Source organism: Dermacentor andersoni, chromosome 6 (assembly GCF_023375885.2).
Source record: "Dermacentor andersoni chromosome 6, qqDerAnde1_hic_scaffold, whole genome shotgun sequence".
Lineage (NCBI taxonomy): Eukaryota > Metazoa > Arthropoda > Arachnida > Ixodida > Ixodidae > Dermacentor > Dermacentor andersoni.
In genome coordinates this window covers 138,045,192-138,117,280 of record NC_092819.1, presented here as the reverse complement: position 1 = coordinate 138,117,280, position 72,089 = coordinate 138,045,192, and the positions used below count along the sequence as shown (strand labels likewise).

General features: G+C 47.6%; 1 protein-coding gene and 1 long non-coding RNA gene across 2 annotated transcripts in view; both read right to left on the bottom strand.

Moving 5' to 3' along the window:
* LOC126523584 (uncharacterized) overlaps window positions 1–11,668 on the bottom strand; it is a 12,634-nt gene extending 966 nt beyond the window's left edge. The window contains exons 1-3 of the mRNA XM_055066715.2: window positions 11,493–11,668; window positions 6,636–6,762; window positions 5,996–6,252 (exon numbers count right to left, since the gene is read on the bottom strand). Coding sequence (XP_054922690.1) covers window positions 5,996–6,252; window positions 6,636–6,762; window positions 11,493–11,660 — 552 coding nt within the window. The 5' untranslated portion in view covers window positions 11,661–11,668. The remainder of the gene's footprint in view (window positions 1–5,995; window positions 6,253–6,635; window positions 6,763–11,492) is intronic.
* Window positions 11,669–20,371: 8,703 nt separating this feature from the next.
* LOC126523365 (uncharacterized) lies at window positions 20,372–69,792 on the bottom strand. Its single transcript, XR_008610806.1, has 15 exons — window positions 69,672–69,792; window positions 67,900–68,112; window positions 63,485–63,594; window positions 60,779–60,903; window positions 53,455–53,509; window positions 48,511–49,040; window positions 46,539–46,647; window positions 43,948–44,064; window positions 39,494–39,604; window positions 35,815–35,939; window positions 32,076–32,134; window positions 27,881–28,004; window positions 24,931–25,147; window positions 24,215–24,319; window positions 20,372–20,625 (listed from the first exon to the last, which is right to left on the bottom strand). It is a non-coding gene; the product is annotated as an uncharacterized lncRNA (long non-coding RNA).
* Window positions 69,793–72,089: the final 2,297 nt, after the last annotated feature.

The window sequence follows — 72,089 nt, the reverse complement described above, 5'->3', positions numbered from 1 at the left end:
GCAACATGGTTTGGGCGAGCCCTGTAGTGAAGGCCGTTCCTCTGTCGGTGATGAGGACTTCAGGGCAACCATGTCGCAGCAGGATGTTCTAGGGGAATAATTTAGGGACTTCGGCCGCACTACCTTTAGGCAGAGCTTTTGGTTTGGCATAACGGGCAACGTAGTCTGTAGCCACGACGTTCCACTTATTTCCAGATGTTGACGTCGGGAAGAGCCCAAGCAAATCCATCCCGATCTGCTGAAACGGTCTGCAAGGAGGCCCGATTGGCTGTAGTAATCCTGCCGGCCTTGTCGGTGGCGTGTTGCGTCGTCGCTGGCCGTATCGACATGTCTGACGTAACGGGCGACGCCGGCGGTCAGGCGTGGCCACTAATACCTTTGCTGTATCCTCCATGGTGTCCGGGAGAATCCGAGGTGCCCAGAGGTCGGATCGTCATGTAGGGCGTATAGTACTTCTGGACGCAATGCTGAGGGAACAACAAGAAGGTAGCTGACATTGACTGGTGAGAATTTCTTTACGAGGACGTCGTTTTGGAGGAAAAACGAACACAATCCTCGCCTGAATGCTCTAGGGACAAACCTCGGTGTCGCTTTTCAAATACTCGACGAAGTTTTTCAGCTCCGGGTCTACTCGTTGTCGTTCAGCGAAGTTTTCCGCTTATTCTTCCTAGAAAGGCGTCGTCATCATCGTAGTCTTGCGGCGGCGAGTCAATGGGAGCGCGTTATAGGCAGTCGGCATCAGAGTGCTTTCGTCCGAATTTGCCGACGACAGTCATGTCAAATTCCCGGAGTATGAGACTCCACCGTGCAAAGCGTCCCAAAGGGTCCTTTAAGTTTGCCAGCCAATACGAGGCATGGTGATCACCTACGACTTTAAAGGGTCTGTCATAAAGGTAAGGGCGGAATTTCGTGGTAGCCCATATGATGGCAAGACATTTCATTTCCGTCGTAGAATTGGTTTCCGCTTTTTTTTTTTTTTTGGGGGGCGGGGGGGGTTTACGTGCCAAAACCACTTTCTGATTATGAGGCACGCCGTAGTGGGGGACTCCGGAAATTTCGACAACCAGGGGTTCTTTAACGTGCACCTAAATCTAAGTACACGGGTGTTTTCGCATTTCGCCCCCATCGAAATGCGGCCGCCATGGCCGGGATTCGATCCCGCGACCTCGTGCTCAGCAGCCTAACCCCATAGCCACTGAGCAACCACGGCGGGTGCTCACTACTTTCCTGTCGAGAATGATGTGTGGAGCTGATAACACGCAAGCCATTCGTGACTAGGAAGTATCGGGCTCGCAGCGTTAAAGAAAGGAAATGCGGGCAAGACAGATGACGATTATTGTTTGGGGACAAAATACAACCCGAAGGATGTAAACTTTTTTTAGAGTGTAATGGCTCAGCAATCCGGGAAAAGTTCTTGAAGAAGCGCCTGTAATAGGCACACAATCCGAGGAATCTGCGCACTCCCTTCTTGTCGGTGGGCTGTATGAAGTTAGTGATGGCAGATGTATTCTGCAGATAAGGGTGGGCTCCAGATTTGCTGTTGACGCGACCCAGAAGAGAAGCTCGTCGTAAGCGAAGCGGCACCTTTCCGGCTTCAGAGGGAGCCCTGACGGCTTGATGGCCTCTCGTACTGTCGCAAGCCGCCTAAGGTGATCGTCGAAATTTCCAGCGAAGACGACGACGTCACCCAACAAGCCCGGCCTGCCACTTCATTCCTGCTAACCCCGTGTCCATCACGCGCTGGAACGCAGCAGGCGTCGAGCACAGTCCGAATAGCATGACCTTGAACACACAGAGGCCGTTAGGCGTGATAAATACACTTTATTCGCGATCCCTGTCGTCGACTTCTATTTGCCAGTAGCCAGTCACGAGATCGATCGACAAAAAGTACTTGGCGTTGCAGAATAGATCCAATGCGTCGTCTATTCGTGGGAGGGGGTGTACGTTCTTCTTCGTGATCTTTTTCAGTCGACGATAATCGACGCAGAATCTTAGGGTGTAGGGGCTTTTCGATGGCTAGATGATGTCGTCGCGCAGCATTTTATCGATTTGGTGCCTTTTAGCTTCACATTCTCGCGTCGAAACTCGGTAACGGCTCTGGCAGAGCGGTCGAGCGTACAGTTCGGTTATGCGATGCTTTGTAACTGGTGTTTGTCGAATTCTCAATGACGTTGAAAAGCAGTCTTTGCATCGTCGTTAAAGACTTTTGAGATGTTGCCGCTTACTCCTAGGGCGACTTGGATTTATATCGAAGTCTAGTTCGGGAACTATGATCGTCGGGGTAGCTGCGGCAAAATCCTAGAGGACAAACGCATTGCTGGTTTTCACTATTTCCTCGATGTATGCGATCGGCGTGTCCTTGTTGATGTGTTTCAACTTGTGGCTGAAGTTTCTCAGTATCACTTCGATTTTTCCTGCGTGCAGTCAAGCGCTCCCTCTTGAAGCGCAAATTTCACGGTCAAGCAGTAGACATCGGTCACCCTTGATGACGCCTTCTGCGTCCGCTGGTGTTTCTGTGCCAATGGAAATGATAATGCTGGAGCGAGGCGGGATGCCGACTTGCTCTTCGAGCACACTCAGAGCATGGTGACTAGCAGCGCTCTCCGGCGGTGTCGCTTGATCTTCGGGTAGCGTTATAGACTTCGACTTCAAGTGGATGATTACGCCGTGTTGGTTCAAAGTCCATGCTGTGAATGACTTCTTGTGAGGACTGTTGGATGACAACGAAGGTGGCAGGGTAGGTCCGGCCACTAACGGTAATTCTTGCCGTGCAGATTCCAATCGGCGTTATTAGGTGTCCTCCAGCGGTCCGAGTTAGGGGGCCTTCCCACGCAGTCACAACTTTCTTCAAATGGGCGGCGAAGAGTCCACTCATGACGGAGTAGTCGGCTCTTCTGTCCACTAAGGCTGTGAATGCGTGGCCATCGAGAAGCAGAAAAAATTTAGAATTAAATTATGGGGGTTTTACGTGCCAAAACCACTTTCTGATTATGAGGCACGCCGTAGTGGAGGAGTCCGGAAATTTCGACCACCTGGGGTTCTTTAACGTGCAACTAAATCTAAGTACACGGGTGTTTTCGCATTTCCCCCCATCGAAATGCGGCCGCCAAGGCCGGGATTCAATCCCGCGACCGCGTGCTCAGCAGTGCAACACCATAGCCACTGAGCAACCACGGCGGGTATCGAGAAGCACGTCGAGGTCGCTTGTTCTTTGTCTTGAGTTGCAGTTAGGTCTTGGCGTCGGATCACGGCTGCGTCGTGTTGACCTGTGGATGGAACGTCGCGTCGTCAGGCCTTCTTTTGTCGGAGTATTCTTCGCTTATAGCGTTATGATCGCGGCGCCTGGTTGATACGTCGTCGAAATAGACTTTTCTGCGTTTTCGTCGGCGGCGGAGGATCTTCGTCAGTTCCACGAACAGCAACCGCACCTTCCATCGGTTGCTGCTTTTAGTTTTCCGGATATGGGCTGACGGATCGGTCACGGGCTGGGCCAGTGTATGGTCGGCGCTGCGGCGACAGGTAGCTGTCTGGTGACGGCGAACGGAACGGTCGTCGAGGGCTCCACATAGTGGCGGCAAGGTAGTCGCACATGTTACGAGGTTGCTCCCCAAGCTGTGGACGCGGCACGTTGACGACGAACCCTCGCAGTCCCAAGTCGGTGTATGGGCATCGGCCGTACACATGGCCAGCTTCTCCGCAAATGGTAGCAGAGCAGGCGGTGGTCGGGGGCGTGCCAAGTGTTTGTCTTCCTCGGGGTGTTTCGCTGGCCGACGGGTGGGCGGGGTCGCGGTGGCAGCAGTGGCAGCGTCTGGAGTCACGGCGTCATGGGCGTCATGGTCAGGGGGCGAACACAGTCGGTAGCAGTAGAAAATCGGATCTGCGAGGCAAGCGTGTCGGCTTTTATACACGAGTCATCGAAGGTTCCAGGATAATCGCTGGTGCCCGCGTGTCTTACAGAAAGTATTGCACGATTCGCGTCGCGCATACAATCAGATTACACAAGGTTCCGCGGCAATAGAGATCGGATGGAAGAATCGATAACCTACATACAGGCGCTACTGCGCTGAGCGATAACGTCTAGCTTTTGTTAGACCACGAAAAAAGCGGTCACCTGTCAATATCATTCCGTATATTCGCTTTCAAATGATCCGAGGTAGAACCTGCGCTCAGCGATAACGTTTAAGGTTTGTTAGCCCGTGAACTGCAGTCACCCGAGAAAGCACCGCATGTCAATATCATTCCGTATGTTCCCTTCCAAATAATCCGCCGTAGAACACGAATGAGAATAATTACGCGTGTGTTCAACCTGTGACTCAGCAACAACGGTGAGTTCTCTTGCCCAATTCGCGAATTTACAGTCGTGTGTGGAACGAAATGGAAATTCAAACAACAATTTCACTTAAATTTAATTTCTCAATTAAGCAACTATGCAGAAAATGTTGGTAAAAAGTGAGATGATTACATGTCTGCTAGCTCCGTGATTAGAAGAAAGCTTATTGGCGAAAGAGAGATGACGTGTCGCTGTTGTGTTACAGCGCCGAATTATTTAAGCTAATTTGCATTGAAGTGTAATTTCCACGACCGATTAATATGGTGCTTATCTCCTCGCGTAAAATCTTCCAAAGCAACACTGTCACAATGCATCACGACTGCCTGTCTTTTCCTACGTGGAGAATACTCACGCAAGGCACGAACGTCTGTACCAGGCTGCGCCCAACAAAGCGCTACCAGATGGCTCCATCAGCGCTGCTACTGGCGTTCACGTCTCCTGTGATCCGGTATTTCGCAAAAAAAAGCAACACTTGTAGAGAAAGTCTAAAACTATAATTTAAAGCTCTAGCTAAACCGTATGCTTATTACCTTTCGCGAAATACCGCATTGCGGGAGACGCAAACGGGAGGAGCCACGTCAGTGGCTACTTTCGGGATCGTCCCGGATTTCTAGACTTCCCTATTATCGAGATGAGTCCACGAGAGAGCCTAGAAACACCCATACCTGATCCGGAATAGTTCAGCTAACAAGCTAAGAAAGACATTCTCCTTGAAAAGCAGTAGTTTCGCCCGAAAGGCCAAACATCGATTGCGATAGCAAATTAGTAAATATCTAAACGAAGTAAGGATAGTAGTTTAATCGGCCGTATGAACTTGTTAACATAGCTTTACCAAAGTAACAGTTAAATAACGTGTACTGAACGAATAATAATGAATGATAATGCGGTGGAACGAGGACGTAGAAAGATACAGACACGCAGAAGGAGACGGCGCTGTGTCTGTCTGTCTGTTGCTTTATACGTCCTCGTTCAGTCGCGCTAACACATTCCACCATGCTTTCAAACCAACTAGACCGCCAACGTCTTTTAACTAAATTAACAAGCACGGTGTCACGCGCGCACAGGTAAACATGAACACAGATAGCTCGATGAGCGCGTAAACTCGCTGTCAAAATGATGGAGTGAGGAATCGCAGCAGCAACAGCGATCGAATTGACATCCATGCGTCTCTCGCTTCAACGCGAACGAAACGTTGAAAGCACAGCGCGTACGAAGCTACCGGCATCACGCGCACTCTGCAAACAGCGGAAATCGCTTTGAAGATTAGGCCCACACGGACGCGCGCTCTGGCCATGTCGCAGATTGCTGTCAAGATACGGCGGCGGCATGGGTAAGCAGCTGCCGCCGGAGAACGCCGTCCCCCCCCCCCCCTCCTTGCATCATACCCGTGACTCACGCGCCACAGGAGAGGGCGCGCTTTCATGCCGCCTTCCTCAATCACACACGGGAGATTGGGCCGCCTTCGCCGGCTCACCCTCGCAAGATTTCATTCACACATACAGCACACGGCGCGCAGCAACGATTTTATCGCCCTGGACTTTATACTGAACCTCCCGGCGACGGCGACGGCAGAAATGAGTCTGCAGTGTCCATATAATTGCTATCACAATAAAACAGAAAGATCGAGGGCAGACGAGTACACCAAGAAGGCTGAACTACGCTTGCCCTGTTTGCGCAGCGGTATTCGTGCTTGCGCTTGACGCCGACGATGGAAGTTGTAGGGGCCGCGGCCTTCTGGCAGGCTGCACACGGTGCTCGCTCGCACTCGACTGCGGTACCGGGCCACGGGAACAGCACCAGCACGCAGAGGCAGGCCGAGCGCCGCCGTGCGTCCCCGCGGTGCGTGAAGCACACGGGCTCCTCGACGTGCACCTGCACCACGGTGGCCTGGTCGGGAAACCGGCAGGCGACGGTGTCTGCAACTACAACAGTTGAGAAAGGGCAGTGTGTGCCGCAATGAGTGTTTCGAAAATTAACTATTTGATCTTAAGCTAAACTGGGTCACTGCGGAAGCTGCAGCCGCTGAGTGCCGAACAAACCCCCGCGAAACTATAGTCGCAAATAGGTTACAAGTATACATTGCTCTGAAATGTATAATACCCATGCAACAAAAGTGCATAAGCTATAACTGGATCTTGGGCAAGGTTGTTCATATTTGTTGACGCCACCATAGCACAGTTAAGATGAACACATTCTGTATTTTGTTACAGGCGGCATATCTCGGTTATTAAAAACCTGTCAAAAAAGATGTGTGCCAAAATGCTCACGCACTATCATAATTTCACGTGCTCGCAAAAGTGCTCACCATACTGCTTGTGCGAGCAGAGTATAATCCCCAAAACTGGGTTCCTATTGGCCTTCTGAGCAAGGTGCAGGCGAAATTCCAGTTCCTCTGCAAACGCCTGGCTCAGTGAACGGCTTCCAAACTGCTCCTGCAAAAAAATTTGCATATTCTGGAACCAGGCAGGAGCACTCGGAGCTATCAAAAAAATTCCAAAATGGCTGTAAGGAATGAAAACGGTAACATCTTCAAAAAAGACCATGCAGTGGTTTAAATCTGCAAAGTTACTAGGGATATATTCGGCAGCAAAGAAAGCGTAGTGCAGACACAAACAGATATAGCAACAGAGAAGCCTGAGAAAATTCTGAGTAAGAAACTTTTACTGGAAAAAATAAAGTAGCAGTTTCGCCCGAAAGGCGAAGCACCAATTGCGATAGAAAATTAGCAGACAGCCATACAAAGTAAGGATGGCAGTTTTATCAGCCGTACAAACTCACAAACGTTCGCTTACTGACTAAATTAAGAAGCATGGCGTCATTTGCGCACAGGCAAACAAACACATCTCACTCGATGAGCGCAGACACTCGCTGCCAAAATACTGGTGTGAGCATGAGCGGCAGTAGCAATGAGCGAATTGACCTTCGTGCTGCCTACGCGGCCTACACGAAGTTATATATGCGCCCTCGGCGCACATAGACTGTACTCATCTCAGATCGATATCAAGATAGGGCCCGCGCGGCTGCACCAAACGAAGCCGCCGCGGAAAAAGAACCCGTCACCCCCTACCTCCCCCCTCCCGTGCCTTGCGCGTGACAGAAGACGGCGCGCTTCCTTTTCGCCTTCCTCCCTTGCGCCGCCAGGGCAAGCCACCATCACCGAGTGAAAGCGTGCTCAACGTCGCACGCTTTCACTTGCACCTACAGCCCACTGCGCGCGGCCAGAGTGTTATCGTACTTGGGTTTTACATGGAGCATCACGGCGACGCCAACGATGATGATGACGGAAATGCGCCCTCACTGGCTGTATCATTGCTGTCGCAACAAAAGCAAAAGAGAATGTCTCTATTAACACGACCGCCGGACCCGATTAAATCACAAAACAGCTGATTAAAGAGTTGGGTTCAAAGAGCAAAGCACTGCTGACTAATGCCATAGAACAAGTGACTAATGCGAACAAAATTTTGTTTGGGTGGCGGGAAAACAAGATGAACTTGATTTGTAAAGGGAAATATGATGAGGATAAGACGAGCTCGTACAGGCCAGTTACAAGAACGTCGGTGATATGTAGAATGGCAATGGAAGCCATAAAATTATAGCTGTTGAAATGGGTGGCGATATACCGGGGGAATTACAGAATGGTTTCAGACGAGGCAGACTCTAACAGGAGTGTTTCTATACTAGCTCAGTGCGTAAATATTGCACTAGCTCAGAATAGAAATTTATGGATAGCATTTCTAGATATTTAAGGGAGCCTACGACAACGTAGACCGGGAAATGTTATGGGATATTCTCAATCGCGGTGGCCTACATGACGATTTCGAGGAGCTGCTCAGCCTCATACATAGGGGGCAAACAATTACAAATTATATGGGAAGGCCAGAAATGCGACGAAATGGGGGAAATTCACCAAGGAGTGAAGCAAGGATGCCTCCCGTCTCCGTCGTTGTTCAAGGTTTATGTTTAGGGCATAGAAAAAAGACTGGGCAAGGCATAGAAAAAAGACTGGGCAACAGTGCATTAACGTTTGATATATGTTACATTCGTAACGGGCAAAGGGCACAACAAGAAGTTCCTAGGGAGACGAAGTAGTGCTACTAACTGACCATGCAAAAGATTTGCAGAGATTTGTGTTCAGAGTGGCAACAGAGTGGCAACGTAGTGACAAATAAAAATCTTAATTTTACCACAACGAAATCGGAAATTACTGTCTTTAACAAAGACAAGAGTAATTGGGTAGTTTCAATCCAACAGCAAGTCACCCCCATAGTCAAGCAATATAAACACCAGGGTGTAGACATAAACGAAGACTAACCCCGGTATTGAGAAATGCATCTTAACTTGAAGCCCATGCATGACTTGATATAGATGACGCCTGGGGGGGGGTGGGGGTATTCTGTAGGAGTCCACCCATTGAACTTTTCATTTCGGCCGCTGCTGATTGGCTAGGGCCGCTCGCCTCCTCCTCGCTCGTACAGCTGCGTCCAATCAGCAGTGGCCGAAATGGACCGTCCACTAGGTGGACTCCCACAGAATAACCACCCTGGTGTGAACGCGCGCAAGACGCTCATTGCGTTTTCTTGAGTGCGTTCATGACAGGCATCATTTAAATCCAATCAAGCGTGGGCTTCAAGTTAAGATGCACTTCAGTATACGGGGTTACTCAAGCAACGACCAAGGCAACATAAAAATGAAGGTGAATCGGAATGCAGCAATGCTGAAGCACAGCCTTTTGGGGCTACGATATTCTATGACATGATGCGTGGTATCTGGAAAAAAGTAATGGTGCCCGCTCTAACGTCCGCAAATGACACTGTGTGCTTGAAATCGGACAGCTTGTCGGGGTTGAAAGTTGAACAAAGAACGTTAGGCCCATTGGCTTTCGGAGCCCATGGTAAAATCACAAATGAGGCTGTGCGGGTTTTTGAAGCTTCTTTTGAAGTTAGAGAAGCGCAGAGCAAAATAAGGTTTGAGAAGAAACTCAGATGAATATAAGTGCGCGGCTAAAATGCACAAATGTCTGTACTTGAAAAGCATGAACATAGTATAAAAGAATAGGTCAAAAAAGTGTGCAACCAAGTGCAGGGTAACTGAAAGTGCCAAGACATCATCAGGGGAGTAATCTTATATGGGTTCGGACAGTGAGTGGTTCACTTGGGAGAGCAGATAGTTGGGCTAGTTGGTTGAAATGCATACTGAAAAAGTTTCCGCGGAGACGCGAGGACAAGCCGAGAAAAGACAGGACGAACGCTATCCTTGTCTTTTCTCGGCTTGTTCGTGTCTCCCTGCAAACTTTTTCAGTATGGTCGGGGGTGATGAAATTTCGGGGGGGGGGGGGTGAGGCTGGAGACCCATAAGCCCCCCTCCCCTGGCTACGCCCCTGGTGCCTTGCTATTTGAGGTTCGAGCTGGGTTGCCTAAGGACAAAAACATACCGGAGCAAATATCCGCAACAAAATGAGGCATGTGTGTGCTGTAGCGAAAATCCGATGGCCACTCAGCACGGTGGCCATCAGACGCGATCAGACGCGCCATGGCCATCAGACGAGTGGCCATGGCACGATGGCCACTAAGACGCGCCCAGGGCAGACGCGCCCCCGCCCAGCAGAATATTCGTGGGATAAAAGTTGGGGAGAGATAGATAGCAGACGATTCATTACAGGCAGAGGAGCAGTAGAAGGTAGATACAGAATGTTTTAGGAAACGAAAAAAAAGAGAATAAGAATATGTATACGAACTGCTAGATTGAAAAGCATGTATGGCGTACCTGATTAACCTAAGCAGGCAGGATGAGTATTTGTCGCTACCCGGATTCAAAAGGAATGGCAATAAATCCTGATCGGTGAAGTGCTTCGATGGCCGCGCGCCATCTCGCACGGCGGGAAGGTGGGCGCGCCCATCGAGGCACCGTAGAGACTGGAGTTTCGGACGGACATCTGGGAGCCGGAAAAGCACGTCCGAGTGCGCACCTGGGCTGTCAGTTTTGACCGCGCATGTTAAAACAAAAAAAAAACAAAGATTCCCAAATGGCCACGTTGCTTAGAAGCGCTTTGATATGCCCCTTCATATTTAGCCCTTTCAATTCTAAACAGGAGGATGTCACTGCCCGCGCGAGATGGCATGTTAGATGGCACGCGCGATAATATCGCACGGCTTCCCTAGCAGATATTACCAGTGGACTTGCTTTCTGGAAGCGTCGGGAAGCAACGCTGCCTATCGGACATTGGTTGAGAGGAACAGACGCGGGCAGAACCACTAGGTAATTTAGAAGCGCCGAGAAACTGTACTTCACGCTGCTGACATTTAAAGCCAGTAGCTTTCTTTGGCTCTTCCACCCGTTTGCGTGGTCGGTGGTTAGCGGTCAAACGTTGCTGATCGGAGGTTCGAACAAAGTTGACAGCCACTTAAGTATCTTAATTTCATTGCGAAAGCATGAGAATTTGTGTAGGACCGCCTCAATGTGATATCCTCTTCGATATCCAGTTTCGGATTCGAATGGTCAGAACCGATAGCGCCACTCGGAGCCCAATGCAGTAAGTGTACCTTGCCGTGCTCCGTTTCCCCTCACTGGAATAAAGCATTTCTTGGTCTGGTACGCGACTAGAGCAGACCGGCTCTTCTTTTGCAGCGCTTCACGCCGCTGCCGTTAGGCTTTACGCCGTCGGGCCCATGTCCAGCGCGCCCCATCGAAGTCTACTATAATCTGTCCACGAGGATGAGCCCGTTCGGCTACTACGAATGCCGGACCCTGCCTGGACACCGCTAGCGTTGTACCTGTTCCTCGTCCGGCTGTACAGCGCATACCGTAGCCATTCACTTACTACACTCAACCCACTTTATTCCACCTTAGTCTACCATAATTCAGTTTACTACGCTTCACTCCAGCGTATTCCATTTTCATCCACCTTAATCCAATTGGGAGTGGGCCAAATCGGCATTTTTTGGGTGTGAGCCACGGCGTCCGTGGCTATTCACCGTGGCATTTCGCAGTGCGAGCCGCGCAGCAGGCCAATCGCCGTGAGCCTGACGTCATATCATTTGACCGCATGGGTTTTGGTGCTATCAGATGATTACGCCGGATGCCGGACTTTCCGCTTCGTGGGTCACATAATGCTTTCGCAGTAAAGCGCAGGACGCAAACTTTAAGCTAGATTCTTCAGTAATACCTGGAACAGCACGAAGAAGCGGAGCCGCTTGCGGAGCAGCGGCAGGGTGACCTCTTCCCATAGCGCGTCAAAGCGCGCGAAGCTGAAGAGGTCCTCCACCGACAAGCACCGGGAAACGGCTCGCAGCACCGTCCAGCAGCTCAGCGCCGCCGCGGCCGCGGCCCCCATCTTGTTGATGCGGCTTCAAAACATGACGATGATGATGACCACGTGTCCACTCATTCTCTACTTCGTCTTCATCGCCTCTCTTATGGTTCTACAAAAAGCATCAAGGGTTTTCAACATTTGACGCCTTTTTTGGTCAAGATAACCACGGATGAAGCCTACATTCCGCCATTTCCCAATGGGTTTTCTCAAGATGATGCCTTATAATTCTAGGGAAAAGGTGGACGCGTTGGGGAACGCCGTTTTATTGCGATACCAAATATATGTACACTCCCGGCGCCATAAGGTTCCGTATAACGTCCGAGGGTAATAAAATCGTCGCCACTCGCCCTACGCTATATGTGCGAGTGAAAGCGCACGAGGGTCAGCCGGCGATCGCAGCGCAATCTTCCGCATGCCAGGGAGGAAAACGGGAAGGAAGCACGCCGTCTTCCGCCGCGCGCAAGGTACCGGGGAAGGGTGGGAGCAGGAGGGAGTTCGACTCCGGGCGGGCCCGGCCGTCGCGCACGCCCACCCTGGCCGCTGTAGCTTGAAAGCCATCTGCGACGGGGACAGAACACCACCGTGCGCTGTTTTCGCGGTTTAGTTCGCGTTGATGCGAGAGGCAGCACGAAGGCCAATACGCTCGCTGGTGCTGCCGCGCTTCCTCACTCCACCGTTCTGACAGCGAGCTTCCGCCGTTGTAAAGCGAGGTGTGTTCATGCTTGCTTGTGCGCGCGTGACACCATTCTTGTTAATTTAGTTATTATGCCTATGTTTACAACTTTATACGGCCGAGGAAACAACTATGATTCGTATGGCTGCGCAATAATTTTCTATCGTAATCGATGCTTCACCTTTCGGACAAAACTGCAGTTTTTTTTTTTTCATACCTTCTTAGCCGACTTCAGACGAATTTGGCGAATCTGGGATCTGGGTATCTTATAACCACTTCCTTAAAAAAACGGTGGGTTTGATCATAGAGTTTCTCACTACATTACCTAGAGGGAAATCTGGCGCTGCTGCGCTGTGGTATGCATGGGAATGACGGTATATTGTGGATTCGGATTGGCATCGTTCTCGTAGAGACAGGACACCTTGAAGACGCGCTTGGCAAGTACCGTTCCGTCTGTCACAATGATTCATTTTCTCCTAGAACAGCACGTGAAAAGCTGTTTTAGCTTTATTATTACGCGAAAACATGTTTTGTTTAACTATATATGAGAACTTGTTATTGTGTGTACGACTACATGTTACGTAAAAAGTATCAGCGGGCCGCTAAAGTTGGAGGACAGACGACAAGGTTCGCGCTCGCTTTGAATCAGTTGGTCGTCTGTTCTTGCTTTCCTTCGCTTGGTCATGCATCGTGGGTGAGTAAAGATGTAATATGCGTGAATGGAAACATTTTATGAAGATTTTACTTTGAGAACGCGTTATGTGCGTAGCCATATCCACGTTTTAGACGAAACCTTTTACAACATCAGCCAACACGAGCCTCGCAGACACATATACCGTCATTCCCATGACGGCACGGTGCCCCCTTAAGAAACTCCCACAGACGGTGGCGCCAGATTACCCTCTAGCTGTTATGGTGAGAAACTCTATGGGTTTGATGACACGTAGATTTCGCATGAACAGGACAATGGTATAAAATAACACCTCGTCACACCCAAATAGGTAGCAGGAGTCAGGAAATAATGAGATAATAAAGAAGTCGCAGTGGCACCCGAAAGTCGAAACGGCAAACGCGACAGCAAATTAGTAGACAGCTATACGAAGTACTGATTCTAGCTTTATCGGCTGTATAAACTTGTGAACATTCATCTATTAACTAAATTAAACAACCACGGTTTCACGCGCTCACAGGCAAACAAGCACATCTCACTCTGTGAGCGCGGAGGCTCGCTGTCAAAGCGCTGGCGCTAGGAAGAGTGGCAGCAGCAGTGAGTGAAGTTACCCTCCTTGTGCCTCTGGCTTCAACGCGAACTAGGCAGTGATGGAGGAGACAAAATGCTTGGAAAACTGGCGGCTCTCTATACGAAGTGTCTATCGACTGCAAGGGTCCCATAAAAGTGGAAGAATGAAAACATTGTACTAATCAAGTACAATGTTCTTCTTGTACTACAAGAAGGGAGACATCAAACAATTTAAAAATTATAGGCCCATTAGCTTACTCCCAGTATTATATAAAATATATGCCAAGATAACTTGCTATAGAATAAGGGCAACACTGGACTTTAGCCAACCAGAGGAACAGGATGGCTTCAGGAAGGGATACTCTACAATGGATCACATCCATGTCATTAATCAGGTAATCAAGAAATTCTCAGAGCACAAACAGCCTCTGTATATGGCTTTCATAGATTACGAAAAGGCATTTGATTATTTAGAGATACCAGCAGTCATAGAGGCATTACGTAATCAAGGAATACAGACCACTTACGTAAATGTCTTGAAAAATATCTACAGAGATTCGACAGCTACCTTAATACTACACAAGAAAAGTAGGAAGATACCTATAAAGAAAGGGGTCAGACAAGGAGACATGTCGCTCCAATGCTGTTCACTGCGTGCCTGGAAGAAGTATTCAAGCTATTAAACTGGGAAGGCTTAGGAGTAAGTATGGACGGCGAATATCTCAGCAACCTTCGGTTTGCCCATGGTATCGTTTTATTCAGCAACATTGCAGATGAATTACAAGACATGCTTGCGCATAACCCGTGTTGAAGAAGTGAAGCGTCATTGTAACTTTTTAAACTGAATTTTGTTCGAGTTTTTCTTCTATTTAATTCAGTTGTCCCTAACCAGGCATGTGTATCTGCCGAATATCATAACTGCCGTGTGTATGAGTGTAGTCCAAATACCAGCTATTGAAAAAAAAAACTGTTGCACTAAAGGGCTCCCAAATGTCGTGCTGCCTATACAGTTATGTTTTCTTATGCGCGGTAAGGACTAAGCGTTATGAAACCATTATAGTTACCGGAAATAGGCGGACAACCGCAATTTCATGTCTTCCGAAGTTTTTACTTTACTGCCTTAATTGTGAAGTTAAACTTGCAGCGCAAACACCTAAGACGAACCACAAAAGGAAGATTTTGACTGCCTTGGTTGAAGCTCTGATTCAGAGAAGAAAAACCACAAAAGGGCCGGCCGCCGAACGTGAAACGCGAAGGCCTGCGGTGGTCCCTTATATACATAAGGTCAGCCATTAACTTAAGAAAGTTGCTTGCAGGCATGGTGTTCCTTTGGCTTTCTCTGCGCCTAACAAGCTTACAAAGCTATGCTCCCGCACCTGCGGAGAGAGCAGAGGAGGATGTCAAATTCGGTATGGTGCCTCATACGCGTCGTGCCCTGTCGGCGTGGTTTATGCCATTCCACTCTCATGTGGTAAGACGTACGTTGGCCAGACAGGGCGTTGCGTCAATGAGCGACTCAGGGAACATGCGCAAAAAGTAAACAAACATGTAGATAGAGGAGCGTACCTTGTTGCGCATATAAACTCTTGCAGCAATTGTGAGGCGCGACTTGATAGGACGTTGATTCTTGGCAAAAGCAAGAATGAGGATGCGCGGCTTGCCTTAGAGGCCTACCACATAAAAAGACAAGGCGACAATTGCATCAGTGACACATCTTTGTCGCTTCACCCATCTGAATTTGAATTCCTACGTTTGCGTATGTGATAATTTGGCAGATCTCAGTAATGTAATCTGTGCGTCTGCGCGGTTGTGTGGCCTGGAGTTTATGTATGCATCAACGAAGAAGAAATAAAGAAGTTGTGAGTCAGCGTCAGTGTGTGTCGTATCTTCCTTTTGCGGTTCGTCTTAGGTGTTTGCGCTGTAAGTTTAAGTTCAGAATTATGTACGAACTAGGCCCAAATGAAGTTTTACTGGCTTAATTGATAGTCTTACAAAAATTCATAAATGTTTTTTTTTTTTTTTATTTCCATGCCTGCTCGAACTTTACCCGTCGTCTTCGATGAACTAAAAGAGAGAGCCTATTTCTGTTTGGTGAAGCTAAGGCCCAGGTAATGCGTAATGTGTACGTGAGGTTCGTAGTACGCGGGTTTATTGGGGCTCTTGCAATAAATTACGTATGCAAGCGCTGCGGCCTATTACGAGTATTTTACAAGCGCGCAATAAGCCGCTAGCTTTCCTGGCAGAAAAACTAATGCCACTGAAAATAAATTCAGGGAAAATAAGAGGAAGAGGCTATTTCAAATTCTTGCGCCAAGGTAAATGCGTGTGAAATAAATATTGCATTTGCTCAAAATTTAAACACGGGCTAGAAAGTATCATATTGCCGTTATAAACTATTCTTCGCAATTACTCGAGATAACTGTATTTTACGCCAAGTTTATGTTTACTAGAAACGGTGTAACATATTTAGTGCAATGTACGGCGAAATTTTAAATTTCCTTGACAGATTAGAAGTATTGCAGTTAATCGATGTATTCTCCTTTTTTTCGTTTATTTTTCTGCTATACAAAGTTGTTTGTAGGTTTCTATAGTGACCTCACTATAGTTACCTCACCTTGTTACATTTGTTTTAGAGTCAAGTTCTAGTTCACATGTACACAAAGTTCACTGTGTGTGGCTAAATTACAGGTCTTGGCAGGAAATACCGCACGCAGGCTATCCGGAGCGTTATAACTGTGCTTAATGAACCAAGCAGAATTTAACATACTGCCATGGCGGCACTGTAAGCTCCAACAAAATCATCTAATGAAAAGGGAGGAGGGACATCATGGTCCATATTCTCAGAAAAAATGTGTGTGGATGAATAGCTCCATTTTTCAAATTTCTTTATCAGTGACTGAATACATTTATGCTGAAAGGTTTCAAACAGACCAGTCTTATGGAGTCAGTGTTTCAATGTGTGTGTGTCTTCAAAGTGTCTGTTTCTTCTGCCGCCAGAGAACCGGTGACCTCGTGGCGTGGCATATTATTGACGAAGCAAAACTTCCACGCTGTTTTCATACTCCAGAAAATATTCAACTACCAAATCTGACAACTTACTGCCAACTGTCACTCTGTCATATTCCATACTTCGTCTTGCGACGCTTTCCGACATATGGTCAACGAATACTTCATTTCCTTATAACTCATCGTTAACATGGCTCTCCTTTGAAGCTTTCACGACGAAAACTATTCTACTCCGACGGCTCTGGTTAGTAGATCAGCCGGATTTTTATTTCCTCTGATGTATCACCACTGTTTTTCCACTGTGTATTCTTTGATTTCTCGCAGTTTGTGTTCAACGAATGCTTCACGCTTTTTCGTCTATCTAGTGCAGCACAATTCTAGCATCCGTTCAAAACTATAGTGGGTCACTTTATTGTTTCTGATTACTCTTCGTGTAACCTGTTGCAGCTTAGGGTGGCGTCAGGGCAAGGAATTCACCAAGCCCATCGACGGCAGGTTTTAAGAATGAAGAAAGAAGGGTTTGTTGGCTTAGTTACACGGTTACAGTTACGGGAGCCCACTCTATAGTAGAGGAAGTCAAACATCCAAGTGCACATCGGGACCCTTTCTCTCACTGCTCGAGAAGTCTGCGCTTTTAATACCGTCGTCGTCCCTAGGCGAGTCGACTAGGGAATCTGAAGACTGTCGAGCAGCAAATCACAATCGTTGGATCCGATGCGATACCACGCCCATGCTCGCAACACTCCGCAGTAACCACACCTCCAAAGCCCGATGGTTTGGAATACGCGGCAGGAAAGCAACCTACGAATGCAAGGACGCCGTCGTTGTTTGGTAGCATTTGATGGAGGCCCCCCCTTGCATCCTTTGCTCACGCTGTCAAGCAATGGTGGGGTTGTGGCCTTTTCTGGAGCGGTGAAGAGACGGTGTCCACGCTGCGTGGACCTCTGGACAGGCGCTGATGGATGGGTGGTGGTTTGCCTCATGGCAGGCGTCTAAATAACTGCGAATCCCAGGTCGCCGTCGTTGTTAGGTAGCATTGGATGGGGACCACCATTTTATCTTTTGCTCAGGCTGCCAGGTAATGGTGGAGCTGTGACCTTTTTTGTACCCGTCAGGAGTCGGTGTCCACGCTGCATTGACGTCTGGATAGGCGCTGATAGATGGGCGGGTGTTTGCCTTGGGCAAACGTTCAGTTAACGCCTTTGTGGTGATGGGACGTAACAAACGCTACATTCTCACAGACACATTCTTCCTCCAAAAGTCCTAATTTTGTGAGATTGCAAGTATTCATTAGAGCTTCTCTGTTCGTTGCCAGATTCAACACTATCTCTGTGTCCGCACTCTCGTATCACAGTACCACGTATGCTGGACTGCTATACGCCACTAGGGTTGCATCGGTTAAAATGTGTATGTCAGTGGTTATGTGCAATTTCCTGTTGCCTAAGTACTGTATGGGTATCTTGATAGACCCACTTTTTTATTTTCTCGATCCAATTGCAACGCTGCTGAACCGAACCAAGGAATGACCAGGACCCACGTCTTACTGGAACTAGGACCATTCCCTACAAGGGCGAAGGACACGTCGCTTGCTCAATCTCTCTATTCACTTCGTCCATAAACCCTTATCTTCGTCTGGCACAGAGTTATCCCAGTAAGCCCGGTTTTACAGTCATGTAATACGTACTTTAGCTTTTACCGTGAAATAAGTTATGCCTCTCAATGGATCAATTAGTTTTGCGTTAGCTTGACGAAGTGTGCATTTCGCGAGCCGTTCACTCGTCACTCATCCATGTTTTGATGTAAGCGAGAGTATCGTCTGTAATGTCTCATGTCATTCCTAGAATGCCAGCTTCTCTTGCTGATGTAGGAATTGCATCTTGATTCGTAATAAATAGTTGTCTGATCTATTGGCTGTTTGATGCCCATTTCCCAGAGTCCGATTTGCTGCTGCTGCTATACGCCTGGCCCAGTCAATCAGATATCGGTGGTCGTCCAAGGCTGTGCTGTAAAGAGAGACTTCCCACTGGGATGGGGAGGCCTTTTACCTAATTCTCGCCTGAGTTTCCAGCCATAACGTCACCAAGTAAATGGAATTTCGATGTTGACCCACAGTTTCTGGAAATGTTTGTTCCTAGACCAGGCGATGTATTGTTGCTGCTAGTAAAAACCTGCTTCATGGGGTGCCAAACGTCATTCGTGCCATCTGTCTGGTTGCCATATGTTGCTCTTCTAAATCACCCTATTCATTATCCCACCACGGTGAAGGAATGACGCCTCAGTCGTTTTTCCTGTAGGCTTACCTGCAATAATTTTTCCTCGTATGCTGTCCTGTTACAGGCGCGGCCACTGTTAGTGAGAACACGGAGCCCATGGCATCGCTGCGCGGAGTACTCTAGCACCGGCGCCTCATGAAGCCTTGCGGTGCAGGCGCAATCAAAGCGATTGGCGAAAAGCCCGGGGAGTCCTCTGACATGGCGAGTCGTCTGCGAAGACTTCACGAGGAGCCGGCAGTGGTGCTCCGCGTAGCGCTGCTATGGGCTCTCGTGTTCCCGCTAGCAGTGGCTGCGCCTGTATATCTGGATTAAAATATCCTCCTGCTTAAACGTCTTCATTCAAAGGCATTCCTGGTGTTGATGACGACGAAGTTTCTAATACTTCTCGATGCAGAATATAGTATTTCACGTGTGCGTGCTGTTCTCTTGCCGCTCTTTGCGATGAAGCAGTAGACAGCACGAAGGTCACTTCGCTGGCAGCAGCTAATCTTCTTACGCATCTTGCTCTGGGCACATGTACTCACACTGCCTGCTGGGATATGTTTTGTTGCTTGCAAGTATAGGTCTCATGCATAGGCGTGATGTGCTCGAAGACAGAGGTTCGCTTCACTGTCGGTCACGAATTTTAATATCGCGGGGTCAATTTTGTACACACTCCGCGCGCGTTTTTGCCATCGTCATGATGTTCCGTATAAATTCCAACGGCGATAGCACCGTCACCGCGAGCTTTATGCTGTACGTGCGAGTGAAAGCGTGCGTGTGAGCCCACGATCGCGCCTCAATCTCGTGCGCGCAAGTGAGCAAAGTGGGGAGGAAGCGCTCAGTCTTCCATAGCGCGCAAGGAACCGTGGGGAGAGCAGGTAGGGGGAGGAGAGTTGTACTTCGTGATAACAGCGTATAGCGAGTCCCCGCGCAGTCCCTTAAAAGCGAGCTTTGGCTGCTTTGGGCGCAGAGTCTAGTTGGGCCGACGGCTCGTAGCTTTCAGTGTGCTGTGTACTCACCACTCAGACTGCGTTGAAGCGGTAGACACCAAGCAGGTGCGTGTTTGCCTGTACGCACTGACACCGTGTTTTTTAATATAGTAAGCTAGTATACGACCGATAATACTGCCGTCTTTACTATGGCTGTCTACTAATTTGCCAGCGCAATAGATGTTTTGCACTCCGAGCGAGTCTTCTTGCAATAACTTAATAGAAACAGGATTACAACGAGCGTTACCAAGTAAGAAAATTACTCAGTTGCAAAACGAGACTAGTGCAATTGATTACACGTAAATAAATCCACGTAATTTGTTATGTGCAAGTGTGAAACATTACACGGCACAGAATGACACTACCAGACAAACTAGCCACGTCATAATGGGCGAAAGCACATGCCAGCACAACACTCAGTGAACTAAAAACATTACTTTCAACACACACACATTAATGAATTCACATTTATTCTCAATAAAACCACTCCTCGTCTATAGGTGCCGAACCACGCTAGGAAACATAGGCAAGGTACGTACACCTAACAAAGGGCTCGACTCAACGCAATGACCACGATAAAATTTTGTTTTATTATATTTCCATTAAGCTACGTCACGTGACGATCTGCGTAAGGGCGAGCGAAGGTCCGCGTGAATCGAAACACTTGTTGGCCCGCAAGGTCTTTCGCTGCACTATCGTCATGCCCAGCAACGCACAGGCAGGCTTTCCGCGATGCTAGGCGTTCACATGCTGCTCAATTTGTCCGGCACGAAAGGCGCTGGATTCTCCAAAGGTGCCGCGAATTTCCTCAGCCATGCAGGAACTGCGAGCAGCAGAAAAGTTGCGTGGTATCAAAAAATTTACAACAGCGAGTAACCACGGCTTAGACAAATCGTGTCATTCACATCTAATGCTGCCCGACGAGCATGCTACGAAAGCCGAGAAATGTGCATTCGGCTGCGAGATATTGCGACACCGCGTTGTGTGTTCGCGCGAATTCTATCCTAAACTGAATGGTTGGCGCTGGGCATCGCTGGTTCGATAAAGAACTGAATTAGCTGTGCATTATTTGCCTATTAATCTGGAATTATGGGGGTACATACGAATCAACAGGTGCGCGTCGCCGACACTTTCCATGAGCTGCGAAATTAGAATACATGTTAACGTTATGTAGTAGTGATAGTTTTTCTTACAAATATGGTTAAACATTCTTTTTTAACGAAGACATTGTCTTCGATCAAATGTCAACTGGAGGTTGAATCACCTTCCAACGTTTCAATCGGGCAGCATCTCGGCACACCGTCGCCGTAAGTCGGCGCGCATTTGATCGTTTGCTTCCATTATCGTGCTAAGCGTGAAGATGGGGAAGATTAGACGGAGAAGCTTGATAAGGCGTGAAGAAGCGGAAGACGCAGAAAGCCTAGCCTATCAAGCATTAAACAAACACGGCTAAATCGTGGCATCTCTTGTGTTGGGCGGCGCTGGGGTGTTCGAACACCAAAATTTCTAGTTCTTTTTTCACATTTCCCAACAATTTCTTCAGCCGGTACTCGTTTCGTATGCACAAAACAGTGTAGTATGGGCAGTATTAAGTTTCTGCCCCAAGCCAGAGTGGCACAATATCACTGTCGTTTCATTCTTTGTTAACGACAGTTATTACTTTTGTGCTGCCGATGAAAGTATTTCATCGGCAGCATGTTTGTTCAATATTTGTTGGGCTACATCTTTTCTACACAAGTTGCTTTGTCCGCATGTAATGGCTAAAACAGAAATAAAACGCGCTTGGTTCATTTTCTCGAGTTCCAAGATCAGTGACGATGAAATCACGCGCATATGGCATTGTATGCAACTTCTTGAGGCGGAACCCGTGGTCTATTATTATTTTTTTGTCTTTCTTGCTGATATTCCACGCTGCAATAATGCCTTCATGACGCCGCCGCTTTTCTGCACTCAATAAAACAAAATAAATAAAGATACTGATTTAAAGTACCCTCATGTCACGTTTTCTCATCCTCATAAGAACTGAATCACCAGCTAACAGCCTGTTGGAATCTTAATCGACTCCAGTTGTTACGCGGTAGGAAAAACTGCTCTTTCGTAATCGCTGACGGAAATCGTATAGCTGGCGATCCCTGTAAAATGTGACAGTGACTTCAGCGTAGTGGTGGTCGTGCGTCACAATGCTCGTAACATTGAACGGAAGCAGAGGCACTGAGTACGTAGACTGGTAATGTGTCTAATAAAGAGCTTTAGCTTGTCAGTAAACTCCTTGCCATTTAAGCACGCATTACCGGGCTACCAAATCCCTGGATGGCACTAACAAAGCAGCTATAGCGCGACATCTTGCAACGCTTGTCCAAACTACAACCCATGGGAAAACTGGTGTCGCGTGAGTGTTCTCGTTGAAGGAAGATCGTAAAAAGACAGCACAACAACGTTTACGTCGCTACCAGCACTTTACACCAGCGATTACGTAAAATGTTGTCGGTCACTGCAGTATTATATTTGGTTGCTCTGTGGTTAGACATTGCGTCATCAAATGTCCCTACGGGCGTTGTTGCCGCCACGTCTCACCGGTAACACGATATCCCGCGAACCCTAATACATTTACGATCAAGCTAAACCTCTCTACAATGTCCATGGAATTTTCCGTGCTACCACTGCTCAGGACTGATAAATGAACAAGTCTCCTAGCAATGTGTACCACGTACTCCAATAATGACGGGGTTAACTACTACTGAAACATGTATATAGCAAAACGTAAGTAGAACATTCACGCTAGACCAAAAAATTATGGACCGGTTCGTTTTACAACGGGTTTCATTCCAGTTTCATTTCTGTGACGTAGTTTCTTGTGTTTACGCTCAAAGTTATTTACGAAGTGACTGTATATTACGAGCCTTTGTGTCGCCATTGCGTAGCTAAACTTAATGCTCACTTTAACGAAGTTAAAGTGAGCATTTACTTCCTGCAGTCAAATGTTTGATTCCACCCAAATGATTCTAGCGAAGGGTACTGGCGTGGAATATAATTGCTGCATCGTTTTGTTTAAACAAGTTTCGTTTTCAGAGAGCCCTACTAATTCTGTATTTACTTATTATTTTCGATGCTGCCTTTATGTCTGCTAACATTGAATTGAGTATTATTTATTTGTTCGCAACAATACCGCTTTACAGAAATATTTTAGGACGGCCTGCATGTTTGTGTCCTTAGGACTTCGTCCTACATATTCTCCTATGCAAGAACACAGTTGTGTTCCTAATAAAGATTTATAGATCAACTTGCATAATTACAGCCTCGAGCCATTACATAACGCACCACCACGTAGCAAAATGCATTCCGAAGAAGTCGCTTATTTATCTCATCTTTCACGTTTTCCAAAACCATCCAACCTGAGATATGCAGACTTCCACTGCTGCTTTCAGTGTGCTAACAGCATATTTTCGAGGGATAATGCAGCGCAGGCCAGTTCAACCGACAGCACGAGAGCCAGAGAGCGTTCTTCCTCATCTTTTCTCGAGTGATGGCGCCCACGCGCCTCGTTCAAACAATCAAATACCACACGCGTGCAGCAATACTGCAAAGCATTGTAAACCATAGGTGTCGCACAGCAAGCTGGCAAAATTCGAGCTCGTTCAGCGCGGTAGAAAACTGTCTGGATTTTTTTACATCAAACCATACATTCCTTTGGCTTTACTGAGTGGTAAGGCAATTAATTTTCACCGCCGGAAGAGGCTCCCTCGAGTAACTGAAGCCGATATCGAAGGCCATGCTACAAACACCTCAAGCGATTCAAGGCGCAATGCGGCGGTTTGTTTATGCATGTGGACTTCGGTAGTATTTGTGCTGCGACTTATCTCGAGAGCGAAGGAATTACAGGCACAATTGAACGGCGACGCCCTTGCTACACAATTGTGTGCCGGAGCGTGCGAAAGGGTATGTCTCGTGTGGCCTCAAACTGTTTCAAAGCCCACGACACAGCCATGCCCCTGAATTGACGGCGTCACCGACTATGCCAAAATGGTGGTAACCGTCATTGGATGTGGTGTATAGTACGGCCTTTGAAATTGGCTTTTGCTGCTCGAGGGAGAAGTTTTCGGCACTACAATTCCTTTCTTCCCACTTTGCGTTGCCCAGTCTGCTGCACGGCTCAACTCTGACGTAAGAAAATCGAAATACAACTTTTCTATCGCACTGAATGCGTTCAGATTTTTGTCAGCTTTCTGTGGATGCGTGTGATTTAACATGGAATGCATAATTCAAGCTTGCTGTCACAGCCCCTTCGAAGCTCAGATAACAAGCTGTAACAAAAAATGTGGGACGTCACCATGTCGGCCCCTGCGAAACCGAGCAATGGAAGCACTATGGTGTCTAATTCTAAGGAAGGCACCGTGAAGATCACCGTTACTTACGTTACACCTTGACCTCTTTCCGGGAATGACACTTGGCTGGCGCTGCCAGCATCTGCGCTGTTCGCTCACGTGTACCGGCCTTCCCGACGCCCTTGATGAACATGTCTGCAGAGAGAAGAGCAATAAAACCCCAACACTTTGTTCATCCTGTCCTGCTTTCGGAGACGAAACTAGGCCATCAAATAATTGATGAGTATTGACACAGAGGGCAATGTCAGCGGGACATTTCGTGTAGCTTTCAATCCTTCCGAATTTTCCGCAAGGTTTACGCACTTGGGCTGATTCTACGATTTTGCCGTCCTTGACAATCATCTGTGCAGTTTCTCAAGAATAAACCCCATAATTATTGTTTATGAAATATTGGCTGGGGTAACAAACTAATGCACATACTCTATGATGAGATATCTTACCTACACCATGTCTATTACAGTTCGAGTATTACAGAAATGCTTTATTTCTATATTACTTTATGATACTGACCCCAGAGTAACCTTATTAATCCAACCTGTCATTCGCTTCGAGTAAAAAAGGGTGATAGTAGAGTAGACATGAGGTGCATACAAAATCTGATGAAGAAGAAATACAAACATCCGGGAGTTTACCGACACGGTTTTACAGGATACATTGACAACATGGCTCTCGTATCAGAACATCGAAGAAGTTTCAGGGTGGCCAAGATAAATCTACTGTTATCGGCAGGCGTGACTTCCACTAACCCGTGCACAACCAATCTTCGGTATCTGCGCGTGGCTTCAGACACAACCACTGTTCGCTTCGGTTTCACCCGGACCGCGTCTACCATCTGCGATGGCATTCACCCTCGCGGAAGGTAGACGGAAGGCTGTGGTCTTCAGGCTCCCAGGTTGCTGCGGGCCCTGCCAGCTGTTCGCTCCCGAGCTGCCCGGTCTCTCAGATCCACTTCGACTGGCTTTTCTGCAAAGCGCGAAATATGAATAGCATGTAATTACTATTACTTAAACACTCCGAGTCATATTTACCATCAAAGACACAGCTGCGCTTGTGTCTTGTCGCGCTTGCGTGTTACGACTGGGAAAAGACCAATGAACCGAATTCTTTAGATGCATAAATTGCAGTTTGCCCGATTCACTGCACACACCTGAAACTAACAATAGCAGATTGTTAATTAGGCATTTGGGTATTGCCGCCATGTATAACTTATAAGCTGTAAGTCCTCTTGAGTATATCTGAGCCATCCCCTCCGTCGTGAAAAATCTGACCAATAGGGCCATCGCAATTCAGTTGTGCCATCGAATGCTGCATGCGGCCCCGTATGGCCCGGTTCACATAGCCGTCGAACGCTCTATTCCTGCGTAAACGTTTCATAGGCGGCATTATCCTCACAGTCGTATAAGCGCTTTTTTTTGTCTTTTGGAAAGAGCCCCTCATTACAATGACGCATACAGCATTCGGAATATCTCCTTGCAATGTGTTTTCACCAATGCTATGGTTTCTACGAGTAGACCGTTCCGTACTTTAGCTATGTGTATATACAATATGCTAGAGAACTCGATTTTCCGACTGGTTGTTACTCGCTTCCAACTTGAAGTACCCTGTGTCGCAGAATGCGACTGAACGCAGCGAATGTTCGAAAGCACAACCACAAAGAAATCTTAGTGAATCAGTTCTGCAACCCAGTACTGCTTCATTCCAGTACTGCGATCTTGCCGCAAGATATGTACTACATAGGACATAAGAGTGTACCATCACCGGGCGGACAAACGACCTGCTGAGCCACGTTAACCTGACTATAGTGGACATTCTAAAGGAGGCTGCTATCGTCACTCGCGCATGTACGCTCTTCAAACCCATTCCCATTTCCACGGCACCAGCCATCGTATAAATGAAACTAGTCAAGGCTGGTGGTTGTGCGTTTATTTTATTCTGTTTTAAACTCTGGACATCAAAGCGATTTCCACACGCATGTTGAGTTTGTACGTAGCCGTGGGGTTCTATTCGCCTTTCCCGCCGACGTCTCACACAGGGTCCTCCCATTTATCCCAGGTTGAAATGAGGAAGCTTTTTCCAGCTCGTCATCGGCTTGTGTTGTTAAGGGGCCGTAATATTTCTGTATTGTGTTTAACCACGGCCGCGGCGGGTTTTCGCGCTTGTCTTCAGTTGCGCACTGCACTGCACATGACACACTGGCAGATTCGAGCATGCTCGAGTTAGCGCAAGACCAGCTTGACGCGTGCGATGAACTCACTAATCACCGCTGTGTACCAGTAAGCTGGAACGCAATCATACAGATAATCTTTCGCCAAGTGCAAATCATGGCTTAGGTGCATGTAAAGTTGGTGCGTTGGTTTAATTGCGAAGTTTCTCCTAACTTATTTCTGTAAGTGTCCCACATCGTTATACAGCCGTCATAACGTTTCCGAGTCCCATGGGGAAACTCAAAGTCGAATCCATGTTCATATTTGGTTAAAATGGGGGCACGTTACGAGTGATTGTCTTGAATTTCAAGAAATAAACTCATTGGGATAATGTCATTGCCATTAACAGTCGAATACTCGTTTTCACCTAATTCTCAGGCATTATACAAAGCTCTGTTCTCCGCAAACGCTCGTTTATATTTTGCGGAGATAGTAGGAAGGCTTATTGCGGCTGTAGCTCCAAGAGCTTCTGTTAATTACGACCTTGGCAGTCAATTATAATATGTCGGCGCTGCAAAGCGTTACATATTTGTTTTACGAGCCACATACAATGCCTGACAATTGTGAGAGGAAAAAGAAGTGCTACCCGTTTCCCGAAAGGTTGTCACGAAGGGAATATTGATGCGGATGCAAATTGCTTTTCTTAGTGTCTGAATTATGGCCTACTAGCTGCGGTTGCGTAGCGGCTATGGGGCTGGGTAGCTAACACAAGGTCGCGAGATCAAATCCCGGCCACGGCGGCCGCATTTTGATGGGGTGGAAATGCGGAAACACCCGTTACTTAGATGCACGAATGATGCGACAGTCAGCGTTCTGACTAGTGAATTTGTCTTCGTCATGATAGCTCAAAAGAAGTCAAGTATTGTCGCAACATTGCTACCATCGAGATTAATGATTTGACGACACTGGAAAAGGAGTTTGTTTCCGCGTAACAAATTATGTTTTCTGCTATGCGACGTTAGAACCCCAGGTGGTTGAAATTTCAGGAGTCCCCCACTACGGCGTGCCTCCTCATAATCAGATCATGATTTTTCAACGCAAAAGCCCGTAATTATGGCATTTCAAGTAAATTAATTCACATCTAGGAAGTGGTATTGAAGCGTTACACTCCTGGGAAAACGAAGTATTACACCGAGTTTCAATTGCGTAAGAAATAGGGCCCATAAAATCGATATTACTTAAGGGTACAATCTTATACCTTTCTGCATAGCACCCCAGAGCTACTCGATACGAATTGAGTGTAGAAACACGCTACGCGGTAACTGTCATGCAAGCCTGATCCCAGCTTATATTGCTCAGTGCCGTTTCGCGCTCGGAAAGTTCAATAATAAAGGGCTTCAATGGGAATCGGAGCTGCCTGTGTAAGAAATGCTCACAAGTGCGACGGCCGCCACAGCCAATCTGTAACGCTCTGTAGTGCGTTATCGGCCTCTCACGTGACGCAGAGCCGAGCATAACAGACACATTCCTAAAACGGCCAAGTCAAACTCACGGCTCCTGCAGGGCTTGCGTCCTGTCCCGTTCTGTGCCTGAACCTGGGTGCTGCACCGGCGCGATTTCATGGAACCGACCGGCGCTGTTCGCATCCACTTTGCCCAGGCCGGGCTGATCCGCTCCTTAAAGCATAAAAATCGAACATCATATTTAGAAACTTTTGAGCTCATAATCTGCATATCGCTTCATCAAATAGACACGCGGAAGGCGCCAGTCAACATCTGAGCCGTTAGATGCTGCAGTATGCCTAATTTCCCAATTTCCCAATGCACTGCGTATAACTCCGACGTACATGTTTGCAAAAATAGTTGTGATAAGTTATTGCCGCAGAAATTCCAGATTAGAAATACCAGGTTCCGTGGACGGCACTACGCAGTTTACATACCTTCATTTTACCGCGATAGCATTAAGGTATCCGTGTCGCAGAAAATCCAGCGTTGGCGTCCGGCCTTCCATCGACGACCGTCGTGTGAGCCGAAAATCATTGCGAACCATGCATACCCAACCACGCAGGCACTCCGTGCCTCCGTTAGTCGTTAAGTACGACTTATACACAACCTACAGACATGATACCGTCGCATTGTAATTTGAATATGAGAGAAAACAATCATGTTACGCGGAAACTCAAAGACTGTTTCTACCATTCATACAGCGGCGCACCCGATTCTTTGCGACACCATCCAAATGGCGCTCGCCTCCGCGCATGCTCGGCCTACGCAAGAGGCCGCGTTTCTACCTGACAGCTCGCCTTCGTGCATTCGCCGACAGCGTTTGCCGGTAGGCATTACGGTTTCATATGAAACAGTTGCCGGGAAGCGTGAGAAGCAAGTCAGGAATCTCTGAATGCTCAAGCGTTCCGCTCTTAAAGACGAAGCTTGAATTTAATTACGGCTGCAAAACACGGGAAGTCGTTATTCTGCAGTGATGCCAACTGTGAGCTTCGTGAAGAACAAAGTGATTAGCATTGTTGGAACAAGGAATGATGCGACAGTCAGCGTTCTGACTAGGGAATTTGTCTTCGTCATGATAACTCAAAAGAAGTCAAGTATTGTCGAAACATTGCTACCGTCGAGATTAATGATTTGACGACACTGGAAAAGTTTGTTTCCGCGTAACAGAGTTATGTTTTCTGCTATATTCAAACTGCAATGCGAAGCTCAATTCTGTAGGGTTGTGTGTAAGCCCTAATTTACAATTTTTCTGACACATCTTATTTCGAGAAATTCAAGGTATGCGTGGTTCGGAATTTTTTTTCTCGCAGGACGGTCGTCGCCGGACGCCGGAGCCGGGTTTCCTGCGACACAGGGCCCATAAACCTATCGCGTTAATATGCGCTTTCCTGTCGCACACCAGGCGTTCCATCGTCGAGATCAACATGGCGAACGCGGTCGCGTTCGCGCCCTTTCCCTCTTTGCTTCGACGCCACAGTGCTCGCTGCCCATCTTCGCGGCATGCATACGCTGGCGCGTAACCCACGTTCGATAAGTCACACGTCACTGACATTTATTAGTCAATGTTCGAAAAGCGTTCACATGCGCTACTCGTCGTTGTTCCAATTCAATATGCCTGACCAAGAAGACCAGCATCGCCTGCACGCTAACTTGTCATAGCCACTTGTGAGAAACCTGTGACGTCAGGCCAGCATCGCGAACGTCGCTTGCTTTACCATAGAAGACGGCCTGCAGTGCCGTGCGTTCGGAGGAGGCGCCACGGTATTGGGGGCGAGGGCTTATGGAGTCGCCATCTGCCGGAAGCGCCTCCTTTGCGTAGTAGTATGAGCGATCACGTGACACGCTCCTCATAGGTTTGGCTTACGGCGCTTAATAAAAACACCACGCGGCAGCCTTCCTGTGCATTTCTGTAAGTACTCTCAAAACGAGGTAACCTTATTTCTCTCGAAATAATTATCTTGGGTAGACTGAAAGCACAGAATCGTTTACAGACGCTATCTCTTTACCGCACACGTGCAGTGAAAGCCACTGCGCGCGGTCGCCCTGATGGAGTCTATTGAATCGGCTTTTTGCGTGAAAGGTCAGCAGTCACTGAGCGCAAACTATGTGAGATAAGTTCTTATAGTGGGCGGTCTGTATAATCAAATGGCGCCAACAGAACAACGCCTCAATGCATGCAGCGATAGCACGGGTTCGCGGCGACCGATTGCGCGTCGGCATGCATGTCCGCACACGATGTTTCGCTTTCACTGAGAGCGTCTACGCACCGTGCTGTGAGCTTTAGGCCGCAGCATATGAGCATTTGACACTCCACATGCAACCATTGTTGCGTGGACGTTATCAGTGCTGTTCAAAGACAATTTCATTTTAACAACGGACTTCGACGCCCACGGCTACTGTGATGTGCTGTTACGATGATTCAGCATTTCTTTTTCTTATAATTTCTTGGAAGTTTCAATATTATTTCTAAAGTTGCGTCGTACTGTATGCAGTCAGCTGGCGATTTCGCTGTTTTTTTTTTTTTTTTGTAATCCAATGCATGACCATATGACCATATGATCATATGAAACATGACCATATGCCATGCCTTTATATAACGTGCTTTCTTACCACTCCCTTTCCATTCCAGTGAACTTGCCCGTGTCTAGCATCAACAAGTTCACAGGCCGAACCGTCGTGACATTAGCCGGGCAGTGAGCTCGCGCAAACATCTCAGTGCGCGTTTACTGCTACTCTCCGAACATTGCAGTCCCAGCGCGGTAGCAGAAATATTCCTCGCGTATGTGCTTGCTGCATACCCGAGTTGTAGCCGATGGCTGCCTGCCGGTTCAAAGTTTCGCAAGCCAAGCTTCACGGAGCTTCTCGTCCTGAGGCTACGTGTTAATAAGGCTGACACCGGGCGCCGTCGCGTACGTCCGGCACTGCGGCACTGAGCAGTGGCCCACCATGCTGCACGCCTCCAAAGGCAGCCACTACCTGCTATTTCCACCTTTTCCAGTGGTGGAGCTCGCCCCCGACAGCGCTCGCCACCGAACACCCAGATTCACGTGACCACGTTACCAGCATCAGGTCTGTGAGATTGCAAACGCTGCGTCGGGGTGGCTGTTTACAACAGGCCGCCGCGAGAGGCGCTGCCTACCGGCACCACACTGGAAGAACAGAGCTAGGAACCTTATCAACAAGTATGCGACCAGCATGGTGAGCAACATGGCAACAAAGAACCTCAAGCGGAAAGTCAGTTAATCCACCCATCAGATAATCTCATGGGTGGTAGCAATGGAAAAGAAACCCGCTATGAGTAACTGTAATTAAGGGGAAGAAACGAAATCAGGAAAGAAACAATTTTTGTTAACACAAAAGGAAGCTGATTACTTTTCGAAGCGAGGACAGGACGCGTCAGAACACGCATTTATAAAGCGAGATACAACAATGAAGAAGAAGCGTGTGCTTGTAGCGGTAAATCTACGGAAACAATGGAGCACGTTTTATTAGAATATAAGATATGTGCTCAGCGGTCGATTCAGGCACTTCTGGCCTCCTTGAAGCCCTTGGGCTCAGCGAGAGCAGGGGAAGTGTAAACATTTCGCCAATAGAGATTAGTAAGAGGCGATTGGAACACTGGGGGAAGAGAAGTAGGGAAACAACAAACAACGGAGCTGTACAAAAACACAGTTCACAACATGGGTTCAGAAACATTGGTTACGGGGATTCATCGTTGTATTTTTTTTCTTCTTTTCTTTTTCAACATAGGTAGGGTATTAGGCGCTGTAACAATAAGAGCTTGTTGGCGCAACCTGCCACCCTGTTCCTAAGGGGACGCTGACTGCGTCCATTCATCCATTCTTACACCGGCCTGAATGGAGGAGAGAAGAGGAGGCAACGGCAGCGCGTTTGCGGCTCATGTTCCAGGGCATGTAGTTAGAGGAGGCGTCGGTCCGCCGAATCCAGCATGGGCAGCTAATTTCAAAGGTGGCCATGAACAACTTGCGCACCCACCACGTGGTCTTAACGGCTATGGTGTGGCGCTTCTGCATATAAGCACGAGGTCGCGTGATCAAATCCCGGTCGCCGCGGCCGCATTTCTATGGGGGCAAAATGCTAAAAAAGACGCCCGTTTCCCGTAGATTGGGGCCACGTTAAAGATCCCCTATAGTGGTCTAAGTTATTCCAGGGTCCCCCACTACAGCGTGCCTCATCGTGGGTTTGGCACGTAAAACTCCAGAATTCAAATGAACGGCTTACAGTTCTAGGCATGGCATTGCTGTTCGTTTCAGTCTTGCCGGTCCTGCCCTCGGCTCCACCTGCAGGTCAAAACAGAGCAAAAGAAGAAAAAATGCAACAGTGTAGAAGTGACGAATTATCAGGGCATGCGGATAATTGTGTCCACAAAACGTAACCAAACGTCTGGAGTTCGAACGCGCGGCACACTCCATTCAAACCCATTTCTCCATTCAAACTCCATTCAAATTCAAGGTGACCCTACGATGCTTAACTTCCTAATTGCGGTGCAATTTAAAATTATTATAATTTAAGTTCACACACGACAGCGTAATTTTTTATAGTGAACTGATTCCCAAAATTAAGGCACGCCCACAAATAATTATTGCTTAAAGAGACTACGAGAAACAAAGAAACTATGCATTTTCTTCACCAATGCCAACGGAACGCTGCATATAAACATCCCAGTAACATATGGTACTGACTTCAGCGAAGTCGTCGTGTGTTGCAAAACTCAGTTTAATCGCATGAAGTGTAATCACAATAAAATATTCATTTTACTCGAAACTTCACCTCTGTCTGTGCGACTTGTCACCATATAGGGGCCGACAACGGCGGCTCCGAGGCCCCCCGAGGTGGAGGAGGGAGGGAGGGAGGGAGGGAGGGAGGGAGGGAGGGAGGGGAGGGAGGGGGGCGAAAGGCCCCGCCCCTGCGATTCCGACGCCTACCCACCCCCTAGAGTTATCAGAGTTCCGTTACCAACATAATTTGAGGTTTCTTTTGAGTTGCCTTTACTTTTTGATTGTGACTAAAAGATTACTGCATCATTGCCCATGACGTGCACATCTTTCAAGTCCTACTTTTGCTTTATTTCTGCCAATCCTGAGAATAACAGGATAAGCGCATTAGAAGCACGACGGTGGCTGCAGACCCTAATCAACGGCGTGCACGATGCACATGAACGATACCTGTTTCAGTATTGCTTCTCTTTCCAGTCCACAATACTAACGACTAAAAGAAACGCTATTCTAATAACTTATAACATTTCTTAGATGGGAACATCGCCAGTTGCATGGAAATATCATAAATATATATAAATTTCACTCAGTAATCAAAATGAGGCTAAAGCAGATTCACTACAAACCAGATTCAATAGGAATCAGGCGCAGCTGCGCTTATACCCGCACTAGCGGCAAAAAAAAAAAAAAGAGAAGAAAAGAAAAAACAGGTTGCAGTTTCGCCGGAAAGGCAAACCAGTATTATTGATAGTGAAGCCATTTGACGAAGGAAAATTCTTACCGTATTAATCCGTGGAAGGGCCGTACCCGAGTAAAGGCCGCACCCCAACTTCACAGCCAATGTTTAAAAAACAATCCAACTGAGAAGCAATCGTATTCGGTGCACCGATTCCGATCACGCTGAAGAGGGAATGTTCGCGCCCAGCGTACTTTCGCGTGTCGCTACTAGATGGCGAGAGGAGGTAATCTCTGTGGTTTACAGCTTATTTCATAGGCGTAGTTGCAAAAATTATGTCAGATGGCCGGGTCCCATGTAAGGCTCGCGAAAACAGCGACAAGAAGGTGCGGCCCTTACACGACTCTATGCGTTATATCGTATACGTTATATCGTTATATCGCATCGTTACGTTACTAAGTTGTAAATATTCACTTACTCCTTAAAATAACAAGCATAGTGTAATGGTCGGACCAGGTAAACTTGTAAATATTGTTACGGGGTTAAAAACAGTCAGACGTATATTTACAACATATTTACAATAGTTGCAGCAGCTGACACCAGGGTAGACAGCGCGCGAAGTCCAGCGCATCGTCTTCTTCCGACCAGGATTAAAACATCTTCCTCAGCGTGTCACATGACCCCCCGCGGCTGAAGCACCGGCTCGGTGCTGTTTAGGAGGCGGGCGAGTGACACAACTTAAGACGCGCGTCGTGGACCACGTCGGAGCGTTGCTGAGCCACGGTTGGTTCAAGAGGGGCGATTTCGTCAGTTACTTGACGCAAGACACGGTAAGGGCCCGCGTAGCGTGAAAGTAACTTCTCCGATAGGCCAACGCGTCGGGACGGCGACCAGAGGAGAACCAGGGCGCCTGGTGTGTAATGGACATCACGATGGCGAGCGTCATATAAGCGCCGCTGATTGTCCTGCGACTCCACAAGTCGACGTCGGGCAATATGGCGGGTTCTTGTGCTTTGAGTATGGCTTCACGGGCACACTCAGATGTGGAATTCCGACTAGCAGGCAGAACAGTGGCAAAAGGTAGCGTAGGGTCCCGGCCAAACAAGAGAGGAAGAATGGAGAGAAGCCTGCGGTATCACGGCGAGACGAATTATAGGCGAAAGTATTCTTCGTGCTCGTACCTCACTTCATCAGTACGCGTTCTAAGCCATCCTAATCTCGTTTCGAAAAGCAAAGTTCTCTCACAAATTAATTCTTCCTTGTCGCCAACCTTGAGGTGTTCGCCAAAGATAGCGCGGAAGGCACCAAAACAGCAAAGAACAAAGTGTCGAACATGAGCGCTCCCTCGTTTCAATTATGGGGTTTTAGGTGCCAAAACCACTTTCTCATTATGAGGCACGCCGTAGTGGGGGTCTCCGGAAATATCGGCCACCTGGGGTTCTTTAACGTGCACCTAAATCTAAGTACACGGGTATTTTCGCATTTCGCCCGCATAGAAATGCGGCCGCCGTGGCCGGGATTCGATCCTGCGACCTCGTTCTTAGCAGCCCAACACCATAACCACTAAGCAACCACGGCGGGTTCGCCCCCTCGTTTCAAACATGGAAGACTACGAAGTGTGAGGCGGCAGCGCCGCTTATTCTTATCAGCGCGATATCACACTACACTATCTCAATGCCGTGGTTGTACCAATATCTATCTCCGCACTCGGTGCAAGCCGCTTGCCCCGCCTTTCTGCACGCGGCACGGGCGTGTCTCCCAGTACGGACATTATCTCTCTCTATGTCTACCATTCCCTCGCGGTACAACACACAATGCAATAAATAGCAATTTATATTTAAGCACAGTCTGTGAACATCTTGAACATTCTTAAATGTTTATAAACTACCATAGAGTAACTACCAACAAAAATACGTAATAAAATACTTTTCTATGGCTTACTTGCACAGGTAATGCACTCGGTGGAACAATGTATAAATGAAAGAAGGCACGGACGGTTCGACCACGTGACTTTTTCGCCACCCATGAGGTAACGTCCAAGTTACGATAACCTAAGAGTGAGTCTAGACTGGCTAATGTAATTGGAGGTGTGCCGAGGGTTTAATTTCACGTCTGGATACATCAGCTCATTCATATCAGGACGTCTCGAGAGCTCACGGTGATCACGAACCATGAAAAACTCGGGTCTTGCTGCATAGCCCCCTTGTATTTCAATACTCAGTGACAGCATTGCTCACTCATGTACTGCAGCATCGAGTGATTCTATACGCGCACACCCGCCGTGGTTGCTCTGTGGCTATGGTGTTGGGCTGCTGAGCACGAGGTCGCAGGATCGAATCCCGGCCACGGCGGCCGTATTTCGGTGGGGGCGAAATGCGAAAACACCCGTGTACTTAGATTTAGGTGCACGTTAAAGATCCCCAGGTGGTCGAAATTTCCGGAGTCCTCCACTACGGCGTCCCTCATAATCAGAAAGTGGTTTTGGCACGTTCAACCCCATAATTAAATTAATTAATTAATTAAATTCTATACGCGCAAGTCAGTTCCTATATAGATACCACAAACGTACCCTTCTTCGCTATCTCCTCCTCCGATTCGGACCTGGAGTCTTCGGTACCCAACTGTAGGCTTTGGGCGGCGTCGCTGTTCGCTTGGGCTAGGCGCCCACTTTCCACAATGAGACTCGCTCGAAACCTGCATGCAGGACAACAGTAAATGGTGCACCAACATGAGAAAAAAAACTGTTTGCACCAAGTTCAATTCAAGCATGAAGCACCCGCCCCGGTATCCCATTTGCTATGGGGTGTCGCTTCTGGGCTCTGGGTGGCGGATGAAGTCTTGGCCGCAAGGGCCGCATTTCGATGAGAGCAAAATGCAAAAAAAAAAAAACGCTCGTGTGTCGTACGTTCGATGCACGCTAAAAAAATTCCAGGTGTTCAACATATTTCGCAGCCCCCCCCCCCCCCCCGCCAGCCCCTCTCCACTACGGCCTGCCTCATAATCTGATCGTGGTTTTGGCATATAAAACCTGAGATTGAAGCCTGAACCAAGTTTTTTGAACAACTTTGTGAGAATTCCGGACACTTCCAGACACTGCCATCCGCTACGGAACAACCGTCTTCTCTGCGATGCACAGAGTGGTGTCCTTGCCTTCTACACTACGGCACCTCTGATCTTCCGTAATGCAGGTAAGGACGCTATACCACTGTCTCCAGAGCCTGCCTAGCAAGCAAAATCAAGTGCACATGCCAAGTACCGAATGTACGCTCCAGCCCTTTAGCTACGGCGTCCACCTGCCATCTGTGGATTGCCGCCGGACTTTTCGGCCACCTGGAGTTCTTAAACATGCACCTAAACCTAAGTAAACGGGTGCATTCGCATTTCGCCCCCATCGAAATGCGGCCGCCGTGGACGGGATTCAATACCACGACCTCGTTCTTCCTCTTCTCCCTATTTTTCCTTTTGTCTCGAGGTTGAGACCTGTGGATGGGATGGCGACCTAATGATGAGAAGGCGGCAGCATGGCGCGGAAAAATGGGCGGATTGATTCAAAATAATGCCCAGCATTGCAAAGGGTGTTCCAGCGGCATCGACAATACTACCGCCAAAGGCGCCAGCTCAACCATGGCTCAGGCCACACCTACTTCATACGTGCGGAGTGCATATATATTCGTGCACACAATATATCCCTGCTTTGCGAGCGGTACTTGCCTTGGCGCTTATTTGAAGAAACAGCGTACGTTCTTTCGAGCCCGTAGCACCTAAAGTGCACTTATTTTACTAAGTAAACTCATTTTACTTGTCAAAACTAAGGCGTTGAAATACCTTAAATCAGGCGCCTATTTAGAGAAAAAGTTCAATATTTCCTGCCCTTCCACAAGTTTCTCGCTTAAAGGTACCTGAGAGTGCACTACCATGCATATACAGGTATACTAGTTGCGATCTGTTGTTATGATGCGAACAGTACCAGTAACCCAATGTCACACAACAAAGGTCATCCCATCATGAGGCGGTTCGGTGCAGACATACGAGCGACCACGAAGTTTGTCAATGTACACTGCACAACTTGGAGTCGAACATGGTATAACATTCAACTAGCCGAAGTTGTGCAGCGTACGTTCGCAAACTTCATGGTCACTAGTACGTCTGCACCGATTCGCCTCATGAAGTGGCGACCTTTGTTGTTTGACATAATGAGCTGAATATCTATAGCGAGTTAGGTCACCGGAGTGTTGTGCTATAGCGTCGGTCGCTAAATACTTCAAACAAAAATAATTGGTTGGCTGCGCTCGTGCGGCTTGCCCACCAGTACAAGACGCTTCCGTGAAGTACTGCAGGCCGCTAGTGCGTAACGATCAAGTTTTTCTGCAGAACGAAGACGACGCCATTAGCAATGCCCAACGCTATGTGCAAACGATCCACATAGCAGACGATTGCAAAAGCTGTATTACGGCGAAGTTGAGAATGTCACGCCACAAAACGTGCATGCATTTTTATAACATTTGCAATAAGAACACATACTTTCCATGCTGTGTATGCAAATGCAGGCACCCGCAATGGCATAACCGATGCTAGACTATTATGCATTTGCTACGAGGCCACCACCGCGAGGGCCCGATAGCCTTCTGCCCTAGTCTGGTCACCGATTTGAGTTGCACGTGCCCCGGACAGGCGTACAAGTACGAGTACGGCGAATATATTATATATATATATGTAATATCAACGAGAAGAAAGGAGGTCAACCGAGAGTCCCGTCTTTGTAGCCATGTCATAAGAAGCCAACAAATATTGACACCAAGGACAACATAGCGGAAATCAATTGTGGTCAATAAATGAAATAAAGAAACAATAAATAATGGAAATGAAAGTGGGTGAAAAAACAACTTGCCGCAGGTGGGGGAGGATCCGACAACCTTCGCATTTCGCGTGCGATGCTCTACCAATTGACCCACCGCGGCGCCATTTCCCCATCCACTTTCTTGGGTATTTATGTTTCCTAGTAGAAGCCTGGGAGTGTTACCCGCGCCACCAATCACAGACCTTGGCGACGGACGTGGAACGTCCTTTCTGCCGCAAGCGGCCCGAGAACGTTATCTTTTTTGGGTGAAGGCGATTGGTCAATAAACTTGCCAAGGTTGACGACTGGGCGTGTTGGTATAGCATATTAGAGGTTGGATTGCGCAACATTTTTACGAGACACACAGAAGAGACACACACCACAAGCGCTCTGTGGTGTGTGTCTCTTCTGTGTGTCTCGTAAAAATGTTGCGCAATCCAACCTCTAATATGGTCAATAAAGCCACATATGCTACCTGAAGGCATCCATGTTCCGCGATTCGAGACCTTCGTTATGTAATAAACTAGAGGAAAGGTGATTAACCGAGGGGCCCGATTTTCGCATTTCGTTGTCAGAGTTTGATGGCTTCTTATGACATGACTATATATATATATATATACATATAACACTTGACATCATCTGCAAAAGTTCAAAAATAAGATAACGGGGTCTTATGTGCCAAAACCACGTATCAGTTCATACTTGACAAGACAAATTTTGATCAACTGTGGTTCTTTGACCTGTACGTTAATCAAAGTAGATGAGCGTTTTGCATTTCGCCCCCACCAAAATGTGGGCACCGCGGCCGGCATGGAATTCGTGACACCGACGTCGGCAGTGCAACGCCACAGCCACTAGGAACCGCGGCAGGCGACGCGATTTGAAGAACGAAGAGACGGGCCAGATATTTATTATATAAAGTTTTGAAGGAACCAGGGTGGTAGCTACAAAATCAGCACTGCTACTTTCGGTGCGTTTCACGGCAGACCATGTGCTAGTGTAATCTGTAACAGCATGTCTTACTGCGGCCCCCAATCATTCTAGAACCGTAGAGGATGCTGACGCCACTCTCCCGTAATGCAAAGAAAAGTATTGGCAATATTGTGCCAGATATCTGCACGCAAACTGTCAGTAGCCGACGCTATCTGGTAATCTGGTAACTGTGCTGCTGACAGGTGCAAATGAACACGGGCTTTGCAAATAACGACGAGGAAAAGAGGCTACGGCTTTCTATAGCGCATACCTGCACATATGTTACATGCTTAACGGCGGAGTCACTCAGCCAATTGTGAAACGTAACAAATTTGCCTAACGAACATCGTTGGCCGTCACGAAAACCACACTCGCGACATGCTACACCCGGCGAATCCAAAACAGAAGCAGGTCAGTAAGAATGTGAATGTAAACTCACTCTTGCTTGACAGCCTTTTTTCTCTGGCAATAGACACCGTCGGCAGCGCCCTCCTGAGGAGTTGGTCTACCCTCGCTGTTCGCTTACATCTTGCCCTATCACTTGAACGGCCTTCATGCAATAAAATGAAACGCGACGTGTAAGAAAGGGTCGAGATAAAAAAAAAATTATTACCAATGTGACAGCTGTCCACTGAGCAAAGTAGTGTTAACTAACAAGTATGAATTTACGGCAGTACATCAGTAAGACAGCAGCTTCACGACACATTAGCTACAAGGACTCAAAAATGAGCAAGCCCGCGTTCTGTTCTTTTCAATAAACTGTCATCATCAATGCTCCGTACTGCTGGAAGCGAAGGGAAATGCAATGACTCATAGCCCCGTAAGGTTCATGGCTGCTCTGCGTCTGTTAGTTGCGATGACACTACCGTTGTGGTCGTTATCGGCGATTTCAACTTGGATGTGTCGAGAAAGAAAGAAGGATGGCTTACGTGCCAGACATATATATCGCTTCCGATGCCACACAGATCCAGCCCAAACGACCACCCAGTGGCGTACGTGCATCGATTTTTTTATTTGGGATCGTTGCGTAGCGGCTGTTTACCTCACTGTATTCACACGATGCATGGGCCTGGGGCGGTTCGCAAGTGCTTGACTCGTTGCTTGTCATGGCGAAAACATTCTTGCTGCGGTATGTGTCTCTGGTCTGTGTCTTTATCAAGTGTACGATCCAGTATTTTTTTACTGCAATTCGCATTGTAAACAAGAACTTTTTTATACAACAACTGCTTCCTATTGTGTGCAACTGAGAAAAGCGGCTGAAGAACGGCAAAAGATTGCAATAGAAACAGCTCTGATAGCATTATTTTTCCAAATTGCATAAGCTACTTCAGCCTTGCTTGGCTTCGTCGAGAAGCTTGACGCTTTTTCCGATAAAGAAAGGTTGCGATCAACGAGTTTATTACATCTGTATGTACGGCATGCTTAAAATTGAAATTAATATTAAAGCTCTTCCACTCCACTATAGACGATGTAGTTGAACATGTTAAAAGGGCTAGATAAACTACAATCAAGATCCGTGCTGTCGAAAACGAAATCAAAACAGAGCTAAACCACACGTCCAAAATCATAGGAGCCAAAATTGGCGATCTGACCAGCCACTCGGGCTCTGGCGGCAGTGGAGTAACTCGGCCGCAGGGCTCTACTGGAGTCTACGCTCTTTACCAATATGCTTCTCTACGCTACAAGCACTCACCAAAGCGAAGTGAACTATCTGTATATTCTTTGGAATTCCGCATACAACGTACAGAACAGCATACGTACAAATGAAGTTCAAAACGAGCATCCGAACCACATAATAATAACGCTCTCCAGCACCTACATGCAATGAGAAACATGTAGCGCTTCCCGCATACGTTTCCCGGTAACTATTACTCTCGCGCAAGCTGCCGCGACGACGGCAGCATGACTACAGCAAACGAAAGAGAGAGTGACGTAACTACATTTCGCACACAAAAGAAGAACCCGCCTAGCAACTGCTTTGTTTTGTGACAGTGCTATGGGAAGGCCACGTGTAGACGTGGCGGAATATTTCGCTTCTCTCTGGTCCACTACTTGTAGGTCCACGAAGCAGCGGCGCAAGCCAAGTCGCAGGCCGTCGAAACATCTTAGGCTAATAATTAGGTAAAGTGCATGTGTATGTCGTCATGTGAACATTTTCAAGCTACGTCGCAATGGGTACTCATTTTGGTTGTTTACATCTTCGCTGTTAAACCACCTTCACAAATTTTATTTTCACTGTTTGTGTTCCCGCCTCGTGTAGCACTGGTGCACTCGCCAGATATTAGCGTCGCGGCATTATCGACGCCATGCGCGTCTTTGTTCGCAATGTGCAAATAAATAATGTTAGAGGTTGCTTAGGGGCCCTCAAAGCACGTGTGTAGGAATCGATACGATAACCGCGACGACTTAAGTATGACGGCGATGTGATGGCGACTAATTTTTTTTTTTTCTGGCTAAAAATTTTCACAGCGCGCTTCGTTACCACAGAACCTTTAAAGAGCTACATCAACCTCTGGGAAAGAACGGTAGAAACTGACATGCTCTTGCTTTTATAAGCAACTGAAGAACGGCGGCTAAATTGACCCTCATTCGCGCATTTTATTCCAGAGCCCGTGGAGAAATGCAAAGAGGTGCGTGTGCACGTGCTCAAGCTCGCGTTATGCGACGAGCTCTAGACGTCTGTATGAAACGCTCGTTCGTGTCGGCACAAGAGGTGTATGCGTGCGATCGCGGCCTAATGAACAAAAAGAAAGAGAGATCGTGGCCTTGTGGCTCAGGTATTACGATGTGGGCGCTTCATTCCAGCATCGGGCCAATTTTCTCTTTTATTGAAGACGCCCAGAGCAATGAAAGACAAACTCGACTATCACAAAGTGCCTCGGAATACCTAAAGAATACTTCGCAGGAAAATTAAGCGTGCGGCGGCGATACAAGCGGCCGAAGAGACGGGAAGTGGTGGCCACGAGCAAACGAGATCAGACGCGGCCGACCCAGCGGTCAGAAAGCCAACCAGGCACCACTGACCACGAACGAGATCGGCACCAAAGATTCAGGGTGGCTGTGAGTGCGACGACTGTGGGGCATGTGTGGGATACCTGGCACAACGGTCAGGTATTCCCGATCCACGACCTGGTATACGAGCCATGCTGAATCAGCGCAGACCAAACTCAATGTGAATAGAGTATCGACCAGCGCTACGCGGTTATCGTAGACTAAGCTAGACCGAGACTATTTTCATTCGTCATCCATTGAACAGATACAACAGTAAAGCGATAGCTTTCCTTGGCTCTTCGGCGTACCTTCCCGTTCGTAAGTCGCTAGCTGTTTATGGAAGGGGAGTCAACTTGGGCTGGTAGCTATTGTGCTGGGTGCTGTCTTCCCAAACAGACAACATGGGCCACTGTATGTGGCCGATAGCGCCCCAACCGCAATAGACACTTCCGTGTCGACTTCATAGATTGTCCCTGCAACGAAGTTACAGCCAGAATACTACGGATTTGAGATAGTGGCGGCGGCTACAGTGATTCAGCTGGAGTGATGTGACTGAAACAAGTATAGCGAGTCGTGGTGTCATTTTGCTTTGGTTTTGTCAGTGATATTGGCCCTTCGCTGACGTGCCCGTAATATCTCCCGATTCACGGACGGCATGCGGATATGCAGCAGATCACACAATAAAGCTATCGCTGAAATTTACGATCATTTTCGATGCTTTCTGCCAGATTCTTTCTTTTTCTATTCTTACATTAAAGCTGCCACTACTTAAAGTGTACAAGTATCATGGTGGCGCTTTATTGCCAATACCGAAATTAGCCTCAGTTTAAACCCACTGTCTATACCTTTCGGAAGCGAAATAGTGTACCCTATATTATCCTTTTTGAAATATGTTGCCTCAACGTAGTCATTGTTAAAGTATGTATGTATGTATGTATGTATGTATGTATGTATGTATGTATGTATGTATGTATGTATGTATGTATGTATGTATGTATGTATGTATGTATGTATGTATGTATGTATGTATGTATGTATGTATGTATGTATGTATGCATGTATGTATTAAGTATGCACGCATGCATGTATGTATGTATGTATGTATGTATGTATGTATGTATGTATGTATGTATGTATAACCGTTTTCCCGACTACATGGGTCACTGGGTAGACCTCGGTCTAATGGGTAAATTAACAGAGCATCCCAATGCCGAGAATGTCCCGCTGCCTATCCACACAACTCTGCGCAAGTCACTTGCCATGACCTTCCGAACAGAGCAGGCGTGGTGCATTCTGACGCCAACCAATTTCTTTCTTTCGAATGCGTGTGAAGAATACATTGCACTGTGTGGAACGATAACCAAATTGAAAGAAGGCACCGACCATTTGACCACGTGACCCCTTTTTGGCCCGCCCATGAGGTAACGCCCCAGTGATAACCCAAGAGTTAGCTCATGGGTTATCACTTGGGTTATCTAGCTAATGTAAGGAAACTGGAGGCGTCCCTAGGCATCCCTTCATATCATTAGCTAATTCATCCGACGGCATCGCCAGAGCTCGAGGAGATCCCGAATTGTGCCAAACTAGGGCCTTCCTTCATAGCACCAGCAGAGATTCGTTGAGCCCGTACAGGTCGGATTCAATGAGAAGTGCGTTTAAAAAGACGCTACGCGGTTACTTTCGAGCAGGCTTAATCCCAACTAATATCGCTCAGTGACGTTTCGCGCTTCAATGAGAATAGGAGCTGCCTGCGTGAGGGATGCACACAGTATCGAGGACCACCACAGCGAAACTGTTAGCGGTTAGGATGTTAGGCTTTAGGACATTGTAGGCCCGTCACGTCACCCAGAGCCGAGCATAAAAAACACCGTCATATTCCAAAAACGGACAAGTCAAACTTACGGCTCCTGGAGGACTTGGGTCCCGTCCCGTTCGGTACCTGTACCTGGGCAGTCCCTCGGTGCAATTTTCAGGGCACTCAAGAACGGGGCTGTTCGCATCCGTCTCACCCCGGTTGGGCTGATCCGCGCCGTAAAGCGTGAAAATCGAATAACGTATTCAGAAATATTCGAACTCGTAATCTGCATATCGCTTCATCAAATATACACAAGATGAAAGCGCCAGTCAATATCCGAGCTCTTAGGTGCACTACAATTATTGGTCACACAATTCATTGCATATATACCTACACTACAATGTGATCAAAAATGGTTGTGACGTGTTAGTGGCGCTAAATTTTCACATTTGGAATACAAGATTCGGGGGCTGGTAATATGCAGTCAACCTACCTATCTTTCTATGTGTTATCAGCTTTCTGATCTCGTTCGAAGCCCTTCAGCAGTGTAACTGTCAGCCAGCTATAGCAGCATTAAATGCTGTCACGGAGGCATAACTAGTCTTAGCTGTTCTTCAGTCATGGCAAATCTGAGCGTTGTAACGAACAATGTGATCAGAGTTGTTGAAATAAGCAATGTGCTGGAGCCAGCCTTTCGACTAGTGGATTTTGATTCGCCAGAGCAAGTCAAAAGAAGTCAAGACAAGTCCTTGTCGAAACGTTGCTGCCAGCGACATTACATATTAGGCCGCAGTTCAACTGAGAGCATTCTTCCTATGAATTTCCCTCTTATTTTGCTGACAATCAGAAATGTGTTCGTAAAACAAACCAATTTGCGTTATCTCTTATTATAAGCCGATTGGTTCCTATATCACATGCCATAGCCTTCTATATGTAAAGGAAGACGGTGAGTCACTGCAATGCACCACAAAACACAGCCTAACGTCGCGTTCTGTAGTGCATTGCACATACAAATAGATAGCGCGAAGGCACTGTCATCGGGTCTTAAGTTTGCGCCAAAAAGTGAGTCGAGGAAATCTGTGCAGAGCATCACCTGACCTCCAAATTATCGATCAAGATGAACAAGAGCACGACGCACGCCTTCCCTGCTCATGCCTCAGTAGATAAATCATGTTCACATGTTCATCAAATGCTGATTTTGATAAATCTTAAGGAAGCTCATTGACACTTTGCAGCATCCATTAGGTTTTATCGGTTTGCAAGAGTGATTTGCAAGAAGCCCCAATGAGGAGGGCGCATTGGGGCAACCAGCTGTAACGTCGGAGGAGTGAGGGCCGAAATATAAATATGTGCAAATTTGGAAAGCTGATTTACGTATAGAAAGCCGCTTTACGTAAAGACCTTTACATATAGAAGTCGGCATGAAAATCCTCGCATTTGAAGTAGGCGTTCTTAGTGAGCCTCTATGCAAGAAGTGAAACTGAAAATAATAAAGGGAATGCCTTTAGTACAGATAGCTTGGAGCTAAAGCTTGACCATTATCTACGGGAAGTGGAGTCACAATGAGTGATTAGTTGCTGAGAGCGAAATGCATAAGTATAATTTTTGCAAAGGGGTGCGCAGAAGCGGTGCGGAAAAGGGAGACGTGGATAGGAAGGACGCTCTTTCCTGCGTCCTTCCTACCCACGTCTCCCTTTTCCGCACCGCCTCTGCACTCCCTTTTGCAAAAATCATGTCAAACCGACTAGACCAACAGCTTACTATTCTAGCATAAGTATACTTGCTTTGCGTTATGCACGGTGCAAATTTTTTATCTCTCGTTCATAAAAAAAAATACATTCGGCACAATTTGTAAGTGATAGTCTGAGAAAACTTAGCCCATTCAGTGATCATCATCTGCCTGGTCAACAACCTTCGCGATAGATATCAAAGCCCGTAGTAACTACCCGATCGCTGTCCACGTGGCATATATCGCGATTGCAACAGCTAACGTGCGCCAACTGATCTCGTACAAATGCACAGCAGCGGTTCCTAAGTAATCTTAAATTACAGCGAACATTCCTTTACCTTCGTTTCTCCATGCTCCTGCTAAGTGCCGAAAATGCGAACAAAATTCTATAGAATACTTGAGATCATAATGAACTTTCAAAGAGGTGATCGTGCCGGGCCGTCAACCCCCCTCCCGCTACCCACCCAATGCTGCCGTTTCACAGGCAGCAACGTAGCTCATGGGTGCTTCATAAGGCCTGGCAGTGCTGCTTTTCGGCATTTAAACTTGCATTTCTGCGTAAACTTCGCTTCACACAAGACTATCATTTTCGGCTTTTTGCAGTACCGAAAACGGCTGTCTTTGGGCAACGAATTTCAATTCTGGTGCTAAAGTCGACCTATTCATTTTGTCTAAATCGAGTTCATGTTCCACCAGTTCAGCCAATGTTAAGCATTGTCCGATTGCTACATCGAACCACTTTTAAAAAGGTGCTGCTGTAAGAAAAGCAACTCGAAAGGAATAATTTATATTACCTTGCCTAGTTCCTTTCGAACATTTCCGAATGCATTCTCTTGAAGAACCTGTAGTGCTGCAAATTTTCTTAAGCTTCTTTAAGCTAACGTTTTAAGCACCCCGTCGCACCCAGTGAGTCAGGCAGTGCAAACACTGCACTTCCAAAGCTGACATGTCAAAGCAATCGCTACCTACCACGTGACCATTCCCTCGGTTCTGCGGCATGGGCGCTACTCTCACCATCCTCCGGCAGTTTCCAACACAACTGCTGCTCGCTCGCGTGTTGCCCGAGGTTTCCGACCACCTTCGTCACAACGATGCGAGAGTGGAGAGAAAAGAAAACAGTGAAATGTATTTGACGGGTGTTGCCGAGTCATTCGTAATAAGTGCACATGTGTTTATTATGTCGACATTACAGCTATAGTGGGTAACTTCATTGCGCGTGTAGGTTTGGTTCAATCAGTTGCGTGCAATAATTACTAGAGGGAACTGTGGCTCCTGTGTCTGCGGCAGCTGCAAGCGGGTAGGTTAAGCCATTATAGGACTGATGGTTAGTAAACTTATTTGCCTAAACATCTTCCTCCTGGATTCAAACGGCTTCGTGGCATTTTCAATAAAGTACTGAATTACAAATAACGAACTATCTTTATTAATATTGTGCGACTGCAGTATTTGAACACGGGACCTCTAGATCAGATGAGGGGTATTGAAACCCTTGTGCCAGGGAAACATACATCGATAAACAGCGTAGAACACAATTTTGCGCGGGAAGCCAGCGCGTCGAAACCTTCGGCCACGTCGACGTGCTGAACCGCTGGAAGTAGCTATTATACGTGTTCACACGCAGTCTATTGTATTTAGAAAGATGTATATTGCTTCGAAATTGAGGACACTAACGTGAGATAATGCGTAAAAAACAAAGCCTCTAGAAAATCTGATTCCACAAGCACGAAGAACCGCTCAAATCCATGCACTACACATCCCATGGTGGCTGAACGATCGCAGTGACAGAGTTCCCTCTAGTAATAATTGCAAGAAGCTCGACAGCTCAATTGAACGGCAATTTCCTAACAAGCAAACTGTTTCAACGCTAAAATAAGCTATAAGGTCCGCAGTCAGTAATCTCTGCAACACACCACGTAAATTTCGTGTTTTTTTATTATATCTTACACGTATAAAAATACATGAGAACTAAAGATGTTACAATTCCAACATACTAGAAGGCCTCCGCTCACAGCATAATTTAGAAGTGCACCATAATATTTTCCTGTTCCTAACTAAAATTAACTTAACAGTACATATGTATAGGAGGCCACAACACGGCTGAAAGCCAGGTGAGCCAGCTTTAGGCAAATATACGTATGTGCTGCATGACAGAGCGGCGAGGGGAGATTGCTTCACATAGCAGTGAAAGGCCTGATGACCGCAGCTGAACTGTCTAGTCCATGGTTGATGCCTGAAAATTGGCCAGCAGCGGGGGCACGGAATGATGAAAAACGTATAGTGTTCAAGACCGACATTGGCCCCTCGCCCCTGAGCATTGTGATGGCGCGCTTCTGTTCTGAACAGAGAGGAAGGAAAATCACATCGCGAGAAATGACGATACTTTAGCGGATGAATACGAAAGTTGGGTGCCTTAGCACAATAACAACAAGTTGGTAGTCACGGTCTGCTGCGACAGGTAACTGTTGTGGCAGTAAACGACTACAAGTTGATGAAGACCGCAGGCGTTAGTTCTCTCCAAAGAAGTTCCTTGCCCTAACGTCGCGGACGCACGTCAAATGTGTGCGCATGTTCATGTTTAGCGAATTATTCAGTACGCCAGTCAATATTCAAACGTAACACGTTAAAACAGACGTTTGGGCGAGTTGGTAAGACATATTTGAAACAGAACAGCGCGGTTTTCACGGGTACAAGCAGGGAGAAACGACACGGACGAGCGCTGACTTGCAACTCAGTTGCAAGTTGCACAGTTGCAAGTCAGCGTTCGTCCGTGTCCTTTCTCCCTGCTTGTCCCCGTGAAAACCGCGCTGTTCTGTTTCCAATATGTTTCGAACGTAACACTTTTGCGAACATACACATTTCATCCAAAACATCTAGCCTCAAATATACGTTTTTTCTTTTTTTTTTTTTTTGTCTAGCACACACGTTACCGCGCCCCACTTACGTTAGGCAAACAATGAGTATCCAGAGGGCAAACATCGTCTTCCTGATTCTCTCTTCAGTGTTTGTGAGGACTTCTTTCTCCTCCGGACGTTCCGAGCAGCGCTTCCAGAGTACGGCCAGTCCAACTAGCGGAACAGTGCCGGCCATCAGAAAGGTGATGATGGCGAATATCATCACGCCCGGTGAATGGAGCACCAGGCGCAACAACTGGACAGGACAACGGGACACAGCAACAGCATGGCTCTCGTACCAGAATATCGAAGTTTCAGGGTGGCCAACATAAGCCTACTGTTATCGGCAGGCGTGACTTCCACTAACCCGTGCAAAGACAGTCTTGTGAATCCCCGCGTGGCTTCAGACGCAACCACTGTTCGCTACGGTTTCACCCGGACCGCGTCTACCATCTGCGATGGCATTCACCCTCGCGGAAGGTAGACGGAAGGCTGGTGTGCAGGCTCCCGTCGCTGCGGGCCCTGCCTGCTGTTCGCTCCCGAGCTGCCCGACCTCGCATATCCACTTCGACTGGCGTTTCTGCAAAGTGTGAAATGCGAATAACATGTAATTACTATTATTTAAACACTCGGATTCATATTTCACCATGAAAGACACAGCTGCTGACAGGGTGTTACGACAGGGAAAAGACCGATGAACCGAGTTGTTTAGATGCATAAATTGCAGTTTGCCCGATTCACTGCACACACCTAAAACTGACAATAGCAGATTGTTAATTAAGCATTTGAGTATTGGCGCTATGTATAATTCATAAGCTGTCAATTTTTTTCAGTAGTTTTCAGCCATCCCCTCAGTGGTGAAAAATCCGTCAAATAGGAACATCGCAACTTAGCTGTGGCGTTTAATGCTGCATTCGGCCCCGTATGGCCTGGTTCGCATAGCCATCGAACGCTCTATCACTGCGTAAACGTTTCAGAGGCGGCATTATCCTCGTAATCACATAAACACTTCTTTTTTTCTTTTGGTAAGAGCCCCGCATTCCAATGACGCCAACCGCAGATACCATGCAATGGTATCTCCCAGTAGATCGTTCCATATTTTAGCTATGTGTATATACCATATGCTAGAGAATTCGATTTACGAACTGGTTGTTAGTCGCTTCCCCCTCAGAATCCCCGCAAACACTTGATTATATTTTGCAGAAATTGTAGGAAGGTTTATTGAAGGTCTAAGTTCAAGAGCGTCTGTTAATTACGAACTTAGCAGTAAATTATAAAATGTCGGCGCTGCAAAGCGCCGACATTCATAATTTACTGATACTGATACTGATACTGAATTTACTGTATAATACTTAAGGGTACGTACGATCTTATACCTTCCTGCATAGCACCCCAGAAATACTCGATGCGAATTGAGTATTGAAGTACGCTACGCGGCTACTGCCATGGAAGCTTCATCCCACCTTATATTGCTCAGTGACGTTTCGCGGTCGGAATGTTCAATACTAAACGGGTTCAATGGCAATCGGAGCTGCCTGTGTAAGAAATGCTCACAAGTGCGAGGGCCGCCGCAGCGAAGCCATAACGCAGTGCAGCGCTTTATCGGCCTGTCACGTGACACAAGAGCCGGGCGTTGCAGTCACATTCGTAAAACGGACACGTCAAGCTGACGGCTCCTGGAGGGCTTGCGTCCTGTGCCGTTCTGTATCAATACCCGGGCGCTGCACCGGCACGCTTTCATGGAACTGACCGGCGCTGTTCGCATCCATCTTGCAATGGCCGGGCTGATCCGCTTCTTGAAGCGTGAAAATCGAATATCATATTCAGAACCTTTCCAACTCATAATCTGCATATCACCTCAGCAAATATACACGAGAAAAACACCAGTCGACATCTTAGCCGTTCCAGGTTCGGAGGTCGGTACTATGCGGTATACATAGCGTCATTTTAACGCGATAGCACTAAGGGATTCGTGTCGCAGAAAATCCAGCGTTGGCGTCCGGCCTTCGGTCGACGACCGTCCTGTGAGCCAAAAATCGTTGCGACCCACGCAGGGACTCGGTGCCTCCGTTAGTGGTTAAGTACGACTTATTCACAAGCTACAGACATGATAGCGTCGCATTGTAATTTGAATACACGAGAAAACATAACTATGTTACGCGGAAACTACTTACTACTAGTGACTACTTACTACTTACTACTACTGACTTACTAGTGCTTCTGCCATTGATACAGCGGTGCGCCCGGTTCCTAGCAACAACGCATGCTCGGCCCACGCAAGAGGCCGCGTTTCTACCAGAGAGCTCGCCTTCGTGCATTCGCCGACAGCGTTTGCCGGTAGGCATTACGGTTTCATATGACACAGTCAAGGATCTTTGAATGCTCTCACGGTCCGCTCTTAAAGACGGAGCTTAAATGCAGTTGCGGCGGCATCACTCGGTAAGTCGTTACTCTGCAGTCATGGCAACTGTGAGCGTCGTGAAGTAATTAGCAGTGTTGGAACAAGGAATGATGCGAGAGTCAGCGTTTAGACTAGTGAATTCGTCTTCCTCGTGACAAGTGAAAACAAGTCTTGCCGAAACATTGCTACGGCCGAGATTAATTATTTGACGACACTTCAGCTGAAAACATTCATCATCTTGTGAACTTATCTCCATAAAAAACAAAAACAAAGATATGTTTGTAAAATATTTTGCATTTTTTATATGAGCGTATTCGTTCCTAAATACAGTGCCACAACCTATACGACTCTTTCCGTTTGCGTTTCGACGTTTCCGTTTGCGTTCGCGGGGTCTCTTCTTTGCATGTGTAACAAGAAAACGCTTAAGCTTCGCCTTTAAGAGTGGAACCCGATGGCATTCAAATGTCCCCGACTGCTTCTACGCTTCCCCGCAACGCTTACATGACAACGATAGCGGCGAACGTTATGCACCAACGCTATGTGGCTTTCTGGTAGAAATGCAGCCTCTTGCGTGGCGCGCGGATTCGCGGGGGCGAGCCCCGTCTGGATGGTGTCGTAAGGAACCGGCATGTCGCTCTACGAATGGTAGAAACGCTGACAAAATAGTTCGTTTCCGCGTAACAGAATCATGTTCTCTCCTATATTCAAACTACAATCCGACGCTCTCATTTCTGTAGGGTTGTGTATAAGTCTTACTTTACAATTTTTCCCAAACATTTTATTTCTATAAAGTCGATTCATCCAGTAGTTCCTGGCGCTACAGGGAGTGTGGTGCAAGGTATGCGTGGTTCGGAATGATTTTGTGCTCACAATACGGTCGCCGCCGGACGCCGACGAGAGATTTTCTGCGACACAGGGCCCGTAAACCAAACGCGTTAACATGCGCCTTATTGTGGCACACCATACGTCGCATCGTCGAGATCAGTGTAGCGACCGCGACCGTGTCCGCGCCCTTTCCCTCTTTGCTCCGACGCCCGCGGTGCTCATGTTCCCGTCTTCGCGGCGCGCATAAGCTTGCGCGTAACCCACGTTCAATAAGTGAGACGTCACCGACAGTTCGAAAAGCGTTTACATTCGCTACTCGTCGTCGTCCCAAAGCAATACAGCTGACAATAACACCGTCTCCTGCATAATAACTTGTCATAGCCACCTGTGGAAACCTGTGACGACAGGCCAGCACCTCCACCGCGAACGCCGCTTGCTTTACCATAGAAGCAAGCGAGAAGCAAGCGGCTATACCATAGAAGGCGCCGCCGTAATGCGCTCCCCACTGCCCTCGATTCACGTGACCACGTGACCAGCGGAAGGCTTGACCTGTGAGATTAGGAGAGGAGTACCACCCGCTAATAGAATTTTGCTTCGCATGCGGCGCTTTCAACGCCGGCGCAGCAGCGCCGCTCTCGGTGTTGTTCTTGTCCATAGCGCTCGCCGCAACCCTTCCCCAGATTCACGTGACCACGTGACCAGCCGCAGGCTTGGCCTGTGAGATTGCAAGAGCTGCGTCGGGGCGGCTGCTTACAACTGGCCGCCGCGAGAGGCGCTGCCTACCGGAACCACAGTGGAGGAAAATAACCAGGAAGCTTACCAGCAAGAATGCGACCAGCACACTGGGCAACACGGCAACAAAGAACGTGAAGCGGAATGTCAGAGAGGCTGAGAGAATGTCATGGGTGGTGGGAATGGAAAAGAAACCCGATATGAGTAACTATACTAAAGAGGGGAAAAACGAAATCAGGTAAGGAAGTCGATTACTTTACGAGGCGAGAATAGGACGCCTTCGAACACGCGTTTATAAATCGAGATACAACAATGACGAAGAAGCATGTGCTAGCTGCGGTAAAGCTATAGGGAAACGACGGAGCACGTTTTATTAGAATGTGAAGATACCTGCCCAGCGGTGGATTTAGGCATTTCTGGCCTCCTTGAAGCCCTTGGGCTCAGCGAGAGCAGGGTGGAAGAAAAGCGGAGAAACAGCAAACAACGGGGGTGTATAAAAACAAAGTTCACAATAGGGGTTCAGAAAACTTGGTTTTGGGAATTCACCGTGGGTTCTTTCTTTCCTTTTCAATGTTTTTTTTTTCTTTTTTAACATAGGCAGGAGATTAAGCAATGTAATAAGAAGAGCTTGTTGGCACAACCTGCCGCCCTGTTCCAAAGGGGACACCCGTAGCATCCATCCATCCATCCATCGATCCTTACACCGGCCCAAAAGGAGGAGAGAACAGGAGGCAGTGGCAGCGCGTTCGCAGCTCACGTTCCAGGGCGTGTAGTTAGAGCTGTAGCTAATTTAGATGTAGTTACATGTAGTTAGGAGATGCAGTTAGGTGTAGCTAATTTCACAGGTGGCCACGAACAACTTGCGCACCCGCCACGCGGTCTTAACGGCTATGGTGTGGCGCTTGTGTATATAAGCGCGAAATCGCGGGATCAGATCCCGGTCGCGGCAAATGGGATTTGATCCACTACAGCGTGCCTCACAGTGAAATCGGGGTTTTGGCAAAGTAAAACACCAGAATTAAATACAATGGCTTACGTTTCTCGGCATGCCACTGCTGTTCGTTTCAGTCTTGCCGTTCTTGCCCCCGGCTCTGCCTGCAGATCAAAAGAGAGCAAAAGAAGAGAAAGATGCAATAATGAAGAAGTGAATGAATTACTATAGGGCATGCGGGCAATTGTATCAACGAAACGCAATTTCGTTCCAAAGCACGGCACACTCCATTCAAAAGAAAGGGTGACACTACGATGCTTAATGCGTTTACGTATACCTTCCTAATTTAAGATAAATAAATATAATTAGGTTCAGACGCGACAGCGCTATCTTTTTTATGTGAACTGATTCCCCAAATGAAGGCGTCCACAAATTTTTATTGGTTAAAGAAAGGCACCAATTTTCTTCACCAATGCCAACGAAACGATGCGTATCGAACATCACACTAAAATATGGTACTGACTTCAGCAATGTGGTCGTGTGTCGGAAAACTCAGTTTATTTACATGAGGTGTAATCACAACGAAATATAATATTCATTTCGCCCGAAACTTCACTTCCGTCCGTGCTACTTTTCGTGTCACCATAGACGCCGGCTACGGGGGCTCCGGGGCCGAAGTCTCCTCCGAAATTTTCCGGGGGTGCTAAAGGCAGGGGTGGGGGGTAGGGGGGGGGGGGGGGGCGCAGAGGCCCCGCCCCGGCGTAGTCGAAGCCAGCCCATCCCCCTAAAGTGTTATTATCATATTTCTGTTAGCCGCATCATTTGAGGTTTCCTTTTAGTTGCCTTTTTTTAGTTTCTTTAGTTGCGCATTAGAAGCACGAACGGTGGCTACCTCAACCGCATTTTCTACCTTCAAAAATTTCCACTGTGAACACTATTCACAATCAATACATTTAAATATATACACAGCACAAAATTTATATTTTTTCAAGAGGAGAAGGTAGCCAACGATTACCTTTAATGATATAGATAGCCTACATCTAGAGAATAATTATGTGTGTTCAACTCGCTTAAAATTGCTTTGCATGCTTTTTTGACAGTGAAAAAAAGAACCTGCCGACATTAATCGACGGCGTGCAAAATACACGTGAACGACAGGTGACTCAGTATTGCTTCTCTTTGCAATGCGTAATGCTAACGAATAAAAAAAAACTTCTAATAATTTATAACATTTATTAGGGATGGAAACATCGACACTTGCAAGCAAAGGCCATAAATACACATAAAATTCACTCAGCAACTGAAATGAGGCTAATGCGCATTCAGGAGAAATGAGATTCAATAGGGGTCAGGCGCAGCTGCGCTTACACTCAGAGTGGTGGTAAATAAGGAAAAGAACAGAAAAAGAAAAAAGAACAGAGGCTGCAGTTTCACCGCAAAGGCAAAGCAGTATTATTGGTAGTGAAGTCATTGCACGATGGAAAATTCGTACAGTATAAATTCGTGTAAGGGCCGCCGCCCCCCCCCCCCCATCTTGACAGGCAATATCTTTTAAAAAAATCCAACTGAGAAGCAGTCCCATTAATTGCGTCCTATCGTGCGTCGCCAATAGATGGCGAGAGGAAGTGATCGCCTTGGTTTACAGCTGATTTCACACACGTAGTTCCAAAAATTAGGTCAAATGGCCCGGTCCCATGTAAGGCTCGTGAGAATCGCGACAAAAAGGTGCGGCCATTCGACGACTCTATACGTTATATCGGCCAGATAAACTGTAGTGAAAATTTACTTACTAATTAAAATAACAAGCATAGTGTAATAGTCGGACCATTTTAACCTGTAAATATCTAACTGGTTGACCAGAAGCCCGTGCTGTCACAACGCCGGCAGCGGGGGCTTCTGGTCATCCAGTTAGATATTTAGAGCCGCGTGATACACTGAGACTCCGCAAATTAGAGTCGTACTCGCCATCTGCCTATATTTATGTCCCCTATAAGATGGTCTCGCTCAGCGATATATCCACCTACCACTCCCTCTTAGACTACGCAATCGGCAACACTAGGGGCTCTGAAATAACGTCCGGGAAGGAAGACAACACGAATGAACTTAGCAGCAATCATTGCAGCCACCAGTGATTACAAACAATGAGATTCGGCCCGCGGGCCGCGTAAACGTCACCCACGCACACTCATTCGCAGCTACGCCAGGGACAGAGGAGAAGACACACACTCTCCTTCCAAAGCGCGACTTTTTGAGCACGTGACCTCCACCTAAGCCGAATGTGGAACGCTTGGGAAGATAATGCACATCAAGCCGCCATCCACGATGTACGAGTCACTCATTCGTACGGCTTTTGGACTTAACAGGGAACATCCCGGCAACAACGAGCAATAAAACGAGAAAGAGAAACAAATGCGTCGAGCTCACATCTAGCGCAGCTGCGGACGTCGCACTGTGCGCCGCCTGCAAACACGGCGTGAGCACCAATGACAAAGCCAACACCGAGCACGTCGCTCATCGGTACTTCACCGGAACGCGTCCGACGCTGAGAAGGAAGCGTATTTTCCACCGCACAAGCACCAACGGAAACAACACGAGGCGCTCGGGGAGACGGCACACGCAAAGGGACGAGCCATCTCTCGTTCCAAGCTTGAACACGGCGCCGGTTATCTCCAAAGCGCGCCACCCGCGTACTCATCAGGCGCACGGACAGCCAAGCAAAGCCGCTACAAACTAGGAGAATAACGCGCGCTTAACTGTCTGATTCGGCCTGACTGAGTGATTCGGAAAATTGCTCGCTCTCATTCTAGTGAGCGACAGCGAGCGAGTGATATTCAGTTCGCAAATGTTATCAGGAGTTAATACGAGGCGAGGAGGCAGTGAGGCAGGCTTCAAACAAAGCATGCGGATTAGACACATTTCACGCTTCACGAAGGCAGTCAAATTTGTTTAATCATAGGGATACAATAGGGTCATCATCAAAAAATCTAGGGAGGCGTCCTTCATTAACGCTGCGTGGTAATAAGTCTTGATAAAAGAAAGAAGGAGCTATCGTATAGTACTGGCACGTTCTGTACCAGGGCGCCTTCTAGAGTAAGGTATGCACGAGATATTCAGTTCGCAAAAGTTATGAGGAGTTAATACGAGGCGAGGAGGTAGTGAGGCAGGCTTCAAACAAAGCAGGCGGATGAGACAACTAGGCAATAATTTACAGAAAATTAGGAAAATGGGGTCCAACAGAGCAATAAGGTTGAGACCTTTTGGATACGCGAAGATGCTATTTCTAAAACTCCACAATCTACGCTGTGCATTTTCCTCAATAATATTCGTTCGTCATATGCTTTACCAGCTGCTCAATAACTTCATCCACGCTGTTCGTACTGGCTGATAATCTATTATCCGATAATCCTTAATTCTACCGCCGCGAAATAAACCATACCAATAGAATAAGGCATGCTTTGACAAGCGAATAAGTCATTGCGTTATGGAGTCACATTGCTATATGGTTATAACTCTAGTCCTTAAGTTGCAGCGAAAGCTACTGTCACCGGATGCGTCGGCGTTGCACAAATATGCGTTAGACGCGGCCGCGAACCGGTGAAAACCCGACGACCACAACGCGATTACACGTGTTTTGCCGCTCTCCCACAGAAAATGATGGAACGTCGACTGCTTGTGTCACATGGAACAATTCTCCTCACAAGTCCCCGTCCAACCTGCCCTCCGGATGGATGTACACCCGTGAGCAAAAGTATACGGACCACGGGAGCGCGTGCCAAACTGCATCGACGCGCCGTCTACCGACGCGGTGCCTGCTGTCGAGAGGGCCGCTAGAGCAGCGGTGCGCATGCGCGTCCCATCATATCTGCTGACCTGACATGTAGCCTTGCCTGATGTGGCTGTGGTGCTCGTAGACTAAACGTCCACTGGGCGTCGTTTTCTCTGCTCTGTACTCTGTCGCATCTGGGCTATTGCTTTACGCAGCGGCTGCGGCTGGACTGGCACGCGCGTCCGCCGCGTTTCGCTTTCCTTCTCTCTTTGGGGGGATTATCGCGTGCCGCACTGCCTTCTCTGACGCCTTTAGATGACTCGCGCAAAATGGCTTTCTGCGGCGTTGTATTATCTCGAACTGTTCCAATGTTTGCTGCCGCAGGTAGAAGCAAGGTTTTGCAATCGGTGTCCGCCGTCGCGTTAAGAAGTAGAACATTGGAACAGTTCGAGATAATACAACACCGCAGAAAGCCATATTGCGCGAGTCATCTAAAGGCGTCAGAGAAGGCAGTGCGGCGCGCGATAATCCCCCCAAAGAAAGAAGGAAAGCGAAGCGCGGCGGACGCGCGTGCCAGCCCAGCCGCAGCCGCTGCGTAAAGCAATAGCCCAGATGCGACAGAGTACAGAGCATAGAAAACGACGCCCAGTGGACGTTTAGTCTACGAAGCACCACAGCCACGTCAGGCAAAGCTACATGTCAGGCCAGCAGATATGATGGGACGCGCATGCGCACCGCTGCTCTAGCGGCCCTCTCGACAGCAGGCACCGCGTCGGTAGACGGCGCGTCCATGCAGTTTGGCACGCGCTCCCGTGGTCCGTATACTTTTGCTCACGGGTGTACGTCGCCTTCCAGTGGCTAAAACCCCTTAAACTTCGTAAAGTAGTGCCACGCTTTGAAGAATGCCGATTCCTCCTCGCGCGCTCTGGCCGAGGCCGACGCCGTGTCACTATTGGCCTAAAAGCATCACGTGGGCCCTCGCGCCGTGAATCAGCGCCATTTTTGCTCGAGAAGCGTCTACGGAGTGGCGAGGAGCGCATGTTGGTGCCGTTGCTACACTCGAGCTGTGTAGGCAGCGCCACAGTCGAGGAGGGAGCGTAAAAGAGGAGAAACGAGGGGGAGTGAAGGCAGGGGGGTGGGGGGGGGGGGTGTCTACTTTACGAAGTTTAAGGGGTTTTACCAGTGGCGGGTCGAGTGGTTCCGGCTCACTGCGCTGCCACCCGACTGCGCACTACGCCGCGCTCTACTCCTGGTTCTCTCAATGGAATTCGCCATCAGATGTTTGCCGAGTGCACGTTGTGACCCGTTGTCCTCGTCTATATACGTTCTGCTTTCGACGTTTCGTTCGCGTTGAAGCGAAAGAAACACGCAGGTCAATTCGACAGCTGCTGCAGCCGCAATTCCTCACTCCAGCATTTCAACAGCGAGTTATCGCGCTCATCGAGCGAGATGTTTTGCTTACCTGTGCGCGAGTGACACCGTGGTTGTTAATTTAATTAAAACACGTTGGTGGTATAGTCGGTTTGAATCCGTCATAGAATGCATAAGCGCGACAGAACGAGGATGTAGAAACAAACAGACGCACAGACAGCGCTGTCTCTGTACGTCTCTATGCTTACGCATTATGCCGTTGTTAATTCAATTAGTAAGCGAATGTTTAGAACTTTATGCGCCGACAAAACTACTATCCTTACTTCGTATACATATCTACTAATTTTCCATAGCTATCGGTGATTTGCCTTTGCGAAGAAAGAGCGACTTTTTGTATTGAATCTACTCCTCTTTACCTGTCAACGGCGCAGTTGTCTCAAGAATTGCGGAACAAACAAACGAGACCAAATAGTCCTTCTGTGAGCAACATGTCACAAAACTGCGTGAAACACTAAGTATGTCGAGTCCTACACGGCCGAGTGCTGGAGGCACGGCCCCAAGCATAACTATGATAAACTCGCTGCTTATCTTCCCTGTCAATGGCGTCCGTCAGTGGTGTCGTCCTGCGACTTCGAAGAGCTCGCTGCTCGCTCCCATAGTGCCCGATCCTGCATACGGCCTTTGTGCAATATAGTGAAACGCCAGGCGCGAGAAACTCAAGGTTAGAGTTATTACTGCCAACGTGATAATTGTTCATTGAACATTACAACAGGAACGAACACACATATCTATGACCACTATACCAGTACGTACGACTACACGCTCCCGACCCATTAGTTTGTTAGGACTTAAGTGTGCAGACACGCACACAAGAGGAGGGGAACGTACAATGCGGGATTTCGTGTTCTCCGTGTCCTTCGTCTTGTATCCGTGTCTGCGCACCAAACATTTAAAGCGAAGTTTTCTTCTGCGAACCATCCACGGGCTTTGCTGACCGTGGATGCCGCGTGCTGCTGGAGCTGCTGCTCGCGCGTAATCGCCGAATAGCTCACACTCGGATGGGCGGATGGATGATGTGAAAGTTCCCTTTGGAAAGAGGCGGTGGGTTGCGACCCCCTTTCCTAATTTCTAACAACGGCGATGGCTACTTTCCTCCCGCTATCGCTGAACCTAAAGTCTTCCAAGAGTGCAGAGGAGCCTCAGTTGTGTTACCACAGCATACGCATTCTTCGTTCTTGGAACTCGCTGTAACCCGCTATCGCTGAACCTAAAGTCTTCCAAGACTGCAGAGGAGCATCAGTTGTGTTACCGCAGCATACGCATTCTTCGTTCTTGTAACTCGCTTTATCACTACGCGTTCTAAGGTCTATCATAAATTGCTTCTTTGCCGATTTTGTTTTTACCTCTTAGGTAATTACTCATAGCGGGTATTTCCCTTTTTTTTCCCATTACTGCCACCCAGGAGATTCATTCTTTCTTGTCGCCAACTATCTGGTACTCGCCAAAGATAGCGCGGAAAGCACGAAAGCAGCAACAAACAAAGTCTAGAGATAAAGCCGAGATAAGAGGAAGTGCTCCCTATGCACGCCACTTTCTCGTTTCAAACACAGAAGACTGGGCAGTGTGACACGGCAGCGCCGCTTATTCTTATCAGCGCCATATCACCATATCTCAATGACGTGGTTGTGCCAGTATATCTCCGCACTCGGTGCAAACCATTGTCCCGCCTTTCTGGACGCGGCACGGGCGTGTCTCCTAGTTCGGTCATTATCTCTATGTCTATCATTCCCTCGCGGTACAGGGGACAATGCAACCAATAGCAAATTATTTTAAAGCACAGTCTGTGAACCCCTTGCACATTTTTAACTGATTATAAATTGCAATAGAGTGCGCAACAACAATATGTAATAAAACACTTTTCTTAAATTACTTGCACAGGGAATGCACTGGGTGGAAGGATATATAAATGAAAGAAGGCACGGACGGTTAAACCACGCGACGTTTTCCCCACCCATGACGTAACGTCCAAGTTACGCTAACCCAAGAGTGAGTCTAGAATAGCCAATGAAATTGGAGGCGTGCCGAGGGTATAATTCCATGTCTCGATACATCAGCTCATTCATATCAGGGCGTCGCGAGAGCTCACGATGATCACGAACCATGGCAAACTCGGGCCTTGCTGCATAGCACCCTTGTATTGCAATACACAGTGACAGCAGTGCTCACTCATGTCCTGCAGCATCGAGTAATTCTACGCGCCAGTCAGTTCCTATATAGATACCACAAACGTACCCTTCTTGGCTGGCTCCTGACCCCGTTGGGACCTGGAGTCTTCGGTACCCCACTGTAGGCTTTGGGCGGCGTCGCTGTTCGCTTGGGGTAGGCGCCCATTTTCCCCTATGAGGCTCGCTCGAAGCCTGCAGGTCAACAGTAAATGGTGCACTTTCACAATATTCACAGGAACCAACATGAAAAAAATGTTTGCACCACGTTCAATTCAAGCATGAAGCACCCGCCCCGGTAACACATTTACTATGGCGTATCCTTGTGGGCTCTGGCTGGCGGGTGAACTCTCGGCCGCAACGACCGCATTTCGATGAGAGCAAAATGCAAAAAAAAAGAAAAACGCTCGTTTGTCGTACGTTCGATGCACGCTAAAAAATTCCAGGTGTTCAACCTAATCCTCAGCGCCCCACTCCCACTCCCTCTCCACCACGGCCTGCCTCATATGCTGATCGTGGTTTTGGCATATAAAACCCCAGATTTTACCTGCGCTTTAAACCAGAAGCAAGTTTTTTTTAACTTTGTTCACAAAGAAGACGGAACAACCGTCTTCTTTGTGATGCACGGAGCGGTGTCCTGGCCTTCTACATTACGGCGCCTCTGATCTTCCGTAATCCATGTAAAAACACTATACCACTTTCTCCAGAGTCTGCCTGGCAAGCAAAATCAAACGCACATTCCAAGTACCGAATCTGCGCTCCAGAGCTTTAGCTACGGCGTCCACATGCCATCTGCGGCTTGCCATTAGGATTTGAGATGAAACCACCAGGGTTGGAAAAAGTTTCCTTTTCTTGAGAACTGTATATTCACAAACTTCAACGTCACTCGTACGTCTGCACGGAATCGCCTCATGATGCGGCGACCTTTGCTGTCCGGCATAAGCAGCTGAATATCTATAGTGAGTTAGGTCGCCGGAGTGTTTTGTCCTGGCGATGGCCGCTAAATACTTCAAACAAAAATGACTTTGTATGAGCTTGGTTGGCTGTCCTCGTGCGGCTATCCCACCAGTACAAGACGTTTCCATGAAGTACTGCAGGCCGCTAGTGCGCAACATTCAAGTTTTTCTGCAGAAAGAGGACGACGCCCATTAGAAATGGCCAACGCTATGTGCAAACAATGAACATACCAGACCACTGCAGACAACTGTATTACAGCCAAATTGAGAATGTCTCCCAAAAAGACGTGTATGCATTCTTTTAACATTTGCAAGCAGAGTAATGCATCCAGGAACACACACTTTCCATGCTGTGCGTGCCAATGTAGTTTCATTATAATGTATTTGCATAATGTAATGCATAACGTGTATGCATTTTTTAACATTTGCAAGCAGAGTAATGCGTCCAGGAACACACACTTTCCATGCTGTGTGTACAAATGTAGTTTCATTATTATGTATTTGCTATGAGGCCCCCGCCGTGAGGGCACGAGAACCTTGTGCACTCGTCTGGTCACCGCTTTGGTTGCACGTGCCCCGGACACGCGTGCGAGTATGAAGCATCCCCGATTCTGGCGCTTCTTGTGTGCCTGGCTAGGGTATCACTATTGGCATTATCCCTCGATTTCTTCCCTCTTTCTTCCCTTTCTTCCCCGCGTTCTGTGTGTGTGTGTGTGTGTGTGTGTGTGTGCGTGTGCGTGTGCGTGTGCGTGTGTGTGTGTGTGTGTGTGTGTGTGTACAACGCATGACGTCATGTGCAAAAATTATAAAAGAGAATTACGGGGTCTTTTGTGACAAAATCACACATGATTACAAGGCCACACAAACTTTGGCCAACTGTGGTTATTTGACCTGCACGCAAATCAAAGCGGTTGACCCTTTTACATTTCGCCACCACCAAAATGTGGGCACCGCTGCCGGTACGGAATTCGTGACATCGACGTCGGCAGCGCAACAGCACAGCCACAGGCAACAGCGGCAGGCAACGTGATTTGAGGCACGAAGAGACGGGGCAGATATTTATTATTTAAAGTTTTGATGGAAGCAGAGTGGGCTACTATGAAGTGAACAACCCGCCGTGGTTGCTCAGTGGCTATGGTGTTAGGCTGCTGAGCACGAGGTCGCGGGATCGAATCCCGGCCACGGCGGCCGCATTTCGATGGGGGCAAAATGCGAAAACACCCATGTACTTAGATTTAGGTGCACGTTAAAGAACCCCTGGTGGTCGAAATTTCCGGAGTCCCCCACTACGGCGTGCCTCATAATCAGAAAGTGGTTTTGGCACGTAAAACCCCACAATTCAATGAAGTGAGCACTGCTACTTTCGGTGCGTTGAAGTCACTGCAGGCCATGTGCTAATGTAATCGGGAAGAGCAAGTGATGCTGCGGCCCCCCAACCATTCGAGAACCGTAGAGGATGCTGACGCCACTCACGTGATGCAAAGAAAAATATTGGCAATATTATGCCAGATATCTACACGCAAACTGTCAGTAGCCGACGTTATCTGATTAACTGGTAACTATGCTGCTGACAGGTGAAAATTAACACTGGCTGTGCAACTACGGACAAGGACAAGAAGCGATGGCTTTCCAGGGCGTATACCGGCACGTATACGTTACCTACTCAACGGCGCAGTCATTCAGCAAATTGCGAAGCATAACAAATTTGCCTAACGAGAATCATTGGCCATCACGAACACCACAAGAGGTTTGCTACATGCTACACCTAGCAATTCCAAGCAACGGAAGCAGGTTAATAAGAATGTCAATGTCCAACTCACTGTTACTTGACAGCCTTTTTCGCTGGCAATAGACGCCGTCTGTAGCGCCCTCCTGAGGAGTTGGTATACTCTGGCTGTTCACTCACATCTTGCCCTATCACTTGAACGGCCTTCATGCAATGGAATGAAACGTGACATGTAAGAAAGGGTCGAGATAAAAAAAAATTATTACGAATGCGACAGCTGTTCACTGACAAAAGCAATGGTAAATAACAAGTGGGTATGAATTTACGGCAGTACGTTCAGTGAGACAGCAGCTTCACGACGCATTAGTTACAAGGACACAAAACTGAGCAAGCCCGCGTTCATCAACTGTCATCATCAATGCTCCGTACCCCCGGAAGCAAGCGAAAATGCGATGGCTCATAGCCCCGTAAGGTTCATGGCTACTCTGCGTCGGTTAGGTGCGAGGACACTACCACTGTGGTCGTTGTCGGCGGTTTCAATGTGGATATGTCGGGAAAGAAAAAAATCATGGCTTACGTGCCAGACATATATCGCTTGCGCCGCCACACCGATTCGACCCAAACGACCACCCAGTGGCGCACGTGCATCAATTTGTCATTCGGGATCATTGCGTGGAGGCTGTTTACCTCACTGTACATGCACGATGCATGGGCCTGGGCGGGTTCGCAAGTGCTTGACGCGTTGCTTGTCATGGCCAAAACATTCTTGGTGCGGTATGTGTCTCTGGTCTGTTTTTATCATGTTTGTGATCCAGTGCTTTTTCTCTGCAATTCCCAATATAAGCAACAACGTTTTTTACGGAACCACTCCTTCCTCTTGTGAACAACTGAGAAACGCGGCTGAAAAACGGCAAAAGATTGCAGTATAAACAGCTCTCAGAGCATTATTTTTCTAAGTTGCATAAGCTAATTCAGCCTTGCGTGGCTTCTTCGAGAATCTTGGCGCTTTTTCCAGCAAAAAGGTTGCGATCCACGAGTTTATTACGTTTGTATATGCGGCATGCCTCAAGTTGAAATTAACGTTAAAGCTCTTGCGCTCCACTATAGACGAGGTAGTTGAACATTTTAACAGGGATAGGTAAACTAGAATCGAGAGCCGTGCTGTCGAAAGAGAAATCAAAGGAGAGATTTAACCAGACGTCCAAAATTATGAAAGCCAAAATTGGCAGTCTGACTACCCATTCGGGGCGCTGGCAGCGGTGGAGTAACCCGGCCACCGTACTCTATGGGAGTGCTTTACCAATATGCTTCTCTATACCACAAGCACTCGCTTTGGTGAGTGTTTTGGGATTTTAGGAACTTGGAATCCCGCATACCACATAGAGAACAGCTTACATTTCTATACATAGGAAGCTAAAAACGAGCATGCGATTCACATAATTGATAATAAGGCCCTCCGGCACCTACATGCAATGCGAAACACGTAGCGCTTCCCGCATACGTTTCCCGGTAAAAATTACTGTCGCGCAAGCTGCCGCGGTGACGGCAGCTTGACTATAGCAAACAAAGGAGGGTGTGACGTAACTACAGTTTCCCACATAAAAGAAGAACGCGCCTAGCAACTGCTTTGTGTTTTGATAGTGCTATGGCAAGGCCACGTGTAGTAAGGACTCCTCAAGAGCAGCGTGCATAGCAGACGGAGAATATTTCGCTTCTCTCTGGTCCACTCCTTGTAGGTCCACGAAGCAGCGGCGCAAACCAAGTCGCAGGCCGTCGAAACGTCTTAGGCTAATAATTAGGTAAAGTGCATGAGAATGTCGTCATGTGAATACTTTCAAGCTAAGTCGGAATGCGTACTCATTTTAGTTGTCGTTTACAGCTTCGCTGTCATTGGTGTCATTGTCATTGGTGCATTCGCCAGATATTAGCGTCGCGCCATTATCGACGCCATGGGCGTCTTTGTTGAAAATATGCACACAAAAAATGTCACAGGTTGCTTAGGGGCCCTCAAAGCAGCAGCTGCATACCTGTGTGACGCGAGATGATGACCGCGACGATTTAAGTATGACGGCGATGGCATGGCGACAATTTTTTTTCTGGCTAATAATCTTTACAGCCCGCTTCGTAACCACTTGGACGATTCAGCTTAACACAGCGCTTTAAAACGTTACAGCAGCCTCGAGGAAAGAACGGTAGAAAGTGACATGCTCTTGCTTTTATAAGCAACTGAAGATCGGCGTCTAAATTGACCCTCATTCGCACATTTCATTCCCGAGTCCGTGGAGAAATGGAAAGAGGTGCGTGTGCACGTGCTCAAGCTACGGTTATGCGATGAGCTCTAGAGTTCTGTACGAAAGGCTAGTTCATGTCAGCACGAGAGAAGTATGTGTGCGAAGAAAAAGCGAATCGTGGCATTGTGGGTGAGATGCATCGACTTATTTAATGCATTACGATGGGGGCGTTTCATTCCAGCATCAGGCAATTTTTTTTTTTTTATTGAAGACGCCCAGAACAATGAAATACAAGCTCCGCTATGACGAGGTGCCTAGGAACAACCAAAGAATGCTTCGCAGGAAAATTAAACCCGCGGCGGCGAGACAAGCGACCGAAGAGAACTGGAGGTACTGGCGACGAGCCAACGAGATCAGACGCGACCGAGCCAGAGGTCAAGGCAGCTAACAAGGCACCACTGATCAGGAACGAGACCGGCACCCGAGAAGCAGGGTAGCTGTGAGTGCCACGACTGCGGGGCGTGTATGGGGTACCTGGCACAACAGTCAGGTACTCCTGATCCACGATCTGTCATGCGAGCCTTGTTGAATCAGTGCAGACCAAACTCAATGTTAATGGAGTATCGACCAGCGCTATGCGGTTATGATAGAGTAACCTTGACCCAGATCATTTTCATTCTTCATCCATTTAACAGATATACTTTAAAGCGATAGCTTTCTTTGGCTCTTCTGCGTACCTTCCCATTCGTAAGTCGCTAGCTGTTTATGGAAGGGGAGTCAATTTGTGCTGGTAGCTATTGTGCTGGGTGCTGTCTTCCCATTTAGACAACATGGGTCACTGTGTATGTGGCCTATAGAGCACATACCGCAGCCACTCTCCCGGAATGCCTAGAAAATCATAGCTATGTAGCCTTAAATATATTAAATGATAGTGCCACAATCACACAAGATACTTCCGCGTCGTGTGCAGACTCTTGACAGATAGCCACTGCAACGAAGTTGCAGCCAGAACACTATGGATTAGGGATAGTGGCGGCGGCTACGGTGATTCAACAGGAGTGATGTGATTGACATAAGACACACTGTGTCGTGGTGTCATTTTGCATTGTTTTTGGCAGTGAAATTGGCCCTTCGTACGTCTGCTGACGTGCCCGCACTATCTTCCGATTCACGAATAGCATGCGGATATGCAGCAGGTCACACAATAAAGCTGTCGCTGTCATTGAAGACCATTTTCGGTGGCTTCTGCCGCATTTTTTTCTTTTCTTACATTGAACTTGACATGAAGACAAAATCAGGAAATGTTTCGTTGATTAGTTTATTTCTGGTAGTTCTGAAAAGCAACTATGCACAAGAAAACGCCGCAAGCACCTTTACGAGCTTAGTATCACGGTGATGCTTTATTGCCAATACCGACACTAGCCCCATTGTACAGGCTCACGGTACCATTAATTTGAATTAGTACCCTAAACACTGCATGCATGCGGCCATTTTCTTTCTTCCAGTGAACTATAAAGATTACAATGGAATCGCCTTTCCAACATCGCTACACAACCGACATGCCCGTATGACGTCAAAGGCAGCAATTAGTCAGCTCTTCGTGTAATTTTTGACGCCACAAAAAATTATTCGAATGTTTTATTATTTTTAAATTCTGCAAATCTTTTACTGTCGACTAACCCCGACCCCTTGTCGATACTGTGCTGCTTTGGAAGATAAAACAAGGTCAAATAATGGATGAGCATCGACACAGTATGTAATGCCAGTGGGACATTTCGCATAGCTTTCAATACTTCCGAATGTTCCGTAAGATTTACGCTCTTGGGCTGGTTCTACGATCTTGCCGGACTTCATAACCATCTGTGTAGTTTCCGGAGAATAAACCCCATAATTATTGTTTCTGAAATGCTGGCTGGGGTAAAAAACTATAATGGACATACTCAATGATGTGATATTTTACTACGCCTTGTCCATTACAGTTGGACTATCAAAGAAATGCTTTATTTCTATAGTATTTCAATTATACTGAACCCAGCGTAACCTTACTAAACTAACATGCCATTCATTTCGAGTAAAAAAGGGTTATTGTGATGGGGGGGAAAAAGTAGACGTGAGACGCATACAAAAATTGATCAAGAAAAAATAAAACATCCAGGCAGGTCACCAACACGATTTTACGGGACACAGCCACAGCATGGCTTTCGTACGAGAACATCGAAGAAGTTTCAGGGTGGTCAAGTTGAACCTACTGTTATCGGCAGGCATGACTTCCACTAACCCGTGCAAATCCAGTCTTCGGGACTCATGCGTGGCTTCAGACAACCACTGTTCGCTTCGGTTTCACCCGGACCGCGTCTACCATCTGCGATGGCATTCACCCTCGCGGAAGGTAGACGGAAGGCTGTGGTTTTCGGGCGCCCGTTGCTGCGGGCCCTGCCTGCTGTTCGCTCCCGAGCTGCCCGGTCTCGCAGATCCACTTCGACTGGCTTTTCTGCAAAGTACGAAATGCGAATAACATGTAATTACTATTACTTAAACACTCACAGTCATATTTTATCATCAAAGACACAGCTGCTCACTGATTGTTACGACTCGGGAAACACCAATAAACCGAGTTGTTTAGAGGCATAAAGTGCGGTTTGCGCGATGAACCACACACACCTAAAGATGACAATAGCAGACTGTTAATTAGGCATTTGCGCCATGTAAAATTTATAAGCTGTCAATCCTGTTCAGTAGCTTTCAGCCATCCTCTCAGTGGTGAAAAATCCGTCCAATAGGAACATCGCAACTCAGCTGTGGCGTCGAATGCTGCATGCGGCCCCGTATGGCCTGGTTCGCATAGCCATCGAACGTTCTATCCCTGCGTAAACGTTTCATAGGCGGCAGTATCCTCTCCATCGTATAAACGCTTTGCTTTTCTTTTTTTGTCCTTTGGAAAGAGCCCCGCATTACAACGACGCCTACAGCATTCGGAATATCTCTTTCCAATGTGTTTTCACCAATGCTATGGTTTCTCCGAGTAAACCGTTGCGTATTTTAGCTATGTGTATATGCCCTATGCTAGAGAATTTGATTGCCAGTCTGGTTGTTACTAGCTTCCTCCTCAAAAAGTTCCCTGCGACGCAGAATGCTACTGATTGCAGCGAATGTTCGTAAGCACAACCGCTGAAACTCACTCTCTGTGATCGCTAAAAGGAACGGGGAGAAACGCTCATGCTGCTATTGCGGAATTGTAAGTACGACTGCGGAATTCTTCTGACTGTGGCTCTGGCACACGGGCAAAAATTGCTGGTGTGAAGTCCAAGAGCGTGTGATAATTACGACCTTCGCAGCAAATTATAAAATGTCGGTGCTGCAATGCGTTTCACATTTGTTTTACAAGTCACATACAATGCCTGACAATTGCGAGAGGAAAAAAAAGTGCTACCCACTTCCCGATTCCTGGCCACGGCGGCCACATTTCGATGGCGGCGAAATCCGTAAGCACTTAGGTGCACGTTAAAGAACCCCAGATGGTCCAAGTTTCCGGAGTCCCCCACAATGGCATGCCTCATAATCAGATCGTGGTTTCGGTACGTAAAACCCCGCAATTATGGGCTTTCCAGGACATTATTTCACAGCTAGAAAGTGGTATTCAAGCATTAAACGTATGTTTTTTCACTGTTCTGGAAGAGCGAAGTATGACACCGAGTTTAAATTGCGTAAGAAATAGGGCCCATAATATGGATATTACTTAAAGGTACGGTCTTATACCTCCCTGCATACCAACCCAGAGCTACTCGAAGCGAATTGAGCATAGAAACACGCTAAGCCGTTACTGCCATGCAAGCTCGATCCCAACTTGCATTGCTCAGTGACGTTTCGCGCTCGAAAAGTTCAATACTAAACGGGTTCAATGGCAATCGGAGCTGCCTGTGTAAGAAATGGTCGCAAGTGCGAGGGCCGCCAAAGCCAAGCTATAACGCAGTGTAGTACGTTATCGGCCTATCACGTCACGCAGAGCCAAGAGTAACAGACAGATTCCTAAAACGGACAAGTCAAACTCACGGCTCCTGCAGGGCTTGCGTCCTGTCCCGTTCTGTATCTATACCCGGGCGCTGCACCGGCGCGATTTTATGCAACGGACCGGCGCTGTTCGAATCCATCTTGCCCAGGCCGGGCTGATCCGCTTCCTAAAGCGTAAAAATTGAATATCGCATTCAGAAACATTCGAACTCATAATCCGCATATCGCTTCATCAAATATACGCAAGAGAAAAACACCAGTCAACATCTGAGCCGTTAGATGCACTACAATTATGATTTCCCAATGCACTGCGTATATAGTTAGTGCCGCAGAAATTCCATATTAGAAATACCAGGCTCGGTGGTCGGTACTGTGCAGTATACATACCTTCATTTTAACGCGTTAGCATTAAGGAATCCGTGTCGCAGAAAATCCGGCGTTGACGTCCAGCCTTGGGTCGACGACCATCCAGTGAGCCAAAAATCATGGCGAACCACGCATACCCAACCACGCAGGCACTCTGTGCCTCCGTTAGTCGTTAAGTACGACCTATTCACAACCTACAGACATAATAGCGTCGCATTGTACTTTGAGGCCCTATAACTTAAAACTAATCCAGTATGTTTTTATTCCAATGTCCTGACGTCCAAATTGCGTAACCACCGACGCAAGCGTTGGGCGGTCACTCACAGGGTTGTCTCAACAGACCAATCAAACGCTCTCCTCGTCCATAGGACGTCACTTCTGTTTGCTTGAAAAACGAATAACATTGCCTACACTGAGCAGCTTGTCTTATCTAATTGGCTCACAAGCGGCGAGGAACACACTCAAGTGGAGAGGGAATCGATGGGTCGGAGCCACTGCACTGAAAATCGATAAGCGGATGAAGAGGGTGGTGTCGGCGTCTGCGATTGGTCCGCTTTCCCTTACATTGCTTGCGGTGGCTCGTCGACAATCGCGGCGGCGTGCAACGGAAGCTTAAGAATGACGCTAAAACGGATCCTCAGCAAAGAAAAGTTGACAGAACGAGGCCATAAACGTGTCGAAATGGCTCGAAAACGTTACACGGCCACGCGAAATGTTTTATTACACGCAAGTAAACCCATGCTCTCCGGCAACTGCGAGTAGCCAGTGCCTGAGCGATTGGTGGCAGCCATATTCTATTCCTTTCGGAACGGGGCAGCCTGCGGCTATTCTGAAGAAAATTCAGTTTTGTTCGGCATACTAACGTATTTTTAACGCGTACGCGGCACTTTGACGTCGTGAGCTTTTGCGGTTTTGTGACGTTGCGTGACAGGCAGGGGAAGTGTCTGCAGCCCGAAAACTCTTGACAATAGCCGAAGGCTAATGATGAAAAAGCGTCGAATCCTAAATAACTTTTTCCTTTGTTCGGTCAAATCATGCATAATCAATTTGTGCACGTCATATTATATGGGGAGCTATCACGGTTTTCGGGACGTCGCGTGACAGACAGGTAAAGTGGGGGTGGTCCAAAAAAGTTTTGACCAATCGCGGAGAGCTGATGGCAGAATTGGAATAGAAAAGTTCGGAACAGTGTTACGTTATAGCGCCCTTGAATATACGAGAAAGCGTAACTATGTTACGCGGAAACTCAAATACTGACTTTCTAGTGTTTCTAGTGTTTCGACCATTCATACAACGGCGCGCCCGATTCCTTGTAACGCCATCCAAATCGTGCTCGCCTCCGCGCATCTTCGGTCCACGCAAGAGGCCACGTTTCTACCAGAGAGCTCGCCTTCATGCATTCGCCGACAGCGTTTGCCCGTAAGCATTACCGTTTCATACGATACATTTACCGGGAAGCGTGAGAAGCTAGTCAGGGATCTTTGAATACTCTCGCTTTCCGCTCTTAAACACGACGCTTAAATGCAGTTATTGCGGCATAACTCGCTAAGTCGTTATTCTGCAGCCATGCCGCCTGTGAGCGTCGTGAAGAACAAAGTGATTAGCAGTGATGGAACAAGGAATGATGCGAGACTCAGCGTTTAGACTAGTGAATTTGTCTTCGTCATGATAAGTGAAAAGCAGTCAAGTCTTGTCGAAACATTGCTACCGTCGATATTAATTGCTTGGCGACACTTAATTCGGCTGAGAACATTCATTTTGTGAACTTTTTATTTCCCTAAAAAAGAAAGCTGCGCAGCGAGAGAGGAGAAGACGCGCGCTATCCCCCCAAAGCGCACGTTTGACCACGTGACGTCCACCTAACTTGAATATTGAACGCTTGGGAAGATAACGCGCACCAAGCCGTTACTCACGACGTTCGAGTCGCTCATTCATATGGCTTTCGGACTTCATACGGAACATCCCGGCGACAACGAGAAATAAGAGAAAACTGGCGTCGAGCTCGCCTCTACCGCGGCTGCAGACGTCGCAGTGTGCACAGGCTACAAACCGGCGTGAGCACCAACGACAAAGCCAACACCGAGCACGTCACTC